This window comes from Chiloscyllium plagiosum, unplaced genomic scaffold, assembly GCF_037043375.1.
Source record: "Chiloscyllium plagiosum isolate Xiang-an unplaced genomic scaffold, Cpla_swu_hap1 HiC_scaffold_16, whole genome shotgun sequence".
Taxonomy (NCBI): Eukaryota; Metazoa; Chordata; class Chondrichthyes; order Orectolobiformes; family Hemiscylliidae; genus Chiloscyllium; species Chiloscyllium plagiosum.
Window position 1 is genome coordinate 41,951,048 of NW_028270154.1, and position 72,089 is coordinate 42,023,136.

At 40.4% G+C, this 72,089-nt stretch overlaps 1 protein-coding gene and 2 non-coding genes across 3 annotated transcripts; 1 reads left to right on the forward strand and 2 right to left on the reverse strand.

Annotated features, from left to right (window-relative positions):
- The first annotated feature begins 6,054 nt into the window (after positions 1-6,054).
- On the forward strand, positions 6,055-32,407 carry nme5 (NME/NM23 family member 5). Its single transcript, XM_043704163.2, has 5 exons — positions 6,055-6,331; positions 12,428-12,633; positions 13,160-13,260; positions 29,458-29,576; positions 31,331-32,407. Exons 1-5 carry the CDS (start codon positions 6,203-6,205, stop codon positions 31,406-31,408), a joined length of 633 nt encoding a protein of 210 aa, XP_043560098.1. The 5' UTR covers positions 6,055-6,202; the 3' UTR covers positions 31,409-32,407.
- Positions 32,408-34,502: 2,095 nt separating this feature from the next.
- On the reverse strand, positions 34,503-34,575 carry trnav-cac (transfer RNA valine (anticodon CAC)). The gene has a single exon. It is a non-coding gene; the product is annotated as a tRNA-Val (tRNA).
- Positions 34,576-34,923: 348 nt separating this feature from the next.
- On the reverse strand, positions 34,924-34,996 carry trnav-aac (transfer RNA valine (anticodon AAC)). The gene has a single exon. It is a non-coding gene; the product is annotated as a tRNA-Val (tRNA).
- Positions 34,997-72,089: the final 37,093 nt, after the last annotated feature.

Consider the following 72,089-nt stretch of genomic DNA (forward strand, 5'->3'; position numbering starts at 1 on the left):
ATGGAATGCCCTGCCAGTAGCAGTGGTGGACTCTCCCTCATTATGGGCATTTAAGCAGGCATTGGATAGGCATATGGAGGATAGTGGGCTAGTGTAGGTTGGGTGGGCTTGGATCAGCGCAACATCGAGGGCCGAAGGGCCTGTACTGCGCTGTATTCTTCTATGTTCTATGTTTTATGTTCTATAAATGTGACTTCTGGTTAATAGAAAAGTGAATTTTACATATGAAATGAAAACTGCATGTTGGAAATTTTTTATGCCAGAAATGCACAGATGCTCAATCCTCACATGAGGGGTTCTGGCTAGCATTTTTATCTGTATATTATCAGTTGTTTTGCTTAAGCAAATTGGTTCTAAATCTTTAGTTTGTATTTGAAAGCTAATATTCTGTCAATGTTTTCATTTACATAAGGCTGTTCAGTAATTTTTTTATTAGTTTTATTTGACCTGTGGATGCTTCATTCACTAAACTGGAATTAATGTGTGGAATTTTTCTTTAAAAAAAAAAGTAGTTGGGACATGCCACATGTGCAATCTTTAGAATACACTGAGGAAATCTATTCGGCCCTTTGTATCTGTTCTGGCTCTATGCAAGAGCCATTTAACATAGATGCAGTTGGGAAGGTTTAGCCTAATATTTGCAGTTCAGTTAGTCTGGATGTTTTAAGGTCAAAACTTTTTTTCGACCTCCCTTTACATGATACACATTTTCCATTTTCACACGCGAATCAAACATATTTGAAATTACTGCTGAATGCTGACAAGTTTACTTCATCACAAAAATGATGAATAGCCTTAACCAATAACATTCAGCTCCTCTATTCATGTAAGCTTGCATAACCTCATATTTCCCCATGTTACATTTCATGTGTCAAATTTTTACCCATTTGCTTAACCTTGTCTACATCCTTCTGCACTGTCATCCTCATCATTTGCCTTCCCATTTATTTTTGTCATCCACAAACTTGGCTACACCACATTCACTTTCCTCATCTAAATCATTAATATATATCTTAAATAATTGAAACTTAGAATTGATCCCTAGAACATCACTAGTTATAGCTTACCATCCTGAAAATGAGCCCCTTATCACAATAATTCTTCTATTGTTGTGGTTCTGTTTGCCGAGCTGGGAATTTGTGTTGCACACATTTCGTCCCCTGTCTAGGTGACATCCTCAGTGCTTGGGACCCTACAGTGAAGTGCTTCTGTGTTGTTTCCTCCAGCATTTATAGTGATTTGTCTCTGCCCCTTCCAGTTGTCAGTTCCATTCCTAGACGTGATGGTACAGAGAACACCGAACTGAGAATTCACCACCAAGGTATACAGGAAAGCCACACACACAGACCAAGTCCTGAACTACGAAAGCAACCACCCCAACACACAAAAGAAGTTGCATCAAGACACTGCAGCACACCAGAACAGCAAAAAGAGGAAGAAGAACACATCTAAAATGTATTCGCCAAAAACACATACCCCTGCAATTTCATCAACAGATGCCCAAGGGAAAGATAATGGAATGAGGACATGCCACAACCCAAAGACTAGCCGCGTTATCATACATCAAGAACATTTCTGAACTGACAGCCAAACTACTAGGGCTCATAACAGCACACAAACCAACAGCCATTCTCCGACAACAACTCACCAGGACAAAGGACCTGACACCCAGCATGAGCAAAACCAATGTAGTGTACAAAATCCCATGCAAGGACTGCACAAAACACGACATAGGACAAACAGGAAGACAGCTAACGATCCGCATCCATGAACACCAACTAGCCACAAAACGACACGACAGGCTATCCTTCGTAGCCACACGCAGATGACCAGCAACATGACTGGGACAACACGACTATTATAGGACAAGCCAAACAGAGAACAGCTAGGAAATTCCGAGAGGCATGGCACTCATCAACAGATTCAATCAATAAGCACATCGACCTGGACCCAACATCTGGAACTGACAACCAGAAGCGGCAGAGACAAACCACTATAAATGCCGGAGGAAACAACACAAGCGCTTCACAGGAGGCTCCCAAGCACTGAGGATGTCACCTTGACGGGACGAAACGTCTGCAACACAAATTCCCAACTCGACGAACAGAACCACAACAACAAGCACCTGAGCTACAAATAGTCTCGCAAACTTTGAATTCTTCTGTTAGTTAGCATTGAGGATTGGCTATTTCCCAACACTTTAGCACCTTCTCTAATGCCTTCTGGAAATTCAAACATACAATATATGGTGCTCAATTACCTATCCTGCTTGTTACCACTTCCAAAGAATTCCTGTAAATTTTAGACAGATAGGCTTTCCACTTTAAGCCATGCTGACTCCAATAAAGAATTTATTATAATTGATTCTCAAAACATTTTCCCATTAACCAATGTTAAGCAAGTTGTGCTGTATAGTTATCTGCTTGTTTTTTGCCTCCTACCTTTTTTTTATTTAAAAATTTTACTTTGGCGGTTTTTCAATCCTCTGGCACACTTCCAGACTCTAAGATTCCGTGAAAACTTGCTGCCGGTGCATTCACTATCTCTATCTACTCCCTTTAATGCCTTAGGAAAAGATCATAAGACATAGGAGCAGAAATTAGGCCATTAGCCCATGGAATCTGCTTTGCCTTTCAATCATGGCTGATAAGTTTCTCCACAACATTCTCCCACTTCCTCCCCATGACAATCAAGAACCTATCTATCTCTGTCTTAAATACACTCAATGACCTGACCTCCACAGCCTTTTGTGGCAGTGAATTCAGTAGATTCCCATTAGGTCCAGGGACTAATTGGTTTTTAGTTCTGTTATTTTCCTTCATACTTTCTCACGAGTGATAGTCATTGTGTTTATTTCCTCTCCTTTTGTCCCTTGAATATTTGGATATTTTGGGATGTGTTTCTCATTTACTGTGAAGAAGGATGCAAAGTACTTATTCAACTCCTCCCATTTCCTGATTTCCCCAACCTTTTTCTCTAAAAGGGCCTGTGTTCACTTTCACTTCGCATGGATTCTGTAAATGTCAAAACTGACAACAAGTTTTACCTTTATAGCAAGTTTTGAGAAGATTTCAGCTCAGCGAAATCCAAAACCTCAACCTGAGCTACAAAGGTTCGTTTCCAGACGTTTTTACCTTACTAGGTAATATCTTCAGTGGACCTCATGTGAAGCACTGCTGAAAATTCCTGCTTTCTATTTATATGTTTGGGTTTCAGCAGAAAGCAGGAATTTTCAGCATTGCTTTGCATGCGGTCCACTGAAGATGTTACCTAGTAAGGTAACAAAATGTCTGGAAATGAACCTTTCAGCTCAGCAATCAAACCTCCTTCCAAAAGTTTTACCTTCAGTTTTTATATTCTCTTTTTTTTTGGTTGTCCTTTGTTTGTTAATAAAACTTTTCCAATCCTTTGCCTTGCACAATGACAAGGATTCATGGTATTTTTTTTTCAATCTGCTGCTATCCTTAACTTCCCTTATTAGCTATGGCTAGCTTATTCCCTTTCTTGAATCCCTCCTCACTGGCATATGTTTTTCTTGTAAGACATAAGCCATGTGCTTAAGGCTGCCATTGCTCCTCGACTGTCTTTGCTGCTAAATGCCTTTCCCCGCTCATTCCAGGTAGTTCTGCCCTCATTCCGTTGTAATTGCCCTAAGCTGAGCACAACTGTTAGGTGGTTCCTCTTCTTTCCCTACCCCTACACCCCCTAATTAAAAACTTGATATTTGCATATAAGTTGCTGAAAATGTGTTGCTGGAAAAGCGCAGCAGGTCAGGCAGCATCCAGGGAACAGGAGAATCGACGTTTTGGGCATAAGCCCTTCTTCCTATTTGCATATAAGTGCCAGCTGTGTCTAAAATTAGTTTGAGAAAGGAACCAAAAGAATCTGGCAATGGTGAATGAAGGATTAAAAGTATACAAGTCAGCATGGTGGGAACAGTTACCTGAATGTTCGCTCTTGATCCCATGCCATTTACACATGAAAGAGCAACAATGGAAAAACAAACCACGACTGCCAACTGAACTGTTGTCATACCCCATTGACCTTCTTAGGTTAGTGCTCCTCATGGGGAGGGGGTTGAAGAAATGTAATAATCCTTTAACTATTTCTGTAAATGACTAGCACTCCTTTTGAGAGAACTATTGTAAGGTTAGTATCAGTAATTCAAACTAGAGTCTACAGCTTGAGAATTTCATTTCAAAACTATACCTCATTAAAAAAAAGTCTTTACAGATAGTCACAAGAGCAGTTTGATTTTGTCATGGGGCATCGCCTGAATATAAGGGTACAGGAAGAACATAGCAAGCCAGGCAGCAGCAGGAGATGCAGGGGTTGACATTTCAGGTGTAACCCTCCTTCAGGACTGGCAATGGGTGTGGGCGGAAGCTACAGAGAAAGGGAGAGATGGGAGCAGGGTGATGAAGTAGGGATAGGTGATGTCCGGTAGAGGGCACGACCTGATTGGTTAGTGGGAGGAATGAATCCAATTGCTGGCAGGCAGGGGTGAGGGGAGAGAGACTATTTGAAATTTGAAAACTCAGTGTTGAGTACCCTGGGCTGTATGGTGTCCAGGCAGAAGATGAGGTGTTATTCTTCCAATAGGAGCTGGGGTTTGTCTTGGCAGTGGAGGAGGCCAAGGATGGTCATGTCAGAAAGGGAGTTGTGTGGGGAATTGAGCTGGGAGGTCCTGTGGACCCAGCTGCGTTGCTCAATGAACCATTCCCTAAGTATATGTGCAGTCTCCTTGATGTAGAGAAGACCACTGGGAGCACCTGATGCATCAAACTAGGTTGGAAGAGAGGCAGGTGAACCTCTGTCTCACCTGGAAGGACTGTTTGGGGCCCTGGATGGGAATGAGGGGGAATGGTGTACAGGTTTTGCATCTTTTCTGGTTGCAGAGGAAGGTACGTGAGAGTTTGGGGCTGGTATGAACAGAGCCCATTGGAGGAAACGGTTCTGGCGGAAGGCAGAGAGGGGAAGATGTTCTTGGTGGTGGGGTCTATTTGGAGTTGGTGCAAGCATTTGAGCATGATGTGTTGGATGTGGAGACTGATGGCGTGGTAGGTGAAGACAAGGGGAACTCTTTATTGCGTTGGGGTGGTTCAGAGCAGTGGAACAGGAAATGGAGGTGGAGCAGCGGAGGGATGTCTGGATGACGGAAGGAGGAAAAGCACATTGTTCAAAATAGTTGAATATCTGGGATGCTCGCGAGTGGAATGACTACTCATCTGAGCAGATTCAGCAGAGGAATTGGGAGAATGGGATGGAGTTAGGTGGAGGAATTGGGAAACATCTCCTCCCACCCAGTACCCTGCAATCACCCACAACTTCCACCCCGCCCTCAAATTCACTTGGTCCACCTCGGACACCTCCCTCCCCTTTCTTGACCTCACCATTTCCATCTCCGGTGACAGTCTTTTTGGATGTGGAGCTGAGGCCACAGGAAGATGAGCCATGATCTTATTGAATGGTGAGCAGGCCACATGGTCTACTGTTCTTAGTTCTGTAGACAATGTTTAAATATGTAGAACAAACAAACCCAGCACATTTCCTACAAATGGAGAAAGTGAGGACTGTAGATGCAAGAGATCAGAGTCGAAGAGTATGATGCTGGAAAAGCATAGCGAGTCCGGCAGCATCCGAAGTGCAGGAGAATCGACGTTTTAGGCATAAACCCTTATGTTCCTTGCATGCTGCATGACTGGCTGTGCTTCGGCCCACATTTCCTACATACGCGACTATATTTGCATACATTTGAGGCGTCGGAGGGCCTGATAACTGGGCAGACTCTCATTTACAGCTAAGTATAGATATGGAGTTGAATGTGGGTGGATTTTCATTTCCAGGAGTCGGCAAGTGCCAATAGCTTGAGTTTCCCTGCAGGAAAATGAATGCAGCTTGTTGGAGATTATACAGCAGGACAATTTATGCGAGCGAGATATTAACTCTAAAATAACTTGCCCTCAGTGTAAACCGATAGGGGATCGGTTGCTTCTGCAAAGTCTCCTGGGAGAAGGTCAGAAACACGAAGTGTTCCTTAGCAACCAGCTGTAGACAAGGGCAATGAGGGAGAATTGCGCCGTGTTTTAAATACCGACGCAAATAACCAGTCATTCTCGGATTCTCATTTTTCTCGCCGCCACTGCAACGTTGCTCGCCCGTTGTGAGGGTTGTCCCGATCTTGTGCAGCGGGCAGTGAACAATGGACGGAGTGCAAGCTGCTACAGCAATCCATGTTGAGAGCACACTCGCTCTGATCAAACCCGACGCCATCGAAAATGCCAATGAAATCGAAGATATAATTCTCCGATCCGGCTTCACCATTCTTCAGGTACATTGTGTGGTGTGTCCTGGGCATTGCCAGTCAATGCAACTTTTACAGCCACCCCCCACACACACAACACGTAGAATTCCGGGTATGAATGTTTTACTCTCAATACAACTTATTAAGGACGGCTTGGGGGAAAAGATGTCTTTCATCGTTTTGTTTTTTTTAGTTTTTTTTATAAAAAGCCGCATTCAGTTTATTATTCGCAATTTTGTTTCACCGTTTAATTTGTAAATGCCGTTAAATATCAAAACTAAAGAGAGATCTACTGTAAAGGGCAAATTCTCCTACTTTTTTTTCTGAAACCTTCTGGCTAACACCACAAAGCAGAGTAGTTAGTGGTGACGGTGATAAATTGATTTTCATCCGAGATTGAAGTGCAGCGCAGTAACCCCAAATTGATTCTTATTCGGACCGTGGCTGTTTTAAAGGAAAGAGCTCAGAAATAGGAATCAGACACTACCTAAATCTGAGGCAGAGTAATGTTAGACTGCATATACGTAAATGCATGCAGTGTGGTAAAATAAGCTTGGTGAGCTGCAAACGCAAGTTGGTCATCTGAATTAATGATTTACATCAAAACGTTGGAGCGGAAGTAGACTATTTGGTCATAGTCATAGAGATGTACAGCATGGAAACAGACCCTTCGCTCCAACTCGTCCATGTTGACCAGATATCCCAACCCAATCTAGTCCCACCTGCCAACACCTGGCCCATATTCCTATAAACCCTTCCTATTCATATACCCATCCAAATGCCTTTTAAATGTTGCAATTGTACCAGCCTCCACCACTTCCTCTGGCAGCTCATTCCATACGCATACCACCTCCTGTGTGAAAAGGTTGCCGCATAGGCTTCTTTTATCTTTCCCCTCTCACTCTAAACCTATGCCCTCTAATTCTGGACTCCCCCACCCCAGGGAAGAGACTCTGTCTATTTATCCTATTCATGCCCCTCATGATTTTATAAACCTCTATAAGGTCACCCCTCAACCTCCAATGCTCCAGGGAAAATGACACCAGCCTATTCAACCTCTCCCTATAGCTGAAATCCTCCAACCCTGGCAACATCCTTGTAAATCTTTTCTGAACCCTTTCAAGTTTCACAACATCTTTCTGATAAGAAGGAGACCAGAATTGCACACAACAATGGCCTAGCCAGTGTCCTGTACAGCCGCAACATGACCTCCCAACTCCTGTACTCAATACTCTGACCAATAAAGGAAAACATACCAAACACCTTCTTCACTATCCTATCTACCTGCGACTCGACTTTCAAGGAACTATGAATCTGCACTCCAAGGTCTCTTTGTTCAGCAACACTCCCGAGGACAAAACCATTAAGTGTATAAGTCCTGCTAAGATTTGCTTTCCCAAAATGCAGCACCTCACATTTATCTGAATTAAACTCCATTTGCCACTTCTCAGTCCATTGCCCCATCTGATCAAGATCCTGTTGTAATCTGAGGTAACCTTCTTCGCTGTCCACTACACCTCCAATTTTGGTGTCATCTGCAAACTTACTGATTATACCTCTTATGCTCACATCCAAATCATTTATATAAATGATGAAAAGTAGTTTTTGATAAGGGATAGAATTACAGCTGTACTGAGGGAGGATATTCCCAGAAATACATCTAGAGAAGTAATTTGCGTGGAACTGAGAAATAAAAAAGGGATGATCACCTTACTGGGATTGTATTATAGGCACACTAGTGCTAATAGTCAGAGGGAAATTGATAAACAAATTTGTAAGGAGATCTCAGTTACCTGTAAGAATAATAGGGTGGTTATAGTAGGGGATTTTAACTTTCCAAACATTGACTGGGACTGCCATAGTGTTAAGGGTTTAGATAGAAAGGAATTGGATAAGTGTGTAGAAGAACATTTTCTGATTCAGTATGTGGATGTATCTACAAGAGCAGTTGCAAAACTTGACCTACTCTTGGGAAATAAGGTAGGGCAGGTGACTGAGGTGTCAGTGGGGAAGCACTTTAGGGCCAGCGACCATAATTCTATTAGTTTTAAAATAGTGATGGAAAAGGATAGACCAGATCTAAAAGTTTAATTTCTAAATTGGAGAAAGGCCGATTTTGACGGCATTAGGCAAGAACTTTCAAAAGCTGATTGGGGGGCAGATGTTCACAGGTAAAGGGAAGGCTGGAAAATGGGAAGCTTTCAGAAATGAGATAACGAGAGTCCAGAGAAAGTATATTCCTGTTAGGATGAAAGGAATGACTGGTAGGTGTAGGAGATGCTGGATGACTAAAGAAATTGAGGGTTTGGTTAAGAAAAAGAAGGAAGCATTTGTCAGGTATAGACAGAATAGATCAAGTGAATTCTTAGAGTATAAAGGCAGTAGGAGTATACTTAAGAGAGAAATCAGGATGGCAAAAAGGGTACATGAGATAACTTTGGCAAATAGAGTTAAGGAGAATCCAAAGGGTTTTTACAAATACATGAAGGACAAAGGGATAATTAGGGAGAGAATAGGGACCCTCAAAGATCAGTAAGGTGGCCTTTGTGTGGAGCTGCAGAAAATGGGGGGGATACGAAACGAGAATTTTGCATCAGTATTTACTGTGAAAAAGGACATGGAGGGAAATCAATGGTGACATCTTGAAAAATGTCCATATTACAGAGGAGGAAGTGCTGGATGTCTTGAAACTCATAAACGTGGATAAATCCTCAGGACCTGGTCAGGTGTACCCTAGAACTCTGTGAAAAGCTAGGGAAGTGATTGCTGGGCATGTTGCTGAGATATTTGTATCATCGATAGTCACAGGTGAAGTGCTGGAAGACTGGAGGTTGGCTAACGTGGTGCCACTGTTTAAGAAAGGTGATAAGAACAAGGCAGGGAACTATACACCAGTGAGCCTAATGTTGGTTTTGGGTAAGTTGTTGGAGGGAATCCTGAGGGACAGGACATATATGTATTTGGAAAGGCAAGGACTGATTAGGGATAGTCAAATAGGAATGGTTTAGAGAGATATGGGTCAAGCAAATGGGACTGGATTAGATTAGGATATCTGGTCTGCATGGCCAAATTGGACCGAAAGGTTTGTTTTGTTTCTGTGCTGTACACCTCTATGATTCTGTGATCTGAAGCCTTAAAAAAGCAGTCTAGTTTCCCTTTATCAGTTGCTGTAAGCTGTTGTTTTTAACCAATAAGCCCAAGACTTTGTAAGTTGTGGATCAGTCACTCTGTTCCTCCTGCAAGCAAATAAAAGTACCTGGAGAACAGAGATTGAGGGGCATGAAGTCCTGACATGACAAAAGGATCATCTCCATGAGCTCTGTGGACAGGGACAACTAAACTGCCTTCCCAGTCTTTCCTTTATCCATTACACAATGCTTCTGGTTTGTCTGTCCACCTACAGGTTTATGTATAGGGAGATTTATCATAAGGATAGGTGTTTTAACTAATAAGGTTATATGTTGATTGTTCAGAGTTGTTTACCTGTAGCCAGAATCAGTTTATTTGTAATAAACAATAATTCGTGTTAAGTCCACAACCTGGTTCATGCTCTCTGTTAACTTGGGTCTAAATGTTGGTAAATTCAGGAATTTTGCATACTTTAATAAAATCATTAACTTCTTCAAAGTTTGTGAGAAGATTTGTAGCTCGGGTGCTCGTTGTTGTGGTTCTGTTCGCCGAGCTGGGAATTTGTGTTACAGACGTTTCGTCCCCTATCTAGGTGACATCCTCAGTGCTTGGGAGCCTCCTGTGAATCGCTTCTGTGATGTTTCCTCCAGCATTTATAGTGGTTTGAATCTGCCTCTTCTGGTTGTCAGTTCCAGCTGTCCGCTGCAGTGGCCGGTATATTGGGTCCAGGTCGATGTGCTTATTGATTGAACCTGTGGATGAGTGCCATGCCTCTAGGAATTCCCTGGCTGTTCTCTGTTTGGCTTGTCCTATAATAGCAGTGTTGTCCCAGTCGAATTCATGCTGCTTGCCATCTGCGTGTGTGGCTACTAAGGATAGCTGGTCGAGTCGTTTCGTGGCTAGTTGGTGTTCATGGATGCGGATCGTTAGCTGTCTTCCTGTTTGTCCTATGTAGTGTTTTGTGCAGTCCTTGCATGGAATTTTGTACACTACATTGGTTTTGCCCATGAGCACTATAAATGCTGGAGGAAACATCACAGAAGCGCTTCACAGGAGGCTCCCAAGCACTGAGGATGTCACCTAGACACGGGACGAAATGTCTGCAACACAAATTCCCAGCTCGGCGAACAGAACCACAACATCTTTAACTTCTGTGACGACCCCAGGAATAGAAGGGCTTGATTACTAGTGCACTACTCCTATGAGTTGTGACAATGTGTCGGGAAAGCATCCAGGCTTCCTGAATGTCTAAAGTTACATAGTTTTAAATGAGCAAGAAAAGGCTGGCTTACAACAAATACCTGTACCATTTTCATTTTACCATTGAGAACCAAATTGAATAGATAAGGTTCAGAGAAAATACAAAATAGCAATACGGGGTACAGGAAGTTTTGGAGAATAGTCATACAGTCATATAGCATGGAAATGGACACTTTGGTCCAACCAGCCCATATCCCTTCAAACCCTTCCTATTCATGTATTCATCCAAATGCTTTTTAAACATTGTAATTGTACCCACATCCACCACTTTCTCAGGAAGTTCATTCTACACACAAACCACTTTCTGTGTAAAAATATGCCCGTTATGCCTTTATTAAATATTTCCTCTCTCACCTTAAAAATGTGCTCTCTCATCTTGAAATTCTCCATCCTAGGGAAAAGACAACTAACATTAACTCTATCTATACCTCTCATGATTTTATAACTTCTATCAGGTCGACTCTCAACCTCCGACGCTCCAGTGAAAAAAATCCCAGCCTATCCAACCTTCCTTTATAACTCAAACCTTCCATACCCTGCAACATCCTGTTAAATCTCTTCTGAACTCTCTCCAGCTTAACAATATCCTTCCTGTAACTGGGCAACCAGAACTAGACACAGTATTTATGAAGAGACATCACATTGTCCTGTACAACCTCAACGTGTCTTCCCAACTTCTTTACTCAAAGGACTGAGCAATGAAGGCAACCATGCCAAATGCCTTTTTAACCATCACTGTCTACATGAGATGCAAACTTCAAAGAATTATGTAAAAACCAAAAGAACTGCGGATGCTGTAAATCAGAACAAAAACAGAAGTTTCTGGTAAAGCTCAGCAGGTCTGCGAAGAAAAATCAATTAACGTTTCAGGACCGGTGACCCTCCCTCAGAACCATTCTGAGGTAGAGCCACTGGATTGGAAATGTTAACTCTGATTTTTCTTCACAGTTGCTGCTAGACCTGCTGAGCTTTTCCAGCAACTTCTGTTTTTGTTGAGTTATGTACCTGCATCCCTAGATTCCTCTGTTCCACAACATGACCCAAGGCCCTATCATAATTGTATAAGCCCTACTTTTGTTAATAGATTAACGTAAGACTTAAAAATTGACTCACAAATCATTTATAAATACGAAAAATAAAAGTAGTGTAGAGTTTTTTGGTAACCAGAAAAGGTCATTGTATTCCTTCTTTGATAAAGATAGGAAACAACTTCTTTGGGAAAGGTTTGTAATATAGAGCTCTACATATTTGTAGTGTTGGGCAAAATATACAGCAGGAAACTGGAGATGTATGGCGCTTGGAATAGGGGAAGATAACTGTTGAAACCTCAACTTGAAATACTCAGAAGAAAATACCTATCATTAGGAGCAGTTAATGAAACTTCATTCTGGCATTGATTGAAAGGCATTAGATTGTCCAAAGTTTACTGTCTAGGGAAATAGGATAAAACTCACTATTAGAATTTGGGAAGTGATGGATTAATGTTTATTTGTTCTAAGTAGCATGTTTTGGTTTGAGAATGTGAAAAATTATTAAGTTTTATTTAAGACAGATAAGTTCATGTTTGACATGGAATCGAGTTCAGGAAAAGCATGTTTTGTTGTAATCACATCTCAAACTTAATTCCTGCCAGTAATTATATTATTGAATTAAAAACTGCTCTCACTTATTTAGTCACCAATTCACATTTTTAAAATATGTATGATATTGACTGAACTTTTTTTCTCGTTACAGAAAAGGAAAGTATATTTGAGTCCAGAGCTGTGCAGTGATATTTATGCTACACATTATGGAAAAATATTCTTTCCCAGTTTAACAGCATTCATGAGTTCAGGACCAATAATTGCCATGGTTATTGCCAGAAATCAAGCTGTAGCATACTGGAGGGAGTTGATTGGACCTGCAAATAGTGTAAAAGCTAAAGAAACTCATCCAGGCAGGTAAGTGATCTTGGAGTTTAGCTCGTGTGAGGTAAATCTGTTGCCAACTATAGTGGACACCCATTGTTCCACATGTGTAGGGTGGTTGGGTGGGGTGTTGGGTAATCTAATCGACCAGTCAGGGAAAAGTAAATTATGTAATTGATATAATCCTGTTACGTAATTGATATAATCCTGTTACTGTCCTACTGTGTGGAAGATAGGCTAAGATTCTTTATTTTCCACAACAATTTCTGAAATCTGAACTTAGAGTGGGTTAAATGTTGTGATTTTCTCACTTGGAGATGATGTTTTGGGTCTCTTCAATGATAAATTCGCTAAGTTATAAATCAAAAGCTAATGTCATTAAGAGCTGAGGGCATTTTTAGTTACATTTGAGCACTTTGATAAATTCTTTAACATTTAAAATGCTCAATACAGTTTCTGTTTTAAAATATTGTCATTAGGGCTGCAGTTTTATACATTAAAAATAACAATAAAATATATGACCCATTTGACCTGTTTTATCAATGTCTGCCTGTTTCAGTATTAGAGCAATATATGGCACTGATCACCTCAGGAATGCTGTACATGGGAGCGAGACCTCCTCAGCAGCAAAGAGGGAAATCCAGTTAATTTTTCCTTACAGTAAGTCTTTAATCTGGTGGGTAATCTTGATGTTTTGATGTAATAGCAAAAATTGTCACATTTTATATGTTCTCATCTCTTGGTCCCAAAATGACAAGCAAAATAACTCAAATGGGATTCATTTGGATGAAGGGCAATGGAGAGCTGCATTACATACTTGGATTAAAAGTGATAAGAAATTGAATGCTTAATGGAAATATGTAGAGTTTCCCTGAAATAAGTTAAAGTCCTGGTCATTAAGAGAAAAGAAATATGCTCTGGTTTCTGGGGTCTATCATTCATGTTAGTGTAAATTGTGTATAAAATGGGTGTGAATGAATGGGCTATTTAAATTTGCATGTAGCCTTCAAGAAGACATTTAGCTCACAAATTTTAGCATTATACTGGGAGACAAACAGAAAAAGAAATGCAGTGGGTTGATTGTTCACGTCGCTATCAAATAACTTCATTTTGTAACATGTCACTGAAGTAGCACATTAGAAATCAAGACACAACATTCCCAAAGTCATCACAAAGTTAAAGTTTTTCAAAGAAAGCAACATTCCCAAACTATCTGATTTTCAGATCCAGGTTGAGAGAAAGCATCGATCAAGTTTCTGTCTTAATTAGATTCTAGCTAAACATTTCATATAAATGTATTAACCTATATAAATTAAAACTTTAAATTCCGTAGAAGCTCCCCCTTACCTACAGACATAAATTGGGGAAAAAATACATCAGGTAGAGGGAGAACCGGAAAAATAGTTCCATTGTCTTTGTTCACAAGATGTATTGAGTTTGTTCTTACTGATCTGAAAGTTTTTCCTTGACCTTCCTTTTCCCAGACCTTCCATTGGTCTGCAAAAGGTGCAGGATGGCTGTTTCACTTTTGAAAGATGGATGACTTATCCAATTCAAAGTCACAAGTTGCAGCATTTGCTGAAGGAAATTGGGAGAGGTACAGACAAGGGAACACATGGTGAGGTCAGTGCAGGAGAGAGACAGAGAGAAAGAAACTGACAAAACAGTGAACCTGCACAGTTACTGCCTTTGCTGTTTGAATTCATATATCGCTGGACATTGGAGTGCGTCTAGGAAAATTAACAAACAGTGAAATTCACAACTGATCTTGGAGGAACTGTTTGGGTGCAGTAACAGCACTGAAACAGATAATTGAATAGTTTTACATGTGGCCTACAGAAAGTCTGCAGAAGTGATTAGAGTGGGTTCTTTCTTGATTATATGTTTTTTGAGATATGCCTCTTGATTAAACTGAAAATATAAGCCATAAGTATTAATTTAACCTGGAGCAGTGTTTTGTAGAGGAATAAGACGATGTTATTTTCTGGGTCTGTAGATTGTGAAGGAGCAAAAATGGCCTTTAGTAGAGTGATATGCACTTCTTGTCAGATGTAGGAGTTTAAGGAGAGTTTACGGGTTTCTGTGGATTATATCTGCAATAAATGCTGTTAATTGTGAATCTTATCAGATCGAATGGATTGCTTGGAGAAACAGTTAGAAGCAATGAGGAATTTGCAACAGCAACAGTATGTGATGGATGGCAGTTATAGGAAGGGGGAAAAGTTGCAGATACAGTCACATAGATGGGTCAATTCCAGGAAAGGTAAGAGAGGTAGGCATTTAGTGCAGGAGTCTTCTGTGGCTATCCCCATTTCAAAAAGTATGCTGTTTTGGAAAATGTAGGGTGTAATCGATTCACAGGGGAATGTAGCACGAACAGCCAAGTTTCTGGTATTGAGACTGGCTCTAGTGCAATGAGGGGTACATTGGGTTCCAAGAGATCAATTGTGTTATGGGACTCTCTAGTCAGAGGTACCGACTGTTTCTGTACGTCTGTTTCTGTGGCCAGCAGTGAAAAAGCAGAATGATGTGTTGCGTCCCTGGTGCCAGGATCAAGGATGTCTCAGAGAGGGTGCAGAATGTTCTCATGGGGGAGAGGGGCAGCAAGATGTTATTGTCTACATTGGAGCCAACGACATTGGAAGGGAAAAGGTTGAGATCCTGAAGGGAGATTACAGACAGTTAGGCAGGAATTTAAAAAGGAGGTCCTTGAGAATAGTAATATCTGGATTACTCCCGGTGCTACGAGCTAGTGAGGGCAGAAATAGGAGGATAGAGCAGATGAATGCATGGCTGAGGAACTGGTGTATGGGAGAAGGATTCACATTTTTGGACCATTGGAATTTCTTTTGGGGTAGAAGTGACCTGTACAAGAAGGACGGATTGCACCTAAATTGGAAGGGGACTAATATACTGGCATGGGCATTTGCTAGAGCTATTCAGGGGCTGAGACCCAGGAGGATAGTGAGGAAAGAGATCAATCTGAGACTGATACAGTTGAGAACAGAAGCGAGTCAAACAGTCAGGGCAGGCAGGGATAAGGTAGGACTAATAAATTAAACTGCATCTACTTCAATGCAAGAAGCCTAACAGGAACTCAGGGTATGGTTAGGAACATGGGACTGGGATATCATAGCAATTACAGAAACATGGGTCAGGGATGAACAGGACTGGCAGCTTAATGTCCCAGGATACAAATGCTACAGGAAGGATAGAAAAGGAGGCAGGAGAGGAGGGGGAGTGGCGTTTTTGATAAGGGATAGCATTACAGCTGTATTTAGGGATGATATTCCCGGAAATACATCCAGGAATGTTATATGGGAGGAACTGAGAAATAAGAAAGGGATGATCACCTTATTGGGATTGTATTACAGACCCCCTAATAGTCAGAGGGAAATTGAGAAACAAATTTGTAAGGAGATCTCAGTTATCTGTAAAAATAATAGGGTGGTTATGGTAGGGGATTTTAACTTTCCAAACATAGACTGGGACTGCCATAATGTTAAGGGTTTAGATGGAGAGGGATTTGTTAAGTGTGTACAAGACAATTTTCTGATTCAGTCTGTGGGTGTACCTACTACAGAAGGTGCAAAACGTGACCTACTCTTGGGAAATAAGGCAGAGCAGGTGACTGAGGTGTCAGTGGGGGAGCATTTTGGGGCCAGTGACCATAATTCTATTAGATTTAAAATAGTGATGGAAAAGGATAGACCAGATCTAAAAGTTGAATTTCTAAATTGAAGGAAGGCCAATTTTGACGGTATTAGGCAAGAACTTTCAAAAGCTGATTGGGGGCAGATGTTCGGAGGTGATGGGACGGATGGAAAATGGGAAGCCTTCAGAAATGAGATCACGAAAATCCAGAGAAAGTATGTTCCTGTTAGGGTGAAAGAAAGGCTGGTAGGAATAGGGAATGCTGGATGACCAAAGAAATTAAGGGTTTGGTTCAGAAAAAGAAGGAAGCATATGTAAGGTATAGACAGGATAGATCAAGTGAATCCTTAGAAGAGTATAAAGGCAGTAGGAGTATACTTAAGAGGGAAATCAGGAGGGCAAAGAGGGGACATGAGAAAGCTTTGGCAAATAGAATTACAGAGAATCCAAAGGGTTTTTACAAATACATTAAGGACAAAAGGGTAACTAGGGAGAGAATAGGGCCCCACAAAGATCAGCAAGGCGGCCTTTGTGTGGAGCTGCAGAAAATGGGGGAGATACTAATCGAGTATTTTACATCAGTATTTATTGTGGAAAAGGACATGGAAGATATTGAATGTAGGGAAATAGATGGTGACATTTGAAAAATGTCCATATTACAGAGGAGAAAGTGCTGGATATCTTGAAACGCATAAAGGTGGATAAATCCACAGGACCTGTTCTGGTGTACCCGAGAACTCTATGGGAAGCTAGGGAAGTGATTGCGGGGCCTCTTGTTGAGATATTTGTATCATCGATAGTCACAGGTGAAGTGCTGGAAGACTGGAGGTTGGCTAACGTGGTGCCATTGTTTTAAGAAATGTGGTAAGGACAAGGCAGGGAATTATAGACCAGTGAGGTTGACGTCAGTGGTGGGCAAGTTGTTGGAGGGAATTCTGAGGGACAAGATGTACATGTATTTGGAAAGGACTGATTAGAGATAGTCAACATGGCTTTGTGCATGGGAAATCATGTCTCACAATCTTAATTGAGCTTTTTGAAAAAATAACAAAGAGGAATGTTAAGGGCAGAACGGTGGACTTGATCTATATGAACTTCAGTAAGCCATTCGACAAGGTTCCCCATGGGAGACTGGTTAGCAAGGTTAAATCTCACGGAATACAGGGAGAACTAGCCATTTGGATACAGAACTGGCTCAAAAGTAGAAGACAGAGGTTGGTGACGGAGGGTTGTTTTTCAGACTGGAAGCCTGTGACCAGTGGAGTGCCACATGGATTGGTGCTGGGTCCATTACTTTTCGTCATTTATGTAAATGATTTGGATGTGAGCATAAGAGGTACAGTTAGTAAGTTTGCAGATGACACCAAAATTCAGAGGTATCGTGGACAGCAAAGAAGGTTATCTCGGATTACAATGAGATCTTGATCAGATGAGCCAATGGGCTGAGGAGTAGCAGATGGAGTTTAATTCTGATAAATGCGAGGTGCTGCATTTTGGGAAAGCAAATCTTAGCAGGACTTATACACTTAATGGTAAGCTTCTAGGGAGTGTTGCTGAACAAATTGACCTTGGACTGTAGGTTCATAGCTACTTGAAAGTGGAGTCAGGTAGATAGGATAGTGAAGAAGGCATTTGGTATGCTTTCCTTTATCGGTCAGAGTATTGAGTATACGAGTTGGGAAGTCATGTTGCGGCTGTACAGGACATTGGTTAGGCCACTGTTGGAATATTGCGGCAATTCTGGTCTCCTTCCCATCGGAAAGATGTATGAAACTTGAAAGGGTTCAGAAAAGATTTACAAGGATTTTGCCGAGGATGTGAGCTATAGGGAGAGGCTAAACAGGCTAGGGCTGTCTTCCCTGGAGCATCGGAGGCTGAGGGGTGACCTTATAAAAGTTTACAAAATAATGAGAGGCATGGATAGAATAAATAGACAAAGTCCTTTCCGTGGAATGGGGGAGTCCAGAACTAGAGGGCATAGGTTTAAGGTGAGAGGGGAAAGATATAAAAGAGACCTAAGGGGCAACCTTTTCACACAGAGGGTTGTGCGTGTATGGAATGAGCTGCCAGTGGAAGTGGTGGAGGCTGGTACAATTGCAACAGTTAAATGGCATTTGGATGGCTATATGAATAGGAAGGGTTTGGAGGAATATGGGCCAGGTGCTGACAGGTGGGACTAGATTGGGTTGGGATATCTGGTCAGCATTGATGGGTTGGACCGAAGGGTCTGTTTCCGTGATGTACATCTCTATGACTCTAACTGTTTTTTTTTGGTTGCTGTGGATTTGCAGATTCTTCTCTTCTGGTCTGACTAATTTCTCTGTCTTGTTCGCAGCCTAAGTTATATAGCCATCTAGCAGACAGAGGACCTTTGTCATTGATATCTAGCTACCAATCAGCTTCACTTGTAACAACTCCTCAGCTTCAGTATGACCTACTTTGCTGAAAGCCACAACTTAAAAAGTTCACACAAAGTAGCAAAGTCAGTAGTTTAATATATGCAGCCATCCTTGTAAATACTTGGTTTTCAGAACAGTTCTTTCTCAATTCTATCCACAGATTTTGTTTTTGAAAAGCACAAAAATAAAAGGACACAGTCTCTACTTGCCTCTGCCCTTTTAGGAATATGAAACACCATTACAAAAAAACAGGATATACAAGAATCAAAACACCAAGATTTGCATCCATTCCTCTGTCCTTAGGCAAACTTAAGCAATATTAATATGTGTTAAATATGTTACTTATTCTAACATTTTACATTTGGGTCAACGCATTTGCAGTTTCATTCTCTCTCTTTCCTGTAATATGAATAATTTTAGACGGGTTGTAACAAAAGATTTTAAATAATCTCACTTTTTAAAGTTTCCAATGAAGACTAATAGATTATGATCAACATAAATTAGCATTTTATTGTTATCATGTCATATATAGACTTCAAAATATTGAAAAGGTATTGTGGGGCAGCATGGTGCTCAGTAGTTAGCACTACTACCTCATAGTGCCAGGGACCTGAGTTTGATTCCAGCCTCAGGTGACTGTCTGTCTATGTGGAGTTTGCCTATTCTCCCCGTGTTTCCTTGAGGGCTCTGGTTTCCTCCCACAGTTCAAAAATGTACAGGTCAGGTGAATTGGCCCTGCTAAATTGCCCATTATTCAGAGGGAAATGGGTCTGGGTGGGTTACTCTTCGGAGGGTCAGTGTGGACTTGTTTGGCCAAATGGCTTGTTTCTATACTGTAGGGAATCTAATCTAACAACAATCATCAAAGTTTGTTTCCATGGCATTGTAAAACTGATGTAGGTTTTTGGAGATGTAACCCAATGATTCTAATCCTGACTCATCATCCTGTTAGACAACAGCACCTATCACTAAATCAACTGTAATTATGGAAAGTCTGGAAAAGTCAGGGGCGGCCAACAGTCATTTGTTTATTGTTAAGATAGTTTTCAGCTTCTCAAAGGCTGCTTGATATTCTGCGGACTATGCCGTTTTTGTTTGTTTCTTTAATGAGTTTGTTAAAAGCACAGCTATCGTACTGAAAATGTGCACAAGTTTCTGGTAAAATCTACACATTCCTAAAAACCTTACAATTTCTCATTTAATTTTAGAAATAGGAACTTCGATTGGAGCCTATAGTTTCACTGTTCTTGGCAACACTTGTCCAACAAAATATCCTAGACATATACTCTTGCATTTCCAAATGCACTTTTGGTTAAACTTATTACAACTGTATTAAACAATTTATTACACTGTCAACTGTAATTGCTTAAACTGGTTTCGCCTTGTCTCAGTGCTGTTACCATGTGTCATGCTATACTACAACATTATTCAAATACACTGTGCAGTTATGAACTCCAGCTACAACTTGATTCATAAGCCTCTGGAATTTAGTTGGGACATTTTTTAACGTAAATGGCATCATTTAACATTGGTATAACCTATTTAATATAACAAGCCCTCTATGGTCATGGTACTTGCCATCCTCTTTAGCAGATCCTTTGTCAAGTCTGTCATGCAGTTCTCCCACCATGGAATTGGGTTTGAATCTGTCTTTGTGATTGCATTCACCTTTCTATAATCAGTACCAAGTTCAGCTGAGGGTTTTTTTAAAAACAGGTGAAGCTGATTGGTGTGAACTGGTAACCACATATCAAAAACAAAGTTCTTCTGCCTGCCAACAACCATGTGATTGGTTGTCTGGTGGCTACACAGCTTTGGCTGTGAACAAGACAGACTAGAAGAAAACCTGCAAGAATGCAGCAGCCAACAACTCTCATAGATCCATCCAGATAAGGAACCAGTACTTTAAATGAACTGTAGCTCTTTAGACTAGGTTCAATTCAATGCTTTTCCAGCATGTACTGAATCTGTTTCCACTTGAACTTGTTTTTTTCCTGAGCCGATAAGGATGCTGTTTTATCAGTCTTGACTCATGTAATCAATATGATGTCTAGCTCTTGCAGTACATCTAGCTGTATTTCTATAAATTATTTCATACTAGCTCAATAACCTTACAAGATTCTCCTGTCATCTTTTCTCTTATGAGAGACTAACATAACAATATCTTGTGTTAATTGGATTGGAGGAAGTTTGCTTTGGGAATTGCCTACCTCTCCTTCAATCTTACATTTTCATTATCTCTATCATCTTCCACTATCCTTACTCCCTGATACACCTTTGATCCTTCTTATTTTCTTCTCCACAATGATACCTTTTTAGTTTGTTTGTGATGTAACTGATTCTTCTTCCTATGATCAGAAGTACATATCAGAAGAGTCACTTTTCCAGCCTACCTAACTACTTTTATGTGGACCATTGAATTTCACCTCTGGAGGTTTCTCTTGCAAAAGCAACAATAACAATACTACATCTCCTGTTTGAAACATTCTAGCCGCCATGAAATTTTCAAATATTCCTGCTCCTATGTGTCTTTCTAGAAACATAGACATGTAATCCAATATTGAGATTTCATCTTTTTAATTCAATAACTTTTCCTTAAGAAATGTTAATGGATCTCTAATCTCATGTCTATAAACCAATTGAAATGGACTAAATTCAATAGATTAATTTGGGGAATGTCTGGTAGCAAATAGTAAGAAACGTAATCCATTGTCCCAATTCTGTCAGTTTTTATGACAGTATGCTTTAATCATGATTTTCATTATATGTTTCCAAAGCTCCCTGTATTTGTGAATGATACAATGTTAACCTCAATTGTTTTATAACCAAATTGTTAACTATTTTCTGGAAAACTTTAGAACCCTGATCAGACTGCATCTCAATTGATAGCCCGTGATGAGTAAAAAACTGAGTTAACATTTCCAATGCTATCTTAGCTGTAATCAACCTTAAAAGGTAGCTTCCAGAAATCATGTTGTTGTATCAATGATTGTAAAGTTAGACTGGTGTCCTGCTTCCGTTTTTGGCAATGGTCCTACACCATCCAGTAACACTCATCTGAATGGCTCTTCAAAGATTGATATAGGTGTCAACAGGTGCTGATCTGATTATAACCCGAGGTTTTCCACTTGTATGTCTTGTTCTACTGGACTACATCTTTATGAAATCCATATAAAATACCTGTTTATTCCTGTGGTTTCCATTTCTTTATTTACCCAGCCATAGGAAATTCATGTTCTACTCACAATATTTCCTTATGACATCTGGGCAAGTTCATTATTTCATGAACAACTGTTTATTCTTCATCTGCAGGTCTGTGAGAATGGCTCCTCTTCCTCATCAAAACTCCATTTTTAATATAAAAGCATTCTAGAGCTCCTTCAGTCTCTGCTTCAGTCTGACCTATCTGTGTTAACTAACTTAACTCTGGGAAAGTTTCCTTAACTTCAATTAACAAAGATATGCTGAACATTTCCTGTGAATTGTCTTTCTTCTTAAATAGAGTTTTGGCTCCCCTAAGATTGCTTAGGTCACATGTTGGAAAATACCCAGAACCTGTTCCCATTACTGTTCTGTCTCAACTAGACTTTCCATGATTGTAGTGAATTTATGACTTTCACTCCTGCCAAATCATTCCCTAGAAGTAAATCAATTCCATCCATAGTTAATTTCTTAACCTGTAGTCCAGACAGTAAGTCACACTCTATTTGGATTTCGTACAATTGAACTGAGATATACTCTCCATCTGCCAAAGTGTTACCAACACTTTGGCTTTCATTGAATATTCTGGAGGGAAAACTAAATCTTTCTCCGATAAGGAAGTTTCAGTGACTTCTGTATCCCTCAGAATAGTTTATAGGCTTGAATACTTCCTTTGAAGAAAAAGGGGTTATCTTCCCTTTTGATTAAAACGCTTCATATCTCTCTGCTATCTTATGTACTATTTCTACATTCTCAATAGTATCCACCTCTGGTACCTCAATTTTTGTTAAAGTTATAATCTGGTAAGTGGCCTTTTCTTTCTGAGTTTATTTTTCAAACACATTAAGGACTCCAGGAAGTCTCAGACTTCCCTCATACATTCCAGCTTTCTGAATGAATGTGTTCTACTTTGTTGCAATGGAAAAAGATACTTTGGCTTCCAATTTTCATCTCTGCACTTAGTACTTCCGTTCTCATCTGAAGAGGAGATCTAGGGGCATTCCCAGGTAGCCTTCTCCTACATTGTCAACTTGCCTTCTTTTCATACTCACATTTTTCTCCCTTTTCAAATTTGTGGGTAATGGGAAAAAAAGTTAACATTTTGAATTTAATTATCATTGTCAGCCATTATTGCTGCCTATTTAGTAGTTGCAACCTCTTGGTTCTCCACATGCATTCTTAATAACAGGACGTAGTGAGTTTTAAATTCCTTTAAGAGAATAATCTCTCTAAAGAGCTTTATATGTGGCTTCAGCTTTTAATGCTCGTATCCATATGTCAAAATTATTTTGTTGAACTTTCTTAAATTCAAACTAGGTTTGCCCAAGCTGATTTCTTAAATTCTGTAAGCTTTCCCTATATGCCTGAGACAGTAATTCATGTACAGACATTACACTCTTTTTCACTGTCATCCTCCTGAGAAGCCTCCTCTGACAATAAAACATGGCTTTTCTGTGCTTAACCTGCTAATTTACTCTGCATAGGCAGTGTCTGTCCTTTTTTGTTTGCCAGGTTCATTTATCTATCCATTTTCTCAGTTGACATGAAGAATGCATCCACATCCTTTCCCTCAAACTTTGGGAGGGCCTGTGCAAACTTTCGGCTGAACCTCAAATTCAGACTCAGATTTCCCCATCAGGGCCTATATCAGTATTTAACATTTCCTGCTTCAGCAGCATCATTTTGATTTGATGTTCACATTGGCCTGCTTTCATTTTCTCTTTCGCTTCTAATTGTAAGCTCATTTCAGTTTTTAGTTCCTTCATTCTCTCCTAATGCTTCTAGCCACTTCAATTATATCTGAAGATCACGTGATCCAGTGTTTCATTATCCAAAATACTCTGCCTCCTCTTTACTTCCTGTAAGCTCAAGTGCTGTGCCAGTGCTCTAGTAATTTCTGCCTTTTGAGCTGTCAGACAGTGCCAACTCCATTTACTTACTCGGTTTTGAAAGTTCATTTAAGGTTATAAGGGACGACTGTGCCACCTAAAGGAAATCCTTTGCCATTTCCAGTTCCATGTTTTATTATATTTTCTAATCAGTCTGTTCAGAGATGTTATTACCCATCTTTGCAGGAGGTGTGATGTGAACCCCAGGCCTCTAGGCTCAGAAGTAGGCTGACCACCATTGCCCTACAAGAGTTCTTATTTCCACATCTTAAACACTGTACAGAGCCAGGTGTTTTCTTTCACCTTTGTCATTTGCCAATACCACACCTGAATTCTCGCTGCCTCTGCTTCAACTCCAATCCAGTCCCAGCCAGGTGTCTCCAAACATTGTCAAACTCACTGGAAGAAAATGAGGACTTCTGATGCTGGAGATCAAAGTCAAAAAGGGTAGCGCTGGAAAAGCACAGCTGGTCAGGCAGCATGCAAGGAGCAGGATCCTGATGAAGAGCTTGTGCCTGAAACATCGACTTTCCTGCTCTTCAGATGCTGCCTGACCGGCTGTGCTTTTCCAGTGCCACACTTTTTGACTTGTTCAGTGGAAGGCAAGCCCCAGTATTCCTGGAGTTATAATAAAAGTTAAAGTTTCTTTTAAAAGAAAGATGCTACATCCCATACATCTGATTTTCAGATCCAGGTTTTCATACTTAATAAGAAATCACTTTTTATTTCAGGTCATTATGGTCACAGGTAAACGATTGAACTAAATTGCAAACAATTTTCCTTCTAAGCTTTATGTGCAACTACTCCAATGGTCTGCACATACTGAGCAGCATTAGCACACTAATTGCTGCAATGCCCTCTGACCTCAGAGATCCATGAGGCCAGTAAGAAAATTGGAGGGAATACTGCTTATCAACTCCCCTTATGCAAACAAACAGATGAATATGGTTGCCAGAAGATACGGAAGCCTTTAAAACCAACAGAGGATAAATAAAAAAGCAATGGAGTGGGGGGATGGAAGAAAATGAAATGTGAGGATGAACTAGCTAGTAATATAAAAGAAGATTGCAAGAGATTTTTTATTTTTGCTATCTAAAAGACACGAGCAAGGCAAGAGTGGACACTGGACCACTGGAAAATGAGACTGGAGAAGTAGTGATGGGAGACAACAAAATGGTGGAAGAATCGAATAGATACTTTGCATCAGTCTTCATGGTGGAAGACATCAGCAGTATACCAGAACTTCAAGAATCAGGGGGCAGAGGAGATAGCTGCGGAGATTGTAGAGGCATTGGTGGTGATCTTTCAGAAATCACTAGTCGGGGAGTGTCCCAGGGTACTGGAAATGGCTAATGGAATCGCCCTGTTTAGGAAGGAAGGGAGGCAGAAAACAGGAAACTAAAGGATGGTTAGCCTAACCTCAGTCATTGAGAAGTTTTCAGAGCCCATTATTAAGCATAAGATTGAAGAGGACTTGGTAGTGCATGTTAAAATAGGGCTGAGTCAGCACTGCTTTGTCACGGGAAGGTCATGCCTGACAAACCTGTTAGAATTCTTTGATGAGGTAATGAGCAAGTTAGAGAAAGAAGAGCTAGTGGATATGATCTATTTGGATTTCCAAAAGGCCTTTGACAAGGTGTCACACAAGAGGCTGCAGAATAAAATAAAAGCCCATGGTGTTAGGGGCAAGATACTGACATGGACAGAGGATTGGGTGACTGTCAGAAGGCAGAGAGTGGGGATAAAGGGGTCTTTTTCAGGATAGCAGCTGGTGACTGGTGGAGTTCTGCAGGGGTCTATGTTGGGACCACAGGTATGCACATTACATATTAATGATCTGGGCCAAGGAACTGAGGGCATTGTTGCTAAGTTTGCAGATTAATACAAAGATAGATGGAGGGACAGGTAGTGTTAAGGAAGCAGGGAAACTGGACAGGCTGGGAGAGTGGGGCAAAAAGTGGCAGATGGAATAAAATGTGGGAAAGTGTGAGGGGGTTGTGCACTTTGGAAGGAAGAATAGAGGCATGGACTATTCTTTAAACAGGGAACAGATTTGGAAATCTGAATCACAAAGGGACTTGGGAGTCTTAGTTCAGGATTGTCTTAATTAGCATTCATTTCAAGAGGGCTAAAGGACAAGAGCAGAGATGTATTGTTGAGGCAACGTAAGGCACTGGTCAGATCGCATTTGAAATGTTATGAGCAGTTTTAGGCCCCATATCTAAGGAAGGCTGTGCTGGCATTAGAGGGAATATAGAGGAGATTTATAAGAATGATCCAGATGATGCAGGGCTTGTCATATGAGGAGTGGTTGAGGACTCTGGGTCTGTACTCAATGAGTTTAGAATGATGAGGGGAGATCTCATTGAAACTTAGAATATTGTGGGCTTGGATAGAGTGCACATGAGAAGATGTTTCCATTATTAGGAGATACTAGAACCTGAGGACACAGCCTCAGAGTGAAGGGACCACCTTTCAAACCATGTCCTTTGCAGCAATGAGGCAAAGTTACTGAATATATTTAAGATAGTGATAGGTTCTTGATTAGTGAGGAGATCAAGGGTTATAGGGAGAAGGCAGCAGAATGGGATTGAGAAACCTATCAGCCATATCGATGGGCTAAATGGCCTAATTCCTCCTCCTTTATTTTGTGGTCTCTTATAAACAGGGGTTTAAAAAGCACATAGGGAGGGAAAACTAGAACATCAATTCTGTAGTCTTTGTTCACCAGATTTCGTGGTTGTTTTTTGCTAATCTGAAGGTTTTTCCTTGAGTTCCCTTTTTCTGAATGTTTCCAAGGTTTGCAAGAGGTACAGTGTGGCTAGTTCATTTCTGAAAGGTCTCTGATCTAAAAATTCATTTCAAAATCTCAACGTGCGGCATTCGCTGAAAGAAAGATAAATTGGTTTTCTCAGGTTTAAACTAACTTGCGGCAGAGACCTGAGGGAGTTTTTGGCGGCTGCAAACCTGTTTGTTTCCCTTCTGGTCTGACTAATTTTTCACTTTTGTTCACAGCCCAAGTCTGTTCAACAACCCGACAACCAGTCACATGGTTTTTGGGAGGCAGAGGACCTTTGTCATTGCTGGCCACCTGTCCACAAACCATTCAGCTTCACTTGTAATAACAACCCTTCCACTCCTGTTTGTTTCCACATTGCTGGAACCCACAGCTACACAAACAGAGTTCGCAATTGGTGTCAAATCCCATGCTTTCAAAAAGTTCAACCACCTTTGTAAATTTTTGGTTTAAAACTGTTCTTTTTCATTTCAGTCTACAGTTTTAAAATGCATTTTTTTTTATTTTAATTTTTTGCTCCATATTTCCATCATTTAAAAAGATGAGAAAGAAACCAACTTAGATCCACCACAGGAAGTGATGTAAATAAACTGCATTGGCACATCTTCAAGGTAGAGGTTCAAATCTTACAGATGACAAATTGTTTGTTCATGTTTTTTGGACAGTATACCTTTGAAATTCCAAACTAGTGTATCTGTCTTAGGTACACTTTGGGACAAATTGCACAGGCTACAATATTGGAAAAGTGGTAGCATAACTTTCTCACCAGTACTGTTTAAAAACAGTCACAAGCTATTTTGTTAAGTTGCTGGTCAATTATTTCTAACTGTTACCTTGATCCTATAAGTAATTCAAGCTTTCCATTATTGTCTAATGTTGAAGATGTCTACCAGTGAGTGGTATGGCAGATGCTGAAGGAGCTTTTACTTACTTCAAGATTTCTGCATAAATCAATTGCTCTCCGATAGGGGGTGCACTGGTAGACATTCCCCTTGGAATGCAACATCGCTTTGGGAATGAATAAAGACCATTGTCAAGCTGCAAGAAGAGGGCAGAGGTGGTGGTGAACACTTAGCAGATTATGACTCTACTGATTGAACAGACTCGTAGTACAGAAACAGATCCTTCTGACAAAATAGTCCACGCCGATCATAATTCCAAAATGAACTAGTCCCACCTGCATGTGCTTGGTCAATATCCCCCCCCAAACATTGCTTATTCACATACTTATTTTTTAAACATTGTAACTGTACCAGCCTCCACCACTTCCCCTGGAAGTTCATTCCACACGCAAACCATCCTCTGTTCAAAGTTTGTGAGAAGATTTGTAGCTCGGGTGCTCGTTGCTGTGGTTCTGTTCGTCGAGCTGGAAGTTTTTGTTGCAAACGTTTCGTCCCCTGTCTAGGTGACATCCTCAGTGCTTGGTAGCCTCCTGTGAAGCGCTTCTGTGGTGTTTCCTCCGGCATTTATAGTGGCCTGTCCCTGCCGCTTCCAGTTGTCAGTTTCAGCTGTCTGCTGTAGTAGCCGGTATATTGGGTCCAGGTCGATGTATTTGTTGATGGAGTTTGTGGATGAGTGCCATGCTTCTAGGAATTCCCTGGCTGTTCTTTGTTTCGCTTGCCCTATAATGGTAGTGTTGTCCCAGTCAAATTCATGTTGCTTGTCGTCTGCGTGTGTGGCTACTAGGGATAGCTGGTCGTGTTGTTTCGTGGCTAGTTGATGTTCGTAGATGTGGATCGTTAGCTGTCTTCCAGTTTGTCCTATATAATGTTTTGTGCAGTCCTTGCATCCTCTGTGTAAAAAATTTGCTTCTCACATCTTTTTAAATTCTTTCTCCGCTCACCTTAAAAATATGCCCCCAGTTGTGAAATCCCCCACCCTCGGGAGAAGGTATCTGTCATTCATCTTACCTATACCCCTCATGATTTTAAAAACCTCTATAAGGTCACTCTTCAACTACCTATGTTTCAGTGAAAAACGTCCCAGCCTATTCATATAATTCAAAGCCTCCATTCCCAGCAACATCCTGGAAAATCTATTCTGAACCCTGTCCACCTTAATAATATCCTTCCTATAAGAAGGCAACAAGAGTTGGACACAGTACTCCAGAAGAGGCCTCACCAAAATCCTGAACAACCTTATCATAGTTTTGCTAAGTGAACTTTAACGGCACCAATGTCTCTACACCTCAGTAATGATTAAAAAATGCTATTAGTTGCAGTTCAAACAGCCCCTTGTGGGCATTGCATGGTATACCTCTGATTGTGTACCAACTTGCATTATTGAGTGAGGGAGGTGTATCAATCAGTTTGGCTGTCATGGCTGCCATGATTGAATAGTTGGCAGTTTGTGAGAGCTGTGAGGTGGTGAGGTTTGCAGCTGTGTTAAGTATATGAGTTAATTCCCAGTTAAAACCCTGATTCTTGCAGAGTTGGCTTGAGGAAGATGTTTTGTTTAGGTTTGGTAAACACTTGTGAGTAGTCAGTGACTTCTGGTAAAAATGTGTGTGCACATGGCCAAACGAAAGCAGATTCTCTACTAAAGTTGTAGTGGTCTCTACAGCTGAACAACTTGTTGATGAGGCCTGAAAGTAATTGTGGCTTGGGTCAGGTAATGAAGGGAATGTGTGGAACTCTATGATTTCATAAGAAATTAAGGAAGAAACTCTGAGGAAGAAAACCATGTGCAAAATATGCACACTGTTTGAATGAACATTTGGAGTACTACATATTAGCTGCTGTTTATTCTCTTAGCAAGCATCGTGTCTATAAAGACAATTAACTAAAGAAATGAAGTAGAGTTTCTTAGTAGCCTCTCTAGCAACAGCAGAAAAATAGAAAACACTGTTAACAGAAGTTTTTAAAGAAAATATTGCTCAACATTTAAAAAATTGAGCAGATTCATTGATCATTTACAGCTACTATTGACCAAAGAGCGAGTGCACAGGATGCAATAACATACCTGAGCAGATTTGTAAATCCTACTTTGTTGTCTGGACTGACCAAACTCTGCAAACAAAAACCCACAGACCCTATTGTAAGTACTTTTGAGTTATTGAATCTTGTAAATGTGTTAAATGCTTATAGACTCATACCTGTTTACCTACAATATTTTTTCATTATACTTAAACTGGACGTAAAGAATAATTTTAAGCAATTTATGCCCTGTTCAAATCCAACTCTTAATGCTGGAATTTTTAAACTATTGTAAGGTCTGCATTATTTTGATCTGTTGTAAATTGTTGTAAGAATGTTTTGCTGCAGTATTTCTAGCCTCTGACCTGCTCTTGTAGCCACTGTTTTGATATGGCTAGTTTATTTCAATTTCTGGTCAATAATAATTCCCAGGATGTTGATAGTGGGGGATTTTGTAGTGGTAATGCCATTGACATTAATTTGCAAGTCCTCTCTGAACTCAGAGGAGAAGTTCGGCTAATCTGGTACCAATATTTGAGAAGGTTGGTAAGGATAAATCAGTGCACTATAGGCCAATGGGGTGAACATCACTCATCAGAAAAGTACCAGAAAAAAATTTCTATGGGACAGAATCCATCTCCACTTGGAGAGACAAGGATTATTCAGCAGGAAATCATGTCTGACAAATTTGAATGAATATTTTGAGGAGGTGACTAAATGTATGGACAAGGATGTCGTGCAATGAATATAGTCTCCATGGACTTCAGTATGCTTTTGAACAAGGTCTTGTGCATGGGAGACTAGTCAAGAAGAGTCCATTGGATCCAGTGCAATTTGACAAATTGGATCCAAAATTGACTTCTGTGGCAGGAGGCAGGGTTGATGGGTGAAAGGTGTTTTTGTAACTAGAAACCTGTGTTTGGTGGCATTCTTCAGGATTCTGCATTGGTGTTTGTTGTATACATTAATAATCTAAATGTGAATATCAGAAATGTGATAAGTAAGTTTACAGAAGACATTAAAATAATGATGTCCATAGCAAGGAGAAAAGCCTTGGACAACAGGCTGACCAGATGGATTCAACATTTAGTCCTGAAAGGCATGAAGTGAGAGGACTAATATTGCAAGGGAGTACAAGAGAAGCAAGGTTATGATGTAGATTTATATAGTGTTAATTAGGCCACAACTGGAGTGCAGTGTGGAGTTCTGCTCAACACGCTATAGGAAACATGTGATTACATGAGGGAGTGAAGAAGAAATTCACTATAGTATTGCCTTGGCTGTTGTGATTCAGCTTGTTTTTCTCAGAACAGAGCAGGCTGAGGCTGACTGAGGTGTACAGAATTGTGAGGGGTGTAGATAGGGTAGACAGGAAGAAACTTTCCCCCTTAGTGGAGGGATTAAAAACCATGGGGGCAGAGATTGAAAAATAGAGGCAGGAAATTTAGAGTGCATTTAAGGAAGAGGTGGTGGGTATCTGGAATTTACTGTCTGAAAAGGTGGTGGAGGTGGCAACCATCATAACATTTAAGAAGCATTTAGATAATCATTTGAAATTTCTTAAGATACAAAACCACGAATCAAGTGCCGGGAAATGGGACCAGAGAAGAGAGATGCTTGATGACTGGAATGGACATGATGGCCATTAGGATGGCTTGTACATAAGATTTAGTAGCAGAATCTGAGATTAAATTGAGTTCATTTGTTGGGAATAATAGAGAGAGATTTGATCTGTTCCATTGCAAAATAAGAAAACTAGATGCTAAAGTTGGTTGAAAATGGCTTCACTGGCTAGCACATGCATGCATCAAATTAATATCCATGAATAATAATAATGGTTTAATGTAGTTTGATAAACTGTATTCTCTTCTACAGACCTGGCTTGCAGATTGGTTGCTTGCAAACAATCCCAACAAACCAAACATTTGTGAAGGTATAGCAGAAGAGCAATGAAAATAGCTACTCTCACAGCCAGGACACTTGATGGAAAAGCAAAAAGCAACTTAAGAAAAAAATCAGGAAAAGTGTACTACAACGATAATTTAATCACAGCAAATCACTGATGACTTGGAGTTCTTATATGATTCTGAACGAGATTGTCAAATTTACATATGACATGATTGTAATCTTTTTCCTTGAAGTAGACAACTTTTGAAATTCTAGGGAATTGCGTAGAGAATAAATTTACAGGGTTCCACAGTTTTTAAGCAAATAAAATCAATGTTAATATAGAAAGATAGAGAAGTAAAACAATGTACAATACATTAGAGTATAAGTTGTAAATGTACAGAATTATCATGAGTAAATATGGATTAACAGATAAACTGTGGTTGAATAATGCATACAAATAGCAGAAGCACTTAACATTGATCCGATTGGTCTCTCAACAACCCAACAAATTTTGTTTAAAATATTGGATTCATCACAAGGGCTTTCAAATCTTTATATTTGACAATCTAGCCTCTGCTCTTTTTCAGGCCATTCTAACTCAGACTGCCCCGTCAACGGATCACCTCCCAGTGGTCCAATCACTTCCCTGACACTGTGTTGCACTGGATTCCCAAGGCTGTATTTCAGCAACTACTTAGTTCCACCTGTTTTGCTGATAGCTCCATTAAGATGGAGATACTTGCCCTGTATTTCTATGAACTCCTGCTCCAGGACTGTACCATGAAAATATTGCTCATAAACTTCCTGGAATCCCAAATCTCATGCAGTAATAGTCCACAGAGTTTCTTCAGAGTCTGAACCGTCTCTGTACCAAAACACTCCAGTGGTTTCTCCTGACTGCAGAGAGCTGCCAAACGGTTCCTGAGCCTTTAGTGAGACCCCAGTTCGTCAGGGCTCTCAGCGACATTCTCCTAATCCTTCTCTACCACTGATTAATATGGATTCCTGAACTGCTGTTCACTTATTCTTGTACTGGATTTGGTAACACAATAAAACCCCTTAAAAAGCACTATCTTTGTTCCTGGCAAGATGATACATAATGAGCAGATAATGTAATCTCACCATGCTACTTACTACTTCTACGAAGGGTGGAAAGAGTGGGGGAGGGGGGTGGTGGATCGCAGGGAGTGAAGGAGGGAGAGTGGTGGGGGGAGCAGCATGCATGGGAGAGGAGTGTGAATATGTGGGGGGGGGAAGCAGTGTGGGAAGGGGAGACAGTGTGGGAGAAGGAAGGAAATGTGGAAGACAACTGGCAAGGGAGTGAGGGAAGGAGGGAAGCAAGGTGTGCAGGGAATGTGGGAGAAGGGGGTAGGAAAGGGAGGGAGTGTGGGAGAAGGGAGATGGAAGGGAATGTGGGAGAGAGAGGGTGGGAGGAAATGGAGTGTTCAAGGGAGGGTGGGAGGAGAAGGGAGTGTGTGAGAGGGAGAGAGTGGGAGGGAAGGGGGAGAAAATGAGTGAGTGGTAGGGGTAAGGGAAAAAGATGTGAGGGAATCACAGATATATTGGCAATAGTTTTTAATTCCTCTCTGGCCACAGGAATTATTCCAGAAGACTGGAGGACATCCAATGTGGTACTGCTGTTCAAGAAAGGCATACAGGATTAACTAGGAATCTACAGGCCAGTCTGTACCCTCTGATGGGGAATCTACTGTACCAATTCTTAAGGACTGAATTATTTTGCATTTGAAGAGGTGAGGATTAATAAGAGCAATCAGGATGGTTTTGTTAGGGGAGTCGATAAAGTGTGGCATTGTAAAAAAAAACACAGCAGGTCAGGCAGCATCTGAGGAGCAAGAGAGTCAACATTTCAGGCTTAACCCTTCATCAGGACTATTAAGGGGAGGCCCTGTCTGACCAACTTGATTGAAGTTTTTGAAGAGGCATTCAAGTGCATAGATGAGGACAATACATTTGATGTAGTTTATTTGGATTTCAACAAGGCTTTTGATAAGGCCCTGCATGGGAGACTGAAATAGCAAAAATAAGAACCCATCAGGTTCAAGAAAATTTGGCTAATTGAATTTGGAATTGGCAATGTGGCAGGAAGCAGAGATTGATGGTAGAGAGGTGTTTCATGACCGGAAGACTGTCCAGTTGAGCCCAGAGGGACCAATGTTGGGGCCTTTGCTGTTTTGTGTTAGATATAAATAAATTAGTCTAGAATGTAAGAGGATTGATCAGTAAATTTGTAGATGATATGAGAATTTGTTGGGCAGTAAATAGTGAGGAGGATAGCCTAAGATTGTCAGGCTGATCAGTGGCAATGGAATTCAATCTGAATTAATGAGAACTGATGCATTTGGGCAGGACAAACAAGGCAAGGGAATACATGAACAGTCAGACCCTGGGAAGTACTGCAGAATCAGAGAGACCTTAGTGTGCATGTCCAGTGGTCCCTCAAGATAGCAGAAAAGTAGACAAAGTGATTAAGAAGGCTTACTGGCCTTTATGAGCTGAGGCATTGATTTTAAGAACAGGGAAATTACGATCGAACTGTATAAAACATTGGATAGGTCGTAGATATTGTATGCAGTTCTGTTATGTGTTATGAGGGGATGTGATGTCACCAAATTGGGTGTAGATTTACCAGGATGTAACTTGGATGGAGGACTTTAGTTAATAAAGAGAGATTGGATAGACAAGGATTGTTTTCCTTGGAGCAGAGGAAACTGAGGGGGAACGTGATTGAGATCTGTAAAATTATGTGGGGTACTGACAGGGTACACAGAAAGGAAAAATGACACTCTTCCATCTCCATCATGCTCAAGATGGAATCTTGCAAAAAAAAAACTATCCATGGTGTCACGACTTCTAGCAGTCAGATGGATTGGCAGAACTTGTTATCAGCATCCTGGGTGCTATGAGTAATAAGTAATTTTAAGACAGCCCTCTTCCTCTCTGCTGCAAAGGGATAATGCACAATGTTTAAATACCTTGGCATGAAGGCTCAGAATATTTTTCAAACTATCTGATGAAGGAGCAGCACTCCGAAAGCTTGTACTTCCAAACAAACCTGTTGCACTTTAACCTGGTGTCGTGTGATTTTTTTAACAGAATATTTAAGAACCATTAGAATTAAGTGACATCGTGAACAAAATGTTTCCGCCCGGTTTCGAACCGGGGACCTTTCGCGTGTGAGGCGAACGTGATAACCACTACACTACGGAAACTGTGATGGACTAATCATCGCTGACAGCCACTTTGTTAAGTTTCGTAAATCCAGTTTTTGTTTAATGTTGATTTGTTTTTGTTGTTGGTTTCAATTTATTGATGAGCTAAATTGAGCGCTGCCGGCCCTTATATGTAAAATCTCAATATTTTTATCTAAGACCGAATAACGGCCGCAGTTTCGCAATTTAAATGGAAAGGACTGTGCGGGCTTTTCAGCGAACAATTTCAGACCCTCAGTTATTCTATCTTTATTCACTTGCCCTCGGTCATTGAATTTATTTGAAATCATTGCAAAATATTGAATAAAAAGAATTTTCCCTACTGCCACCCTCTCGCGAGGGGGAAAATGTTTCCGCCCGGTTTCGAACCGGGGACCTTTCGCGTGTTAGGCGAACGTGATAACCACTACACTACGGAAACGACATGCTAGAAGACCTCTACGATCTTTACTTCAAGTCAATCCATATCTGATAGTTCCATTGTTCGTCACTGTGATCGCATAGCTCGAGACTCGCGCTTCTTTCAAACGGCCGCCGCTAACGGCGCTCAACGGTCACAGTGTTGTCTTATTTCCCTTCTCCAATACCAGGGCTCACAAATCTTTGCACTTGACACCGCAGTTTTTTTGCTTTTGGGGGATGCATAGCAGCCCTTCCATTTTCTCTAACAATCATATTTGTTCGTTTCTATAAATGATGTCACACATAATTATTCAGGTGCATATATCCTTCCCCGACTGTGTCTGAGCTTTCCTTGGGAAGGAGGTTGTCCCCTTCTCCCCTCACTGAGCCCAGCAGCTCCCTTCGCTCAGAGTCAGGAGCAGGAATGGGAGAGGAGAGGAGAGCAGAGCCAGCGCTCTACATGTCAGCAAAGAATTATTTATCAACAGCAGCCGAATCGGGGGTGCAGTGTCGGACAAGGAAGTCTGGAAATTACTCAGAAACCTTGTCAGTTTTACCGTCGCCTCGTCAAGCTAGGTTGGTGGCGATCCATTGGTAAAAACACTAAATCGTCAATTGTATCAGTTTATTTAAGTTGTTGTTTACTAATAAAGTCAATGTATTTTACAGCGTAGAAACTGTCATTTTGCCCGTTGCACCTGCGTTGGCCCCACTGCAAGAGCTCTCCACTTTGCCCCACTTCTTTGGAACACCCACAGGAGTGTTTTTGCCGAGGACTGTATTTTGTAAACCTCTGCTAGTGAACCGCTGATATTTATTGAGGACCTAACTGAATGTCGTTCAGAGAAGGGCTAAAAGTCCAAAATTCACCCACAGGGATGTTCGCCACACTCGAGATATAGAACTGAGAGCCGTTCTGGTTAGCTATCGAGGACAATACCCACCACCATTACGTACACATATTTCTATTAAACAATAACAACAAACAATTAAACTTTTTTAAAACAAGACCCATCGCCAGTTAAGATCCACTGTGCAAATGCCACAATCAATAAGCCCTCAAACGAAACATGACACCCAGGTATGATTGGGGAGGTGTTTGACATTCACGATCAAACGTTAGACAAGACCATCTATGTTACCTGTGATTAAAATTTGTAAGAGTTCGAGCGCCAAGGAGATGATATGTCTTGATACATCTTGTGTGAAAGATTTATTTCATTATATTCCAAGGAATCACATGAGGGTGTTGTTTAACTCAAAAAACATTTGCCATGTGCTCTCATGGGTCAGATCCTTTACTCAGTTCCATAATTTATTTTGCAAGATGTTTGTATTTATATCCTTTCTCTATCCAGGCAATTTTTAGCACTTTGTCATCTTCAAATTGAACTGCGATGACCACTGCAATTGCTTGTTCCTTTTTGAAAATTAGACTTGGTTTCCAAGCTATCTTTCCTTATCCCTCACCCATAGCTTGATGAATATTGTCAGCCATATTTGCTACTGTAATCTTATAATTTGGGCACAGCCTTATTGTGTTTTTTTTATCTGAGCATTCTTCACGAATGGATAATTACCAGAAATATGGAATAGGGTCTATCACAGGACTTCACATCTGTGACACACTTTGTGCATGTAAAGTCTACCCCTGGATAGGCTAGTTCTTCCTGGACATAAACTATAACGCAATAGCAGGTTATTAATTAATATTGAAGGTTTGAAATTTTAATCCAGGAATTTGAGATTAGATCATTTTTATAATATGGTCCCAGATCCCTGGCTTTCAAGGTTTATCCATTTTGTTATCTCTCACTCTTTCCATGGTTGTATAAAAAGGTTTTCCTTTTATAAGTAAAATCAAAACTTTTGGTCTTTGCGACATTAATTACAAGACCAGCGTTGTCACAATATGATTGGACGAGTTTAAGATTTCTTTCTATTCCAGTGTGCGAGTCACTCGAAAGGGCACTATCATTTGGGATGTTAGAGAAGATTTGTAGCTCAGGTTGTAGATTCAGGTTGTAAGTTGGTTGTGTGGCTTTATGCTTAGGGCCAGCTTGAATCCTGGGTTCATTTATTTCAGAGTCGAGAGTGTGGTGCTGGAAAAGCACAGCAGGTCAGGTAGCATCCGAGGAGCGGGAGAATTGAAGTTTCAGGCATAAACCCTTCAGTCCTCACTTTCTCCTAGTTGATTTTAACCTTACTGTGAGGCTTCATCCAAGGATGCCTATTTTGAAGAAGTTCTCCAAAGGGCTTATGCCCAAAACGTTGATTCTCCTGCTCCTCAGATACTGCCTGATCTGCTGTACTTTTCCAGCACCACACTCTCTACTCTGACCTCCAGCATCTCAGTCCTCACTTTCTCCTCCTTTATTGATTTCAGGTTTGGAATTATACTTCCTTTTTTCGAAGAAGGACACAATTTCCCACAAGATATTAAGTTTTTCCAGTTCTTTCTTTCTATCCAAATTATCTTTTCCACAATACTGGAATGAAGCCTGGATCACTATATCTCTGGATGCCTCTAGTGATTCCCATTTTCAAATGATCGCAGCCAGAATTTGCTGTTTACCTGACAGCACCAACTCCAGCAGCAAGGACAGCATTCTCAAACTAGTAGACCTGTGACTCACAACCCACTCACCTTCAACAACACGATCTACAAACAAATCAAAGGGACGCCTATGGGATCACCAATATCAGGACTCTTAGCAGGAGCAGAGGTTAGAACGAACAGCCCTGCCCATGATTCAGCTCAAGCTTTGGGTCCGCTATGTGGACGACACCTTTGTCATCACGAAATGCAACAAATTAGAACCCACAAACACATAAACAACATCCTTACTGGTATAAAGTTCACCGATCAGGAAGAAAACAACAACAGACTTCCCTTCCTTGACGCCACAGTAGAATGAAAAGCCAATGGAGAGCTACAGACCAGCATCTACAGGAAAGCCATACACACTGACCAGATACTCAACTACATCCCAACAATCATCCCAACACCCACAAACGGAGCTGCATCAGGACATTATTTAAATGAGTCACAACCTACTCCAGCCACCACAAACTACGAGAAGCCAAGGAAAAACATCTATACAACGTATTCAGGAACAACAGGTGCCTGGTAAGTGCACTCTGCCGATTCCTACAAAATAGACCTATACAAGAAGACACAACATGCCCTGAGACTCTAGCCACCTGCCATACATCTCTGAGATGACGACCAGACTATTTCGGCCCTTAGACATCATGGTAGCCCACAAACCTACCACCACATTGAAACAGCTCGTGATAAATTTAAAGAACCCCATTCCAACAATCAGCAGAATGATACAAACTATCCTGCAAGAACTGCAACAAACATTACATTGGACAGATGGGCAGGAAACTAGTGAACAGGATACAGGAGCACCAACTAGCCACCAAAAGGTGTGACCGACTATTCTATTATCCATACACACAGATGAAGAAGGTTACCAGTTCAACTGGAACTGGAAGTAATATCACCCACCACAACAGACCAAGACAGATAAATAGCAAGCAAGACAGAACAACAGCGCCTCATCAGAGGCTCACTGATGATGTTACTTAGCATGCTGACAAAACATCTGAGAACAAATCTACTAGCTCAGTGAGTAAACAAACATCTGAAAACAAATCTGCCCGCTCAACGAGCAAACTTACAACCAGGGCACTGTCTTACGTGAAAGTCAAGAAGGAGAGATCAATTCTTTTGCTGTTTACTATCATGGCTGCTCCTGAATTGACTTCCTCAAGGGTGCACAATAACATCTAATGCAGTATTAATCACATTTGAAGATCATGATGTGAAGGGTGCCCGTGTTGGACTGGGGTGGACAAAGTTAAAAATCACACAACAGCAGATTATAGTCCAACAGGTTTATTTGGAAGCACTAGCTTTCAGAGTGCTGCTCCTTCGTCACATAGCTAGTGGAATAGGATCATAGGACACAGAATTTATAGCAAAAGATTATAGTGTCATACAACTGATGCAATATATTGAACAAACTTGTAGAATAGATTGCAGGTTTTGATTCATTAATGTGTAAATCCCAGAACTTCTTTCCAGTTACTTTCACGAGATAACGTAAGGTTTTGTTAAAAAAAGGTGACATCTCAGCTCAGACAATGCATTAAAGTTGTACGGTTAGAGTCTGTATGTATTCCAATCTTGAGTCAGACTGGTTCTATTTCCAAAGTTGGAACTTATGAAATGTCACATGGATTATAAAAAATATTGACTGCCTACAAATGTGTGATTTTTGAACAAAATAGAATGTATCTGCAAATTCAATTCTGCAAATGCAAATTCACTCCATAGATTTATGTGTGTGTCTGTGTGTGTGCGCGCATGTGCGTGAGAGAGAGTGTGTGTGTAAGAGTCTGTGTGTGTGCATACTTGATAGTGTGTATGTGTGAATGTGATGGAGTATATGCCTGTGGGAGAGTGTGCGCATGTTTGTGAGTGTAGGGTGTGTGTGTGTCTGAGAGAGAGTGTGTGTATGAAAGAGGGTCTGCGTAAGTGTGTGACTATTTATGTGTGTGTGAGAGTGTATAGTGTAGTGGGGTCCACCTGTAGTGTGACATGAACCCAAGGTTGAGGCTATACTCATGGGTACTGAACTTGGCTATAAGCCTCTGCTCGGCCATTCGGTGTTGTTGCGTATCCCAAAGTCTGCCTTGGAGGACAGTCACCCGAAGATCCGAGACTGAATGGTTCTGACCGTTGATGTGTTTCCCCAACTGGGAGGGAACGTGCCTGTCTGGTGATTGTTGCATGACGTCCATTCATCCATTATCCTAGCTTGGTCTCACAATGAACCATGCCTCAGGGCATCCTTGCCTGCAGCGTATCAGATAGACAACATTGGCTGAGTCACATGACACCTGCCCCGTATATGATGGGTGGTGTCCCCATGTGTAATGGTAGTATCCACGTCAACATACACGTCTTGCAGTGGTTGCCATGACAGGGTTGTACGGTGTTGTGGTTGATGTTGTCCTGAAGGCTGAGCAGTTTGCTGCAAACAATGGTCTGTTTAAGGTTTGGCGATTGTTTAAAGGCGAGAAGTGGAGGTGTAGAGAAGGTCTTGGCGAGATGCTCATCGATAAAGTGTTCCAGGCTGTGAAGAACATGGCATAGTTTCTCTAATCCTGGGAAGTACTGGACAGTTAAGGGTACCCTATAGGTTGCATCCTATCTGACAAAGGAGCAGTGCTCCAAAAGCTTCTACTTCCAAATAAACCTGTTGGACTGTAACTTTGTGTTGTGTGATTTTCAGTATTTGGAGATAGCAAGTCCCCTTGTTTTACTCCTTCGTCTATCGTGATTGAATTGCTTTTAGATCAGTTTGCTTCTATTATAGTTGTGTCATCTGTGTATATGTCAAGTGCTCAATAAGCTGCATGAAATTCTTTAGTGAACCAACTCACTGTAAGGCTTTCATGAGTAATTTATGGCCAACCGAGTTGAACGCTGTCACTGGATCGACAAAAGTAACTTTGTCTTTTTTATTCTGTTTGGTGTCTTTCGTAATATTTTCCAGAACCTTGATGTCCTCATTATAACCCGGGATTGCTGCCTGAAAGCCCCATCTGCCTGGGGTTAATATGAACCACCTCACTTAACCTTTTTTGCCATGATCTTCATAAACAGGCAAAGAAATGTAGGGCTGATGGTAACTGGCCTCTAGTTCCCAATGTCCTTTCAGCATTCTTTCCATTTTCTGAATTTGGAGCATCCAACTTTTCTTTAAAGGGTCCTGAAAGGTGCTAGTTTTTAACCAAAGTGAAAAGAGACTAGGTAGACATGAGATGTCTCGGTGATATTGAGGACTGCAGATGCTGGAGATTAGAGTCGAGAGTGCGGTGCTGGAAAAGCACAGCAGATCAGGCAGCATCTGAGGAGCAGGAGAGTCGACCTTTCAGGCAAAAGCCCTTCATCAGGAATCAGACATGAGATGTCACCATCTTGGATGTCTTGTATATTCTCCAGTGTCATGCTGTAGGGTCCTAGTGCACTTTAGAAGTCTAGCCCTTTCTCCCATTTTCCAGAGTATTTTGTAAATTTATGAAGATTATCCTTATTGTTAGGCATTGATTATTTTGTAATTAGCTTAGGCCACCGTGAGAGATATAGCCACTCAGAGCTACATAATGTAAAGCGCTTGGAACCACTAACTGCCAAGGCTAAACCAGGAAGGAGGAACTATAAATGGGCAGAAGATGAAACAAAACTTCTTCCTCACATGGAACAATAATTTATGAGATGCTTGTTTATCAATAAAAAGATTGTGGGCATCTTTACAACAAAAACACTCAAACAAATTTCTGATAAGAGAAAGACAGGGCAGCCGTGTGGCAGCTCCACCTATAGGGAAAACAGCCCCAGCCGATTCAGCCTCTTCCGATAGTTGAAATTCTCCAACCCTGGCAACGTCTTTGTAAATTTTTTCTGGACCTTTTCAGGTTTCACAACATCCTTCCGATAGAAAGGAGACCAGAATTGCATGCAATATTCCAACTGTGGCCTAACTAATGGCCTGTAGAGCAGCAATATGACCTCCCAACTCCTATACTCGCTGCTCTGACCAATAAAGGAAAGCATACCAAACGCCTTCTTCACTATATTATCCATCGATGACTCTACTTTCAAGGAACTATAGACTAGTATTCCAAGGTTTCTTTGTTCAGCAACACACCCAAAGACCTTACCAATAAGTGTGTGAGTCCTGCTCTGATTTACTTTCCCAAAATGCAGTACCTTGTATTTATCTAAATTAAACTCCATTTGCCACTCTTCAGTCCATTTGCCCATTTGATCAAGATCCCATTGTGCTCTGAGGTCACCTTTTTCACTGTCTACTACACCTCCAATTTTGGTATCATCTGCAAACTTAGTAACTATACCGCCTATGTTCACATCTAAATCATTTATAAAAGTGATGAACTGCAGTGTACTCAGCACTGATCCTTGTGGCATACCACTGGTCACAAGCCTCCAGTCTGAAAAGCAACCCTCCACCACCACCCTCTGTCTTCTACTTTTGAGCCAGCTCTGTACCCAAATGGCTAGTCCTCCCTGTGTTTCATGAGATTTAACTTTGTTAACCAGTCTGCCATGAGGAACCTTGTTGAATGCCTTACTGAAGCCCATATAAATCACATCTTCTTCTCTGTCCTCATGAATCCTGTTTCTTATTTCTTCAAAAAACTCAATCACGTTCGTGAGACATGATTTCCCATGCATAAAGCCATCCCTAATCAGTCCTTGCCTTTCCAAATACACGTAAATCCTGTCCTTCGGGATTTCCTCCAACAACTTGCCCACTAATGATGTCAGGCTCACCGGTATATAGTTCCTTGGCTTTTCCTTACCACCTTTATTGAATAGTGGCACCATATTAGCTAACCTCCAGTCCTCCGGCACCTCACCTGTGATTATTGATGATACAAATATCTCAGCAAGGGGCCCAATAATCAGTTAGCTAGCTTCCCACAGAGTTCTAGGGTACACCTGATCAGGTCCTGGGGATTTATCCACTTTTATACATTATGGGACATCTAGCACCTCCTCCTCTGTAATATGGACATTTTTTAAGATGTCACCATCTATTTCATCACATTCCAATCTTCCATGTCCTCCGCAGTAAACACTGATGGAAAATATTCATTTACTGTCTCCCCCAGCTGTCTCCTGCGGATCCACACATAGGCCACTTTGCTGATCTTTCAGAGGCCCTATTCTCTCCCTAGTTACACTTTTGTCCTTAATGTATTCATAAAAACCCGTTGGATTCTCTTTAACCCTATTTGCCAAAGATATCTCATGTCCCCTTTTTGTCCTCCTGATTTCCCTCTTAAGTATAGTCCTACTGCCTTTATACTCTTCGAAGGATTCACTTGATCTTTCCTATCTATACCTGACATATGTTTCCTTTTTTTCTAAATCAAAACTTCAATTTCTCTAGTCATCCAGCATTCCCTAAACTTACCAGCCTTCCCTTTCACCCTAACGGGAATATACTGTCTCTGGGCTCTCGTTATCTCAGTTTTCAAAGCTTCCATTTTCCAGCTGCCCCTTTACTTGCAAACATCCGCCCCAATCAGCTTTTGAAAGTTCTTGCCTAATATTGTCAAAATTAGCCTTCCACCAATTTAGAACTTCAGGTTTTAGATCAAGTCCATCCCTTTCCATCAATATTTTAAAACCAATCGAATTATGGTCACTGGCCCCAAAGTGCTCCCCCACTAACACCTCAGTCACCTGCCCTGCCTTATTTCCCAAGAGTAGGTCAAGTTTTGCAGCTTCTCTAGTAGGTACATCCACATACTGAATCAGAAAATTTTCTTGTACACACTTAACAAATTCCTCTCCATCTAAACCCCTAACTCTATGGCGGTCCCAGTCTTTGTTTGGCAAGTTAAAATCCCCTCCCATAACCACCCGATTATTCTTACAGATAACTGAAATCTCCTTACAAATTTGTTTCTCAATTTCCCGTTGAATATTAGGGGGTCTATAATACATGCCCAATAAAGTGATCATCCGTTTCTTATTTCTCAGTTCCACCTAAATAACTTCCCTGGATGTATTCCCAGGAATATCCTTCCTAAGTGCAGCAGTAATGCTATCCCTTATCAAAAAACGCCACTCCCCCTCCTGTCTTGCTCCCCTTTCTATTCTCCCAAGGCATTTGTATCCTGAAACATTAAGTTGCCAGTCCTATCCATCCCTGAGCCAATTTCCTGTAATTGTTATGATATCTTAGTCCCATGTTCCTAGCCATGCCCTGAGTTCATCTGCTGTCCCTGTTAGGCTCCTTGTATTGAAGTAAATACAGTTTAAATTATCAGTCCTACCTTATTCTCTGCTTTGTTCGTGCCTGCCCTGACTGTTTGACAGTTCCCTTTTCCACCTGTACCAGTCTTAGATTTATCTCTTTTCTCACTATTTTCCTGGGTCCCCCCCCGCCATCTTACTGGTTTAAACTCTCCTGAGCAGCTCTAGCAAAACTCCCTGCCAGTATATTAGTCCCCTTCCAATTCAGGTGCAATCCGTCCTACTTGTACAGGTCACTTCTGTCCCAGAAGAGATTCTAATGATTTAAAAATGTGAACCTTTCTCCCCTGCATCAGTTCTTCAGCCACGCATTCATCTGCTCTATCCTCCTATTTCTATCCTTACTAGCTCGTAGCTCCGGGAGTAATCCAGATATTACTACCCTCGAGGACCTCCTTTTTAAATTCCTCCCTAACTTTCTATATTCTCCCTTCAGAATCTCATCATTTTCCCTTCTTATATTGTTAGCTCCAATGTGTACAATGCCTTCCTGCTGGTCCCTTTCCCTTTTGAGAACATTCTGCACCCTCTCTGAGATACGCTTGATCCTGGAACCAGGGAGACAGCGCAACATTCTGATTTTTCACTGCTGGCTGCAGAAATGTCTGTCTGTGCCTCTGACTAGAGAGTCCCCTATCAAAATCAATCGCTTGGCACCCAAAGGGTTTTTACAAATATATTAAGGACAAAAGGGTAACTAGGGAGAGAATAAGGCCCCTCAAAGATCAGTAAGGCGGCCTTTGTGTGGAGCCACAAAAAATGGGGGAGACACTAAATGAATATTTTGCATCAATATTTACTGTGGAAAAGGATATGGAAGATATAGACTGTAGGGAAATAGATGGTGACATCTTACAAAATGTCCAGATTACAGAGGAGAAAGTGCTGGACGTCTTGAAATGGCTAAAGGTGGATAAATCCCCAGGACCTGATCAGGTGTACCTGAGAACTCTGTGGGAAGCTAGAGAAGTGATTGCTGGGCCTCGCTGAGATATTTGTATCATCGATAGTCACAGGTGAGGTGCTGGAAGACTGGAGGTTGGCAAATGTGGTGCCACTGTTTAAGAAGGGCAGTAAAGACAAGGCAGGGAACAATAGACCAGTGAGCCTGACGTTGGTGGTGGGCAAGTTGTTGGAGGGAATCCTGAGGGACAGGATGTACATGTATTTGGAAAGGCAAGGACTGATTAGGGATAGTCAACATGTCTTTGTGCATGGGAAATCATGTCTCACAAACTTGATTGAGATTTTTGAAGAAGTAACAAAGAAGTTCAATGAGGGCAGACAAGTAAATGTGACTTATATGGACTTCAGTAAGGCATTCGACAAGGTTCCCCATGGGAGACTGATTAGCAAGGTTAGATCTCAGAATACAGGGAGAACTAGCCATTTGGATACAGAACTGGCTCAAAGGTAGAAGACAGAGGGTGGTGGTGGAGGGTTGCTTTTCAGACTGGAGGCCTGTGACCAGTGGAGTGCTAGGTCCTCTACTTTTTGTCATTTACATAAATGATTTGGATGCGAGCACAAGAGGTACAGTTAGTAAGTTTGCAGATGACACCAAAATTGGAGGTGTAGTGGACAGCGAAGAAGGTTACCTCAGATTACAACAGGATCTGGACCAGATGGGCCAATGGGCTGAGAAGTGGCAGATGAAGTTTAATTCTGATAAATGCGAGGTGCTGCATTTTGGGAAAGCAAATCTTAGCAGGACTTACCATGAAGTGTACAAGGTCCGAGGGAGTGTTGCTGAACAAAGAGACCTTGGAGTGCAGGCTCATAACTCCTTGAAAGTGGAATCGCAGGTAGATAGGATAGTGAAGAAGGCGTTTGGTTTGCTTTCCTTTATTGGTCAGAGTATTGAGTACAGGAGTTGGGAAGTCATGTTACAGCTGTACAGGATATTGGTTAGGCCACTGTTGGAATATTGCATGCAATTCTGGTCTCCTTCCTCTCAGAAAGATGTGAAACTTGAAAGGGTTCAGAAAAGATTTACAAGGATGTTGCCAGGGTTGGAGGATTTGAGCTACAGGGAGAGGCTGAACAGGCTGGGGCTGTTTTCCCTGGAGCATCGGAGGCTGAGGGGTGACCTTATAGAGGTTTACAAAATTATGAGGGGCAAGGATAGAATAAATAGACAAAGTCTTTTCCCTGGGGTCGGGGAGTCCAGAACTAGAGGGCATAGATTTAGAGTGAGAGGGGAAAGATATAAAAGAGACCTAAGGGGCAACTTTTTCACGCAGAGGGTGGTACATGTATGGAATGAGCTGCCAGAGGATGTGGTGGAGGCTGGTACAATTGCAACATTTTTTTTTAATAGATGTTTTTATTAGACATTTAACATTTTTACAAGTTTACAAAAATAAACAAAACTCTCAAATACAAACATTGATATACAATTAAATCAAATATACAATAGCCAAAATTTAACAAAAGAAGAAATACCGAAAAAGAAAAAAAAACAAAACTCAACTGTCTACTAATCTAACCAGAGTGTATATTTAAGTCTCTTACATGCTCGGAATGTGTTAACATCAAATGTAATAAAACCCATATTCGTGCGGGATTCCTCTCCTAAGGGGCCCCGGACCAGCCAGGTTTGTAATCTCAATTAAATAAAAGCCCTTGTTAGGATAGCCTTAATATCTGTATTTATGTAATACAAGAAGGACTGCCATATTTTATAAAATAATTCGGTCTTTCGGTGCACCATATTTGTAAGGAAGTCAAGGAGAATACATTCCATAATTAATCTGTGCCAATTTGAAAGTCCAGGGGGGCCCTCAGCCATCCAGTTCACCAAAATATTTTTCCTTGCACAGAAAGAGAGAATAGAAAATAGTTTCTTCCCGTACATGTCCAGGGAGGGAAAGTTCAAAAAGCCCAAAAGGAGAGATACAGGGTCCACTTTAATTTCCTTTCCTAAAATTTCTGTCAGGGTACTTGCTACTTTAGTCCAATATCTACGGATCTTATGACAGGTCCATAGGCAATGTACAAGAGTGCCCACCTCTATTTTACATTTGGGACACGTTGGAGATGCTCCTGCCTTAAATTTTGCTAATCGAACCGGTGCTATATGGGCCCTATGAAGTATCTTCAGCTGGATAGCCTGGGTTCTGTTACAGATAGTAATTCTTCTAGCGTTTTCCCAAATATCATTCCATGTTTCTTTAGAGATTTCTAGTTCCAAATCCTGATCCCATGTTTTAAGCAGATTCTCCATATCACCCGATACTTCATCATGTAGTAAATGATAAATAGTACTGACGGAAGATACCCCCACTGGTCGTAGGACACTACATTCTCTATCTGATTTATAAAGACTATCTAATAATGTAGTCTTCTTCTGTATATAGTCTCAAATTTGGAAGTATCGAAAGAGGTCTACATTAGGTAATCCGAATTTCTGAAGCAGCTGTTCAAAAGACATCAGGACCCCATCTTTAAATAGGTCCCCTAGACATGAGATACCCCTGGATCTCCAGAGTTTAAAAGTGGCATCTGTAAACCCCGGTTGGAATCCCCATGCTCCCACTATCGGTGCATAGGGGGATGTTTTATGTGAAATTACCCTCATTTTGCCGCATTATATTCCAAGCCTTAATTGTGTTTAGTATTATAGGGTTTTTACAGTGATCTGTAATGATTTTCCTCTTGTCTGAAAATAAAAGGTTAATAAGTGGGTATTTTACTTGAGAGGCCTCGGTGTCCAACCAGATTGATTGTGGATCAGACAAGACCCAATCAGCTATGTAACTTAATAGGGAACTTAACTGATATTTCCTGAAATCTGGAAAGTCCAATCCTCCCCTTGCCTGTGGAAGCTGTAGTTTCTTCAGCTTAATGAGGGGCCGTCTATGATTCCAGATAAAGGAACCCAGCCAGCCATATAACTTACGTTGAGCCAGCCTCGGCAGCATCACCGGAAGCATTCTCATAGGATATAGGAGACGGGGCAGGACATCCATTTTAATTAGTGCTATTCTACCCAACCAGAAAATTGGAAGGTCTGCCCATCGCTAGAGGTCCTGCCTTATCCTTTCCAGTAAATGCATAAAATTAGCCTTATACAACTGACCAAATACTGGGGTAATAAAAATGCCTAAATATAAGAAGCCCTCCAGGGACCAATGAAAGGCAAAAAGGGATCCGTCCACTAAGTGGGGTATCATAGCAAGGCCACACATTGGCATAGTGTCCGATTTTGAAAAATTAATTTTATAGCCTGAGAATGCGCTAAATGTATTAATAACTTGGATTAGGCGAGGTACGGACATCAGAGGATTACTGAGGAATAAAAGAACATCATCTGCATAAAGGGTAATTTTATGTTTACCTGTACCAATCCTTGGGGCCGTTATATTAGGATCAGCTCGTATAGCTTCTGCTAGTGGTTCAATTATTAGTGTAAATAACAATGGCAAGTGAGGACATCCCTGACGGCAGCCCCTACCCACATTGAAGCTATCCGAACCTAATCCATTGGTAACCACAACTGCTTTGGGATCACTATACAATGTTGAGACCCATTTGGTAAACACCTGTCCAACACCAAACCTTTCCAATGTGTAAAACAAATATGACCATTCAACCCTATCAAATGCCTTTTCCGCGTCTAATGAAACTACTACTCTTGGTATCTTTCCCTGATGACAGGCTTGAATCATATTCAAAACCCTTCTAATATTATTGGATGATCTATGGCCCTTAATAAAACCCGTCTGATCCTCCTTTATAATATGTGGCAGTACCCTTTCTAGTCTCAATGCTAACGTTTTAGAAAGGATTTTAAAATCTACATTTAACAAGGATATTGGTCTGTATGACGTACAATCTTCTGGATCCTTTCCTTTTTTAAGGATAAGAGAGATATTTGCCTCTTTCAGCGAAGGCGGGAGACAGCCCTGACTATTTGCATAGTTATACATGTCCATAAGTGGACCAGCCAATATTTCTGTAAATTCTTTATAGAATTCAGCTTGAAAACCATCTGGGCCCGGTGTCTTACCGCTCTGAAGTTGCCTAATTGCATCAAGTATTTCTTGGACTGTTAGTGGAGCATTTAGGACCGATACCTGTTCCGGAGTTAGGCCCGGAAAGGTCAAATTTTAAAAAAAATGACTGCATCCTCCTAGTCCTGTCTTCACAATCCTGCGATTTATATAACTCAGAATAAAATTCTCTAAAGATCGCATTAATCTTTTTATGATCATGAGTCAAAATACCCATACTTTCCTTGGTAGACGTAATAGTCTGAGGGGCCTTTTTTTTCTTTGCAAGAAATGCTAAGTATCTACCCGGTTTGTCGTCATATTCATATAACCTTTGTTTTGCAAATAATATTTCCCTCTTAGCCGTTTGAGTAAGCGTAGTGTTTAGAGCTGTCCTAAGAACCGTAATCCTTTGCAATTTAATAATAGAAGGTCTATCAGTGTATGCTGTTTCAGCCGCTTTTAAGCAAGCTTCAAGCAGACGCTGTTGTTCTCCCTTCAATTTTTTCTGGCTCGCTGAGTAGGAGATGATCAAACCTCGCATGTAAGCTTTGATGGTCTCCCACATCATTGATGGGTTGCTAGCCGTACCTGAATTAATTTCTAAAAAAGTTTTAAATTCTTGAGAGAAGTACTTTACAAATTTACTATCTTTCATTAGGAAGGGGTCCATACACCAATGCCGAGGGGATGTCCCATTGCTCCTCGCCTTAGTTTCCATATATACAGCAGCGTGGTCGGAAATTGCTATACTACCTATTTTACAGGATGATATGGAATTTAAAAAAATCGAGGGGGCAAAAAACATATCAATTCTGGTATGACATTTATGTGGATTAGAGTAGAAAGAAAAATCTCTGCCCTGTGGATGAAGACATCTCCATACATCTACTAATCCTAATTCTTTGTTCAGATCCACCAATTGTCTAGATCTGGGAGATACACCTGCAGTACTCTTAGGAGTCCTATCTATTTCCGGATCCATAATACAATTAAAGTCTCCCCCCATAATTGTATGACGGGCACCAAAAGCCATCAATTTTGAAAAGGCTTCCATTATAAATTTAAAGGGGTGTGCCGGGGGGGGCAGTACAAATTTAAAATCCCATATTCCTCTCCATTTATAAGGGCTTTAATCAAAATATATCGTCCAGATTCGTCTTTTATCTGATTTAGGATTTTGAAAGGGAAATTCTTCCAAACAAGAATAACAACTCCCCTGCTTTTTGAGCTAAAAGAAGAAAAAAAGGCCTGTTCAAATCCACCCTGTCGTAATTTCAAGTGTTCTTTATCCGAAAGGTGTGTCTCCTGTAGGAGAGCTATATCAACTCTTTCTTTCTTAAGATTTGATAATATTTTCTTCCTTTTGACTGGCGAATTACTCCCCTTGACATTCCAGGTGCACCACTTAACCGATTGATCAACCATAATCATCCGGGCAAATCCGAGACCCCTCGGGAGGGGAAACCATATCCAGAACATCCCGAGCATAGAGCATATAAAATTTACAAAAATAAAGGCTCTCTAATACACTCACAACAGTATAATAAAAAACTATTTCTAAATAAAAAAAAACATATTTAAATGGAGAATTTCCCCCTTGTTCCCAGGGGGTGTCACTTCCTTTCCAAAAGTCCATCATATCCTCTCCCAACCAATGCCCCACCCTTGACCCAGGCACTCCTCGATAAAATGAGGAGAATTCAGATATAATACAAAGTTAGAGTTAACAGTGAGCACCCTACCCCCACCCATACCAACACCTGGATATATTTGGTAATGTTAATACCATATATAAACATATAACTATAAAATTACAACTCAACAAATAATAATTAAATATAATAATACAAAATAACAAGGGAAAAACAACCCCGCTCCTAAAGACAGAGGTAAAATAGAATAAGGTAACCACCTTCCCCCACCAACATTAACCAAACCCCCCGGCTTATATATATATACACACATATACATACATACTCTCATATATACATAAAATAATAAAAGAAAACAACCCCAAGGGGGGGGAGAAAATCAAATCCCTCTCCCCACCCCCCATGATAGTATTAAACAGTAAGGTAAGAAAAAAGAAAAAAAGGGGGGGGATATAAACCAAAGTGGGGGGAAAGGCAAACCAACATCCATTATCTCTTACAATTTATCTAAGAGAGTCCAAGAATTCCTTAGCCTTTTCTGGCGATCCGAAGTTATACACGGATCCTTCATGGTTAAAGCATACCGTCGCTGGGTAGCGTAAGGAGTACTGAATATTTAAGTCCCTTAAACGCTTCTTCGCTCGTCGAATGCCTTCCTCTTTTGGACCAGAGCTGGGGAAATGTCCTGAAATAACATGATCTTGGATACTTTATAGATCATAGCTTGGGGGTCTTTTCCAAGATTTCTAGAAGCTTCTAGGAGTATCTGCCTCTCCCTATAGCTCTGCAGCCGGAACAGGACCGGGCGTGGGCGCTGGTTCGAGCCGGGCCCGCATATTGCGACCCGGTAGGCCCATTCCACCCTTACCCGGCCTGATCCAGCTTCCAGATTTAAAGGCTGTGGCAGCCACTGCTCGAGGAATGCTGTAAGCTGGCCTTCCTCTTCCCGTTCGGGAAGGTCCAGCAAACGAATATTTTTTCGACGATCTCGATTATCGAGGTCATCAATGTGATTCTCTAAGGTCCGGACTCGCTGTTCGAGAGTCCGGACCTGATCCACGGCCGATTTCGCTGTAGTTTCGGAGGCCTTTAACTCCACCCCTCCAACCAAGCTCGATTTCCTGGATGTCTCGGTCGTGCTTCTGCAGCACGGCCGAGAGTGAGTCCCATCGATTTCGGGATTCTTCGATAAAAGCGTCGATCTTCACATCCACTTTGGAGATCATTTCCACAAGGCTTGTCACTGTAGCTAAGTCCCCCTGGGCGGCTGTGGATGCCTCAGCTGCAGCTGGAGAGGGTGGGGGAGGGGTTCCTGCTTGCTGAGAGCTGTGGGCTCCCTTCCCTTTGGTCATTTTTACTAAATATTAGATTGTTTAAATGTAATACTAAGCAACTAATTAAATTAAACAGCTATTATGAATGATTTGGTGAGTGTGGTGGGGGTGGGTGACCCACTTTACCCAAGTCTTGGGAGGAGTGCTATAGACTCAGACTTGCTGGGTCGCCGCCATCTTGGATTCCCCCATAATTGCAACATTTAAAAGGCATTTGGATGGGTATATAAATAGGAAGGGTTTGGAGGGATATGGGTCGGGTGGGACTAGATTGGGTTGGGATATCTGGTCAGCATGGACAGGTTAGACCGAAGGGTCTGTTTCCATGCTACACATCTCTATGACTCTAACTGCTGCTCCAATTGATCCATGCTATCTGATAAGATTCGCAACTAATGACACTTCCTGCAGACATAATCATCAGTAAGATGGAAACTCTCCTAACAGGTAGAGCATTTCACTCTACTAAAGCCCATCTTTGCTCCTTCATTACCTAAAGACCTAGAAAATAGCACCGTCTTTTTGCTCTAAAAACAGTGCTCCAGGCTAACTTAATACATGGTTTATATTTTTCAAATTTAATCAAGAGACAAATCTCTGTAAAACTTATAATCAGGAAAGTACCCACTCTACTTACTACTGTAGATTTACAGCAGGTTACACATTAAAAACTTATCTGTTCCTATGCTGGGAGATCTCCCACACAAGTTCTTCCAAGGTCAGCTGTGAATCTCGTTGTTTATTAATTTTTCCTAGACACACTCCAATGTCTAGAGATACATGAACACAAACAGCAAAGTCAGTAACTGTGCAGATTCATTGCTGTGTCATTTCGCAGTGTAGGTTTCTTTCTCTCTCTTCCTCACTGACCATGTGCCTGCTGTCTTTTGTCTGACTTTCTCCTCTTAAAAGTGCCATTGTTTTGATGTACTTTCCCAAAAGTTCCAAAGCAATGCAACAGCTTATAAAACAGTCATTCAAGGAAATCACCTCCAACACCTAAAATACCTCAAAAAAAGGAGCAGTTCTTGCAGCCACAATGTTTTCCCGTCCTCCATATATGTTGCCAACCTTTCACATGTTAGTTCAACAATGACAGGTTTGGCATTAGTTATAATATCATTAGTTTCATTACTAGTTGTATAGTTGGTGTCGTCAGTTGAGGCTTCTATTACAGAAGGTTTGTGACTTAATGATGTTATAAGTCACCATAGGGTAGGCTGCCTAACAGTCTCTTCTGTATTTGGTTTGTCTTCTCTCTCAGTTTTCCTGGTCCTACTGGCCTGATTTCTGGACACAGGTCTATGTAGGAAATATATAATAATCTCCTGGATCTCTCACCCATTTCCTCAGTCTAGGACTGTCAGACTTCTCAGAATTGGTGACAATAAAGCTGAGGCATTTTGCAAAGGTTGCTACCATTAACATGTCTGTGGGGAGGCTGCTTTTCCATGATACATCCCATTCGTACTGATGTGGGTCATTTAGATCCTCCATTTCAACATTCTGGTAGGTTGCCACCTAACTGTCCGGATTCATGTGGATGTGCGTCCGTCTTGTGATTTTTCTTGCAATGTCGTTTTACCAGCCGGCGGCAAGGCCACTGCTGTTTCTAGCAGGGCCAGCAAGGAGGCCTGACTAACATTGTGATAGACAAAATCAGAGTAAAAGTAACTAATTTGGCTCAAATAGTTATTGGTATCTTGTTTCAGTTATGAGATTTAAAAGTTGTTGTGGTTCTGTTCACCGAGCTGGGAATTTGTGTTGCAGATGTTTCATCCCCTGTCTAGGTGACATCCTCAGTGCTTGGGAGCCTTCTGTGAAGCGCTTCTGTGATCTTTCCTCCGGCATTTATAGTGATTTGTATCTGCCGCTTCCGGTTGTCAGTTCCAGCTGTCCGCTGCAGTGGCCGGTATATTGGGTCCAGGTCGATGTGCTTATTGATTGAATCTGAGGATGAGTGCCATGCCTCTAGGAATTCCCTGGCTGTTCTCTGTTTGGCTTGTCCTATAATAGTAGTGTTGTCCCAGTCGAACTCATGTTGCTTGTCATGACAAGCTTGTCATACAAATCACTATAAATGCCGGTGGAAACATCACAGAAGCACTTCACAGGAGGCTCCCAAGCACTGAGGATGTCACCTAAACAGGGGACGAAACATCTGCAACACAAATTCCCAGCTCGGCGAACAGAACCACAATAACGAGCACGAGCTACAAATCTTCTCCCAAACTTTGAAGATTTAAAAGTTCATTATGCTTTGGAATTGTCTCCTTAAATTTAGGATTAACAAAAGGGTTCATGTGACCTGGTCTGGAGTCTATTTGTCAGACTTAAATTCAGTTTACAGGTTTCCATACAAATCAGTGAGTAACACAGACATACAGCATTGTTCTGTGTGGTCATCAGCAAGTAAAGAATGTTTGAATTTGTGGTCTACTAAATGCAGATGTGAAAGTGTCTGGTCAAAGAGTCATGTCCTGCAAGTTTCAATGGATTCTGGAAGACTTGTTCTGGTACTGCCAGGGAAGTAGAATAATTTGACAAGGGTTTACTACTGGAGTTGGATTTAAGAAAATCCAAAAACTAAGCAACAAATTGTAAGTGGTCACTGAAAGCATCATTTGATGAAAGGGGATATGAAATGCTTTGGAGCTGGCAATATAGACTGCTTGTTAAAAGCACTGTTCTTCCATGGAGAGTGTGTTTGGTTAAAAAAGTACAAGAATGATGTCACTTTATGTAGTTTAAATTATAAGTTGTTTACAAAAGGAACATATTATTTAGTCCTTTGTGCTTTTAACCATTTGTTACAGTAAAAGCTTTAATCATGATGTACCATTCTTTCAGCTATTAACTGGAAGTTTAAATTTATTCTTGTTTTTAAAAATTATTGATCTTTACAGAGATCATAAAATATTGTGATTCTGATCTATCAGCATTGTAATGTACAAAGCAAATAGTATTTTCTGTTACAATCGTTGCAGATTTGTAGTTGATTATTCACGATCCAGTATTGGACTTCATTTAAAAATGCTGTTGTAGAATCTTTGTGAACTATTTAAAAACTTGATTAATTTTTTATAACTTATTTGTTTGCTTAGTTTTATGGGAATATTCCCATTTCAAAAACAATCCACTTATTTGTTCCATTACACAATAATTTGTTTAGTTTTCTTTCAAAGAGAAATAAGCTAATCAAAGATTGTGCTTAGGAAATTAAATGAATCTGGCAAACTTCTTGATCAATTGAGATCTGAATAATATTTGTGAGGAATTGATTTTACGAGGCCCATGCTCTTTTCTAATTAAAGCTTTACTTCTCATCTTTATTCTCCTTTCTCAATACCTGTACTGAAAATATGAACTTTAGATCCAAAAGACCAGCAATTCTGTGTGGAAATTCACCAGAGATCCTCAAGACAGCATCTTCCAAACCCATGACCACTTACATCTAGAAGGACATTGGTAGCAGATATATGGGAACAGAATCACCTTCAAGTGCTCCTCCAAGCCACTCATCATCCTGACTTGGAAGTATATTGCCATTCCTTCACTGTTGCTGGGTCAAAATCTTGGAATTCCCTCCCTAATGGCATTGTGAGTCAACCCACAGCAATTCAAGAAAGCAGCTCACCACCACCTCAAGAGCAACTAGGGACAGGCAAAAAAGAAAGATATAAAAAGGATCTAAGGGGCAACTTTTTCATGCAGCAGGTGGCACATGTATGGAATAAGCTGCCAGAGGAAGTGGTGGAAGCTGGTACAATTACAACACTTAAAAGTCATCTGAATGGGTATATGAATTAGACAGATATGGGCCCATTGCTGGTAAATGGGACGAGATTAATTTAGGACATCTGGTCGGCGTGGACGAGTTAAACCAAAGGTTCAGTTTCCTTTATGTACAGCTCTATGATTCTGTAATAAATGTTGGCCAATCAGCAACTCACACATCCCACAAATGATTTAAAAAAGTAGAGATCATGGTTTGGGAAGATGTTGTTAAAGATGCCTTGGGAATTAATCAAATTGGCAATGAGTGGCATCTGTGTCTCTGGATACCCTGGGAGGACACCAAAATTTCTGCGGGTTTATCTTTTGCACTGATGTTTTGTTGATTTTGGGGGGGTAGAGGTGGCTCATGCTCACAGTACCTAATATAGGTAGTAGGCAATTTGTAGCCATTTTCTGACAGTTTATTGAATTTGTTAAGCAGCAGTTTAGATATGGTACATTAATTAATTACATTAAGAAGGTATACAACTGTGACAATTAGGGATGGTTCATTGATACCAGAGGTCAAACAGGCTGTTGGTGTGGAATTTGTTGATCTTGCTAAATTTAGTAGTTTGATAGTTTGATTTATTGTTGTCACATGTACCTAAGTACAGTTGAAAAGTTCTGTTTTGCATGCAGTACATGCAGATTTGTACATGCAAGGACAAATAGATCATAGTGTGGTTAGACAAAGCGAGGCATACAAGGTTACAGCTGCACTGGAGGTGCACAAAAGCAAGATCAATAGTAGATTAGAAATTAGAGAGGTCCACTCAGAAGTCTAACAGCAGGAAAGAAGTGTACTGAACCTGGGGGTATGTGTGTTTAAGCTTCTGTATCTTCTGCCTGATGGAAGAGGTTGGAAAAGAGTATAACTGAAGTGAAAGGGGTCTTTGATGATGTTGACTGCCTTTCCGCAATCCATGGAAGGGGTCCATGGATGGATTGTTGGCTTATGTGATGGTTTGGGTTGTGTTCACAACTTTCTGTAGTTTCTTACAGTCCTGGACAAAGCAGTAATCGTACCAAGCCCTGATGCACCCAGATTGAATGTTTTTTATGGTGCATCTGTAAAAATTGGTGAGGGTCCTTATAGACATGCTGAATTACCTTAGTCTCGCGAGGAAGAAGAGGTGTTATTGTGCTTTCTTGACCATCATAGCGGTGTGGGAAGATCAGGACAGATTGTTGGCTATCATCACTCCTAGGAGCTTGATGGTCTTGACCCTCTCCACCTCAGGTCCATTGATGTTGTCAGAGGTGTGTTCTCCTCCTTTCTTCCTGAAGTCGATGATCAGTTCTTTAACTTTGCTGACATTGAACGAGAGATTTTTATGTTTGCACCACAACACCAAGCATTCTGTCTCCTACCTGTATTCTGACTTGTCATTGTTTGATATTCCACATACAACAGTGGTTCAGCAACAAACTTGTAGATGGTGTTTAGATGAAATTTGACACACAGTTATGAGTGTATAGCAATTATGGTAGGGGGCTGAGTATACATTCTTGCAGGCATTGGTGTTGAGGATTATTGTAGAGGAAATCTGTTGTCTATCTTCACTGATTGCGGTCTATAAGTCAGAAAGTTGAGGATCCAATTGCAGGGACTGGAGCCAAGACCTAGGTCTTGGAGTTTGAAAATTAGTTTGGTTGGGATAAGAATGTGGAAGGCAGATCTGTAGCTGATAAGTAGAAGCATGACATAGGTATCCTTAGTATCCAAATGTTCCTAGGGAAGAGTGTAGGGCTGGAGAAATGGTGTCTGCCGTGAACCTAGGTGCCAGTACACAAATTGCAATGGATTGAGGCAGGCTGGGAGGCTAGAGTTGATGGGAGCCGTGACTAACCTTTCAAAGTACTTCATAATTGTACAGGTCAGATCCACTAGGCAGAAGTTGCTGAGGCACATTGCAAGTGTTTTATTTGGTAATGGGATGATGGTGATCTTCTTGTAGCAGATTGAGACTTTAGATTGTAGCAAGGAGAGTTTAAAGATGTCAGCGAACTCCTGCCAACTGGTCTGCACAAGATCTGAGTTGTGAAGGCAGCAGTCTGTTCTCAAGCCAAAGTATTTAGGAATTGCTCCCTGGGTACTCCTTCTCTCCTTCTAGACCGTCTTCCATCTGAAGAAGTCAGTTCTCTGACAGCTGACTGATGAGAACTGTCTATGAGGACTTCCTGACAAGGTCTGCTTTTGGCCCCATCCACTTTCTCCTATTTTTAGAGGCTGGATATGCTGTGTTAATCAATTGTCTGAAAACTTTTGGCCAAGGGCCATGGGACAGATTGCCACTATCCCCTTGCCCATCTCTACTTAAAAGCTTTCATTCCTCCAAAGAACAAAACCTTCATGTTTTTGAAAACACTGCACTCAAAATAGGGTAGCATGGCACCCAATAAATCTTTTGTTTATTCTTGTAGAAGAGTAGTTACTACTGTAACACAATTAAATCAGGTCTTAGTATTCCATATATAGTATGTCCTGTGCATCATAAGTGAACACAGGTTTAAGGGAATCCAAATTTCCAATAGCATTGATTTCCCTAGCATTGAGGGTAAGGATATTTGTGGAGCCTTTTCCTCACATTAATTGTTTAACTATCCACCATAATTCATGATTAAATGTGTCATGACTGCAGAACTTAGATTTGATCTGTTGGGTGCAGAATCCCTTAGCTCTGTCAAGTAGTCCTGTGTTATTGCATCACCAGATTGACACCTCATTCTTAGGTATACCTTATGTTGTTCCTGCCATGCCTTCATGCACTCTTCATTGAACAAAGGTTTGTTTGCGGCTTGCTAGTAATGGTAGAGTGGAGCTATGCTCGGTTATGAGTTTAGACTGTAGTTGACTACAATGTTATGGAGGTAGATAAGATAGTTAAAGTAAACCAAATGATAAATGTAAATATTCCTTTAAATTTAAATTGACAGTATTCAAATTATTGATAATTTGAGATTAAAACCATTAAATTTATTCACAGTAATAGTGCTTAGCATTTAGAATGGACTCTTAGATAAAGTAATGAATGGAGGCAAAAAAAACTGAATAAATTTAAAAACTATTAAATGTGGCAATGAGGGAGCTGTAAGTTTCTTCCAGATTGAAGAATAAAGAAATGGTGTTGACTTTCTTTGTCTAGATTGAACTGATTTAACTATATTATTCAGAAGTACCTTTTACACTGTTGTTTGGCATTGCTCTTCTTAGGGGAAGAATGTATATCATAGCATGAGCCTGTTCTGGTGGGTGGCAAGGCTTGAGTGACAGCTGTATTTGGACATCATTCAATGACTGTAGCTATTTTGCCTTCTCTGTGTGAGAAAGTCCCCAGGGGCCTTTAACATACATATGTGGTTACACCTCCCACACAAAATGTGAAGCACGTCGTATTATCCCACTTAAACAACATGAAAGTAGATATCATAGAATAACGTCACCAACTTGTTAAAGGTCTTTTTGAATCATTCATGGCTTTTATGGTGATTGTAATTGTTCTACTTCAGCTATAAGGAAAGTCTGTCACACTTACCTGTGTTATTATGGCATCTAATACTACTTATTCTGCTGTGGTTCATAGTATATACCTCAGTTAATGTCCAGAGTTTGCAGAGTTTCCTCTTGTAGGTTTTATCAACAATATCCCTGATCACCAAATAACTGCCAGAGTTATTTTTGACATTTTTCTAAGTCTCAAACAATGGAGTTTTCCCAAATTTCTTTCAACTGTTTATGAAAATATCAAGTGTGGTTTGTAGCACCTATCAGTCTCTGAGGCAAGCTATCAAAAGGTAAATCACAAACGGTATTGAGCTTTACAGAAGATTTAGAGTTATTAAAAAAGACATTTAGAACTTGTATCTTTGTACAACTAGAGGAAATTAATGATTAATTCCAGCTGATTCAGAAAGTGACTCATGATGCAAATTGTGTCAGCCTTACCAATAGGTTACAAATCTAGTTTCACTCCAAAGAACTAGGTTAAATTAGAAGTAGTACATAATGAATGACACTGATAGTGGAGTTACTGTGAGATTTGCAGTACTTACTTAGTTGGTAGTACATCACTGCAGGAGTGTCCTAGTCTTCTCTTGCGAGGGCCATTCTCTCCCCATTAAGAATGAGGAGACTAATTTCAGACAACCATGTACTAGTCCGGGCCCTTTCAGCTCTGTTATGCTCCTCAGATTCTACATCATGACAACCATCCTATGTCTGGAAAACTTCTGGACTGAGTAATAATGTTGACTTCTGGGATCTCGACTCATTCAGTACACCTTAATCTACCAAAAAATATAATGGAAACATGCTTGGTATAATTACTGCTTCCTGTAACACAAAGTTTGCTTGTTATTGCAGCTGTTTGCTTCCAATCAGTACTTCTGAATTCTGCCTTTGAAAATGTTTCTACAAGTATATGGGTGAGTTTTGACAGAACAATTGACTTTTGACCGTGACTGTCTTTGTTTTGCAAATGTCATTAGAAAACAGACACCATGCTGACTTGCTGAATGGAACTGTCGGTCAAATTCAATAAAGACACCCAAAGCTAAGGAAATGAGACCTTGTTGGGTTTCCTACACATGTAATTGATTGCTTATCGCACTTATGATGTCAAAACAATAAAGCAGATTTTGCTAATATTTCCTCAACCTATCCAATAAGTTGTTGCATTTCGAAGGGTGTTGTAACATATGGTAAATAACTTAAAAGGGTAGCGCTGTAGATCTTTCCATTTTCTTAACAGTGAAAATGCATGTTGTTAGTTTTTAAATAGAAATAATTCTTTGTTTTGTATCCTACTTTGATAAGATTTTAATAAACAATCAATTTAATATTTTAGCTAATTTTGCTGATAAAAATAAATGTACAGAGTTACACTGCTGGATCAGATAAATTAGTAGTTTTGTTTTACTAGATGACTAGTATCATCACTCATTTGTATGTTATGCTTGTGTCTCAGAGCCCAATCCTTCCAGTGTTTACTCTGCAGGGTACTTTAATGCAAATCTAGCATGCATCATTTCCACCAGAAACTCCTCTGCAGGGAGTTTAAATATGACCCTTCCCATTGCTGACCACTGCTCACTGTTAGTCTCAGTTGATTTGTATCTCACGATTCACACCACAGGGAACCTAACTACAGATTCCACCTATCACCAACCGTCTGCTGAATCTTGTTTATATTCACAATAAAAGATTGAATTAGACCTAACACTTGTGTATATCTAACCTCCAGCTGACAATGGTAACAAATTCTACGCTCTAAATCAATCTTAACCTCATGTAAACTAATATCTTGGCAAGATTCACATAGGTACAAAGATAGAGACAGTAAAACACAAATGTTAATTTGGATTTGCAACCTTATTGGGATTCTAAGGAGTCTGCAAACTGATATAAATGTGCCGAGTGTGTGGACAAAAAAATTGGCAGATCAAGTATAATGTGGGAAAATGCGATGTCTATTTTGGCAAGAAAAATAGGGAAGTAGAATATTATTTAAATTGAGAAGACTGCTCAGTGCTACAGTATATAGAGACCTTGGTGTCCTTGCGCATGAATTATAAACTCTGTGCAAGTGTAGCAAGTATTTAAGAAGGCAATCGAAGTACAAAGGAGAATGGAGTAGTCTAGCTGAAATTTCATATAGCATTAGTGAAACCACAGCTAGAATAGTGTGTGCAGTTTTGGTCATTTTACTGAAGAAGGAACGTACTTACATTGGAGGCCCTTCAGAGCTGATTCCTGGGATGTTAGGGTTGTCATATGAGTAAGGTTGATCCAATACTCATTGGACTTCGGAAGACTGGCATATGATCTTATTAAAACATGATGGGGCTTGACAGGGTAGATGCTAAGAGGACATTCCCTCTCAAGGAGGGATTATGAGAAATAGTTTCAAAATAATGGGACTCCCTTTAAGACAGATGAGGATGAATTTCTTTTCTCAAAGTGTTGTTTGTGTTTGAAATTGTCTCTTTTACTGAACAGCGCAGGACTGGTCATTGAATATATTCACAGCCAAGTTGATTGATAGGAGTGAAGGGTTATGGGATTCGTAGCAAAGTGGATTTAAGGCCACACCAGATCAGTCAAAAGGCCTGAAGAATCAGTGAGCCACTCCTGCTCTTATTTCTTATATATGTGCATTCTTTTTTCTTTATTCTTTCATTCCATCCGTTCAGTCATTGTTGTACCAGCTGCTTTCCAGATCTTCATTTGTGACAATCACTCAAACATTTTTGCAGCAAGTGTCATTGGGACAGAAAATAACAGAAGCCTGGACATTTTCTCCCAATGCTGTTCCAGGGGCATTGAAACCAAATACAATACCTAAACTGAAATCGGCTGATTTAATACAAACATTGAGACATGCTCTGCATGGATTAGCATGTAGCAGTGTTGCTTTTATCTATTGGGCCATTAAAACAACCCACATATGCTAATATGCATTTGAACCCTGAAACTTACAATGATACAAACCTCAAAAGTAAACAAATTAACTTTTACATTTTTTTTCACCATGAAATGTGGTCAATGACTAGACCAGCATTTAGTGCTCATCCCTCATTGCCTTTGACAAGGTATTTGTCAGCTGGCTGCTCAAACTGCTGCATTCTGTGTGGTGTAGGTACACACACAAAACTGTAAGGAACAGAGTTCCAGGATTTTCCCTCAGTGGCAGTGAACGAACTGTAATAAAATTCCAATTCAGGATAATGAGTGTCTTGGAAGGAAACTTTCAGATTGTGGTATTTCCGTGCATAGGTTCCCTTTGTCCTTCGAGGCAGAAGTCATGAATTTGTTAGGTGTGAGAGAACTGCTTCTTGTAGGTGACATATATACTGCAGCTGCTTATGTGGTTCTGTAGAGGGAGTGAATGTTGAAGGTGGTGAATGGGTAGCAGCTTACAGGCTGATTTATCCTGGCTTTTTTCACTAATCAACCTAAACCCAAACTCAAACCCAACCCAAACCCAAACGTTGTCCAGGTTTTGCTGCATATGGGCACAGGCTGCTTTTGTATCTGATGAGTTAAAATTGGTGCTGAATATTGTGCAATCAGCAGCAATAATTCCCCCTTCCAATCGAAGTCTGGAGGAAAGGTCATTGGTGAAGCTTCTGAAGATGGTTGGGCTTCGGACATGTGAACCCATGCCAATAATACTAAGTGGTTTAATACTTCATGTAATAGAAGAACCAACTGTATTGTACTGCTTCAGAATTGCACTAACAGGTTAACCAAGATAATATTTAAGTATATAGTATGGCTTGAGCTCAATCTGAGATAGTTGTCAATGAGCCAATATGTCAATATGTTGTTCCTCCTTCTTGCTATGATGCAGTTCCCAAGGCAGTCTCAACATGCCAATACATTCCTTGTGTTAATCTTGATGAGCAGTGATAACCTATTGAATTTTTCAGGCCATTACAGTGAGACCTGTTATAACAAAATCATTAGAGTTGGCATGACTGTATCACTGGAGAGATGATCTTTAAGTAAAAACAAATTTTCCTCAGAGATTCTGAAGCCTTGAGATACTTCACAGATTTCCATGTCCTTAGAGAACATATTTTCTATTTGCACAAACCTGACTAATTGCTTTCACGTAGGAAAGTTCCTATAAAATACTTACTTAACTTCTAGAAACTTTACATTGAGAAGCATTTTCCAGTATTTTCTGCTTGTTTCTTGCTTGAGCATAAAGGTCTACACTCTTTCTTCAGTTCTGTAAAATTTCAGCACTTGCACTGTGTGTTTTTATAATATTGTGCTCAACCTCCAATACAACAGATAGGAGTAACAGTACTTAACATTAACTGTTCTGTAGGACAGAATAAATCATGAGATAATGACAAGAGCAGGACATTAAGTACAGGTGACTTTAATCTTCGTGTGGATTAGGAAAATCAAATTGATAGATTAACCACAAGGAAGAATTGATAGAATGTATTCAGTATAATTTTCTAAGAATATATTGTGGATTCTGTTTAAAATTGAGAAACTTGAATCATAAACAACTGTACTAAAGATAAATAAGGGCACTGACAAAGGGATGGGGGTAGAGTTGGCTGAAATGAACTGGGAAAAGCAGTTATCAGAAAAGATGGATGAGGTGGAATGGCAGACATTTAAGAAATTAGTTAACATGCATTGTGGCAAATATTATGGTAAGGCAAAGGATTGGGAAAATTTTAATAGCCAACAAATGATGACCAAAAATAACAAAGAGGGGTGAAATAAAATATGATGGCAAATTAGCAAGTAATATAAAAGCAGACAGAGCTTTTGTAAGTATATAAAAAGTGGGAGAGAGGCCAAAGTGATCTTAGCCTCTTAAAGATAAGGCTGTGGAAATGATAATGGGGAACCAGGAAATATTTAATTCCTGAAGTTGACATAAAGAGTTAAATATTTCTTAGAACAGGAGCTTAACTTGAATTGAATATGTACTTTGCATCAATCTTCACCTACATTACCTCTTCCTTTAAATTTACAGTATAGATCACTGAACAATTTCTCCTTTAATTCCACTCACTTCCGCCAAGTCAAAGGAGTGGCTATGGGCACCCACACAAGTCCCAGTTATGCCTGCCTTTTTATGGGTTATGTGGAACAATTCTACATTGGCCCCTTCCTACAACTCTTTTCTCAGTACATCAATGACTGATTTGGCGCTGCTTCAAGCTTCCGCCTGGAAATGAAAAATGTGTCCATTTTGCCTCCAATTTCCATCCCTCTATAACTGTCACATTGTCCATTTCCGACACTTCCTTTCCTTTCCTTGACTGCTTCGTCTCCAGTTCGGGGAATAAACTGTCCATTACCATCCACTACAAAGCCACTGACTCCCATAGTTACCTTCACAACAGTTCTTCCAACCCCACATCCTGCAAGAATTCCATCCCATTCTCTCAGTTCCTTTGCCTGCTTCATATTTGTTCGGACAATGTCACCTTCAAAGACAGCACTGCTGACATGGCTTCCTTCTTCCCTAACCATGGTTTCCTGTTCACTGTGGTTGATTGGGCCCTCAACCACATCCAGTTTATCACCCATGCTTCCGCCCTTTCCCCTTCCCATCACTCACAACATCGTTATTGGGTTCCCTGGTTCGCACATTTTATCCCACCAGTCTCTGCATTCAAAAGATCATTCTCTGCCATTTCAGACAATTCCAGCTGAATGCCACCAAACAGATTATCCCTCTCTGCATGTTGCAGGGATCATTCTCTCTGGGACACCCTAGTCCATTCCTCGACTGCTAACACCACACCCACTTTCCATAGCATCTTCCCATGTAAATGCAGGAAGTGCAACACCTGCTCCCTCACCTCCTCCTTGCTCATCATCCAAGGGCCTAAGCATTTCACCTGTACCTCCTCCAATCTCATGTATTGTATTTGGCCTACTCTACATTGGAAAAACCAAATACAGACTGGTGACCGCTTTGCAAAACACCTCTGGTCTACGCGCAAGCATGACCCTGACCTTCCCATGGCCGGCCATTTTAACACATCATCTTGCTGACATGCCCACTTGACTGTCCTCGGCAGGCTGCATAGCTCCACTGAATCCCAGTGCAAACTGGAGGAGCAACATCTCATCTTCAAAGGAGGTAGTTTACAAACTTCTTGTGTCAATGTTGAGTTCAACATCTTTGAATTGTGAACCCATTCCTTCTCTTTCTTTTAACTTTGTTTGTTATATTCTCTGTCACCCTCTCTCCCCTCCCCCCATCCTAGTGGGACTATCTGTTCTTTCCAGTCTGGCAGTTAAAAACACCCTCATTTTGCCATTCTCACATTCCAATCACTTAAATCTGAACTAATAATACCCTTTCTCCCCCAGCACTCCAACCACCCCCTCACACTATGGCATAAATGCTGTCCCCTCTGCACTTTACTTCAGCTTTGATGAAAAGTCATCTAGATTCAAAACATTAGCTCTCTCTCTCCATGGATGCTGCCTGACCCGCTGCAGTGTTTTATGTTTTCAGTTCCTCTCCAAGGTTCATGCCTTGCCACAACGTCTGTACCTGGAAATCAATGCTGCATACATAGACCTTCCGAGCAGCCATACAGCTTAAAGGGAACGTTGCTTTTCACAGTAGAGAATGCTGACAGCATTTCAAAAATATAAATAATCAGCAGGCTAAAGGGGGTGGGGGGATGGAGTTGGAAGGAAATAAAACAATAACTATCACTAGAGACAAAGTATTAGGGTAACTAAATGGAGTTGAAAGCTGATAAGTGCCCTGAATGTGATGAGTTGCATCCTAGAATTTTAAAGGAAATAGCTGCAGATATAGAGGATGCACTGCTAGTAATCTTCCAAGAATCCTTTGATTCTGGAAAAGTCCAAGAGGATTGAAAAACTGCAAATGTAACACACCTGTCATTGGAAAAATGTTAGAGTCTATTATAAAGGATGTAACAGCACAGCATTTAGAAGTGCATAACAGAATCCAGCAGAGTCAGCATGGCTTCATGAAGGAGAAAGCATGTCTGACAAATGTGTTAGCATTCTTTGATTATGTCATAAACAACATAAATGAAAGGGAACCAGTAGATATGGTATGTTTGGATTTCCAAAAAATGTTCAATGATGTATCACACATAATGTTACTTGATAAGAGTCCATAGTGTTGTGGGTAGTATATTAGCATGAATAGAGGATTGATTAACTAATAAAAGATTGAAGTTAGGATAAAGTGGGTATTTTGAGATGGCAACTTGTAACTGGTGGAGTGCCACAGGGATCAGTGCTGGAGTCACAATTGTGTACAATATATATTACTAACTTGGATGAGGAAAGTGAATGTACTATCAGCAAATTTGTGGATGATACAAAAATAGGTGGAAAGGCAAGTAATGAGGATGACACAAAAGGTGTGCTGACAGATACAGACAAATTTAGTAGATAGGCATAAATTTGGCTGTTGCAACACAGTATAGGAAAGCATGAGGTTATGCACTTTGGGACGAGGAAACTGAATATTACTTAAGTAGAAAAAGTCTGAAAAAAACTGCAGCACACGGAGATTTGGGCAGTCTTGTGCACGAATCGCAATAGACTAGCATCCAAATTCTGGTAATAAGGAAGGCAAATAGACCATTGGCCTTTATTTCAAAGAGAATAGAGTATAAAAATAAAGGACATCTTGTGAAAACTATATAAGACACTAGTCAAACCATATCTGGAATAATGTGAACAGTTTTTGTCCCCTCATCTAAGGGGAAAGATATTGGTATTGGAGTCAGTCCAGAGAAGGTTCACTAGAATGATTCTCAGTGAGAGTGATTTAGAATTAAAATATATAATGTTCTTAGCAGGGGCATGACAGGTATATATGGAGAGGTTGTTTATTTTATGCATTAATAATTTGGATTTGAATGGGAGGAGCACAATTAGGAAATTTGCAGACAACACAAATGTTGGATGTGCTGTGGCTAGTATAGAGGATAACTATAAGCTCCAAATATAGATGGGTTGGTGGAATGGGTTTGAAAGTGGCAGAGGGAATTCAATTCTGATAAATGTGAGGTAATGCATTTAGTGAAATCAAACAATAAAAGGGAATATACAATATTTGGGAATATACTGAGAGGATTAAATTATGTGAGAGATCCTGGCATGCAAGTGCACAGGTTCTTAAAGATAGCAGTACAGTAGCTAAATTTATAAAGAAAGCATCTGAAAAGCTCTCCTTCATTGGCAGAGAAATAGAATACAAAAGTAGGGATATAGTGACAAAACTCTGTAGTACTCTGATGAGGCCACAACTGGAGTATTGTGTACAGTCTGGTAACGACATTAGATGAAGAATGTAATTGCTCTGGAGAGAGTGCAGAGAAGTTTTACTAGCATATTGCCCGGGCTAGACAATTGAAAAGAGCTTGGAGAGGTTGGAGCTGTTTTCCTCAGAACAGAAAAGACTGAGGGTTGACATGATTGAAGTATACAAAATTGTAAGGGATAGGGATAGAGTAGATGAGAAACCGGTTTCCCTTAGTAGAGGGTGCAAAAACCAGGGGTCACAGATTCAAACTAAGTGTCAGAAGGATTGGGGGGTGGGGGGGGGGAATGTGAAGAACAACCTTTTTATGCAGAGGGTGGAGAGTGACTAGAATTCACTGCCTGAAATGGTAATGGAGGTAGAGACCCTAAACTTTTTAAACATTACTTGGATTTGCACCTTGGGTGCAGTGAACTGCAGGGCTATGGCCATGTGCAAGAAAATGGGATTACAAAGGTCATTAGGTGTATTTGGTGGGCATGGATAAGATGGGCTGAATGGCCCCTTTCTGTGTGGTATCATTTCTGTGGTGCTAAAAGTTGCTTCCCCTTGTGGGAAGTCTCGGACCAAAGAACATAATCTCAGAGTAATGGGTTGTTCCTTTCAGGTAGAAATGAGGAGAATTTATTTCTCACAAGGACATGAATCTTCAGAATTTGTCTCAGAGGCCTGCCAGGTCTGGGTCATCAAGTATATTCAAGGCTGAAATAAACAAATAAGGTAATTAAGGGATATGGGAATAAGATAGTAAAGTGGTGTTTCAGATTTGCAGATCAGCTATGACCTTATTGAATGGGGGTGCAGACTCAGTGGGCTGAATGGCCTACTTCTGCTCTTACTTCATATGATCTTATCACTCATTCATTTTGAAGAATTAAATATCCTGCTGTTGATGATGGCACAGCACACACTAATGATACTAAAAAAGGTCATCATCTCAACTCCAGAATAGTTTATTAGAGTTGTAGAGATGTACAGCACGAAAACAGACCCTTCAGTCCAACTCGTTCATGCCAACCAGATATCTCAACCTAATCTAGTCCCACTTGCCAGCACCCAACTCCATATCCCTCCAAACCCTTCCTATTCATATACCATCCAGATATCTTTTAAATGTTGCAATTGTACTCGCCTCCACAACTTCCTCTGGCAGCTCATTCCATACACGTACTACTGTGTGAAAAAGTTGCCCCTTAGGTCTCTTTTATATCTTTCCCCTCACCCTAAAGCTATGCCCTTTAGTTCTAAATCAATTAATTTTATTATCTTTTTAATCATCTTTGTTAATGTTTTCATTTAACTCCATTACTAGAACTTAAAATGCAAACGATATTGTATATGGTTTTCCGACCAAAACTTTAACAGTCCTTGAAAGTAGAGTCATAGATAGACAGGATAGTGAATAAAACATTTGATATGCTTGACTTTATTGGTCAGTGCATTGTGTATAGGAGTTGGGTGGTCATGTTGCAGTTGTACAGGACATTGGTTTGGTCATATTTGGAATACTGCATGCAATCCTGGTCTCCATGCTATAGGATGTTTAGAAACTTCAAAAGAGTTCAGAAAACATTTACAAGAATGTTGCCAGGATTGAACGGTTTGAGCTACAGGGAGACTGAATAGGCTGGTACTATTTTCTCTGGAGCGTCAGAGGCTGAGGGGTGATCTTACAGAGGTTTAAAAAATCATGAGAGGCATAGCATAGGTAGGATGAGCAGCCAAGGTCTTTTCCACATGGTGGGGGAGTCCAAAACTAGAGGGCATAGGTTTAAGAGGGGAAAGGTTTAAAAGGGACCTAAGGGGCAACTTTTTCAGGCAGAGTGTGGTACATTCATGGAATGAGCTGTCCGAGGAAGAGGTGGAGGCTGGTACAATAATAACATTTAAAAGGTATCTAGATGGGTACATGAATAGAAAGCATTGAGGGATATGGGCCAAATGCTGGCAAGTTAATTTAGGATATCTGGTCAGCATGGGTAAGTTGGACCAAAGGGTTTGTCTCCATGCTATACAGCTCTATGACAGCATGACTGAATAAAATAATTATTTTAGCATCAGAGTGGGGAAGGTTTAAATGCTGAAGAATGGTCATGGAAATATTAATTCTGTTGACTTCTATGACTTTCTGTCACTAGGAATGTTTATAGTACTGGAGAGTAGCATTATTGATGGCCTTTCATTTAAGTCACCCATAAACAGGAGATCCAAATAGCACTGAAGGTTTGGTATAACTATACATATTTTCATATATAGGGTGAAGTGATAACATAGTGGTATTATTGCTAGACTAGTAATCAAGTGATCCAGGTATGTTATGGGGACCATGTTTGAATCCCATTATCTGTTTCTGTAATCATGGGTAAACTGGATGAATTTCATATGACTGTTACAGACTGTATAAGTCACAAATGAAGTTTACAAATCAATTGTTGATCTATATTTGTTTATGTTTGGAACACAGAACATTTAATATTTTCATACCAAGTCTGTTGAATTCTTGGATTTTTTTGTCTTGATTTATGAGATCTTGTGGTTGACTTTGCTATAATCTTGATATCTACATATACTGGAGCACATTTGTGATATAATAGTAGAATGTTATATTCATTTTTTGCAGAAGCTTGATTAGAAAGATTATGACATGAAGTTGGCTGAGAAGGAGACACCATGTTCAGGAATTTTGGAAAGGACACAGAGTTGGAGATAAGATGATAGTTTGGTAGGATAGAATGTCCAAGACATTTTTATGTGAAGTGCTGGACAACAATTTTGAAAGAGAGAGGGATAGTATTGATGAGAAAGAATAATTTACAAAGTTAAGGGTGGCAGTGAATTTCAGCAGGAAAATTTATATTATGATCTCAGCCTTTGATCATTGCTAGTTGTATTACATTATTTCTCACCACTGAATAGCATCACAAAGGAAAGTATTAGTGTTTCCAAACATATACCTTTAATAAACAAATTGATTCATTTGTAACTTATTCCATACTGTAACTGTCTGGACTCATACACACAAACTTTGGTACTTACGTATGTGAGAATATTTGTAATGGAAGAGAAATAAACACTTGAATTTATATACTTTTCACGGCCTCAGTATATCCCAAAACTATTTTACAATCAATGAGGTACTTCATAAATGTAGCTACAGTTGTATTAGAAGAAATGCAACAGCCAATCTGCACAAAGTCCCACACATAGCAATGTGATAATGAGCAAATAATTTATTCTGTGATGTTGATTGAAGGACAGAATTTGGTCAAGATATTGAAATAACTCACCTGTGAAATAGTGCCGTGGAATCTAAGAAAGCAAAGGGAGACCTCTGTTTAACATCACTGGAAAGATGGCACTTTTCACAGTCTAATATTCTTTCAGTGCTGCATGAGTGTGTGGCACATGAACTCACAATTTACTATCTTCTAGAATTGTACCAACTGAGCTATAGCTGACAGCTTAAGTTTTCAACATGAAGAAAGTTGCACTTACTTGCTTTGTCAAGTTAAAAATCACAACACCAGGTTATTTTCCAACAGGTTTATTTGGAAGCACCAGCTTTTGGAGTGCTGCTCCTTCATCAGGTGGTTGATGAAGGAGCAGCATTCCGAAAGCTGGTGCTTCTAGATAAGCCTGGTGTTGTGTGATTTTTAACTTTGTACACCCCAGACTAACACTGGCACCTCCAAATCATTGCTTTATCAAGATTTTCAGAAAAACTCAAAGCAATTCATATGAAATTATTTATTTTGAAGTGCATTGACCATTGGTATGTAGTGATAAGATATGGAATGCAAGTTCTTTGTATTAAAGACGATCAACTGACTTACCACATAATCCTAAATGTATACAAGGAGGCAAGCACTGCTCTCACAGTCTTTCATACTGTATTTACTTTCTGTGTTGAAGTCAGTAGGAAAACAAGCAAAATAAATGTGCTACCACCAAAATACCTCTGACTCACTCATGCATTTAATTTAAGGGTTATTTCTGAGAAAAATATGTTTAGTTCCTATTTGACCTGTTGTGCTTTTTGTCTGAAAAGATACAACAACTGAAGAAACTACATAAAGATAATTTACACAGTTTTCATATAGACTTTTGCCATCACACCAAACAATAACCAGGTGTAGTTTTAAAATAGATGTAAACCACAAACTTGTAATAATTTAAATGTATATCTGGCCCTTTAGAAGCCACCAATATAAATTAGTTGAAATACATCAGCTTTCAATCAGGTGTGTCCAATTAAAACAAATCCAGTGATATCAGATAGATCTCGGGGTTGATCTGAAATTTGTGACTCATGCTACAATAATTCCTAGTTCTTTGAGTAATAGCAGTTCATGATATTATACTGTACTGTGGATGAAGAAGACTGAATAATTTTTAAGTGTTAATGATAAATTTGAAACTTATTTCTAATTGAAAATGCAGAATAATTTTTAAATGTAAATGAATAGTTGCACTTAAGATCGAGACATTGAGCTAAAATGTTATATACTTCATGAGATGTGATGCTGGCAAATGAGAGAAATTGGCATACTATTTGCCAAATTACCAACAGGGAGTCTATTTAATCAAATTAGAATTTTGTATTTCCTTTACATCTTGTGAACCCAGGCAATATGTAGAGTTAACCATTACGTTGGAGGCAGAAAATAATAGCA

Coding starts and splice junctions, on each gene's coding strand:
- nme5 (XM_043704163.2), top strand. CDS start 6,203: ATGGACGGAGTGCAAGCTGCTACAGCAATCCATGTTGAGAGCACACTC. Junction 12,634..13,159: donor AAAGAAACTCATCCAGGCAG/GTAAGTGATCTT, acceptor TGCCTGTTTCAG/TATTAGAGCAATATATGGCA. Junction 13,261..29,457: donor CCAGTTAATTTTTCCTTACA/GTAAGTCTTTAA, acceptor GATCATTTACAG/CTACTATTGACCAAAGAGCG.